Here is a 69549-nt window from a genome sequence, read left to right as displayed (position 1 = left end):
CCCAAGGATCGCAGCCATTTCAAGCGTGGATGGCACCGCCACCGACGGGGTGGGTGCCACCACCTCAGGGGTGGCCAGCACAACAGTACCCGTGGATGCATGCACAGCCTCCTCATCACCATGAATCACAGGTGACATTCCATATTTAGTTTTATGCAAATAGTGACCAAACATAGCAAGTATAGGTATAGGGATAGCAAAACACAGCTTTATTTGAATGATTGATGAATTGCAGGGTTCAGCGTCACATGCTCAGGGATCGGAGGGTGCTATCAGCGTCCACGACTTCCTCGTCCATGGTTCTGGAGGGAGTGGCCACTTTCCTGGTGGCGGAGGAGGGAGTGGCCAAAACTTCCACAACCCGCAGGAGTGAGTAGTGAGTAGTGAGTTTGTTTGAAACTATGGACTTATGGTATTGAAACTATGTATGGACTATGGACTATGGACTATTTATGTATATGTGAATGTGTTTTGGGATATGTATATGTGAATGTGTTTTGTGAATTGTGTATTTTGCTTATGAATCTGTATATGTGATATTGTGAATTGTGTATGTTGCTGTCAATTAAAAGGTGTAGAAAAATATGTTTTGTGGGGGGTACCATGAATTTTCGTCGGCCTGGTTGGAGGCCGACGAAAATACATGGGCCAGCTATTTTCGTCGGCCACGGTGGCCGACGAAAATAAATGCAGATATTTTCGTGGGCCGCCACCGGGGCCGACGAAAATAAATGCAGATATTGTCGTCGGCCACCGAGGCCGACGTAAATAGTCAGTCGACCACCTATTTTCGTCGTCCTTAGGGAAGCCGACGAAAATAGGTCGTTTTCGTCGGTACGAAAATAGTAGCCTGTTTTCGTCGAACTTATTTTCGGCGGCTATTTTCGTCGGCATGCCGACAAAAATAATATATTTTCGTCGGTTTACGCTTATTTTCGTGGGTTTTTGGTCCACGAAAATTTAGGTGTTTCCTGTAGTGTTATGAATTTGAATTCATTTTAAGAAGTTATATTTATTTCTCTAATTATTCCTAAAGTCCAGGGTTTAAAATTATATTTCTAATCCTAGTTTCAACTACGCTGGACTATGGGTTGATTCAGTAAAAATTGAGGGACTCTTTAGCAAAAATTGCATTGCCGACACTATGTTGACCGGGGCTGATTAGTATTGGTCGGCCCTGGCCGTTGGATGACACAACCTAGATTAAAAGTAGAGTTGTGTGGGCACTAGGGCACGATAGTGATGAGTTCCACAACGAGAGTTCACTGAAGTCGGTTACATGAGGAGCTAGGGCGTTCAATTGGGGTTGTGACTTGCCTCTAGGCCATTGTTGACCAAGGCTAACAATTTGAGCTCGAATTGGAGCAAGGGGGTCAACAGGAAGGGCATGGACAATGGGAATAGTGCTCATGGTGGCCCTAGGTAACTAAGACAAGCAATCAAGAACGATTTAGAGTGTGTGATCGAATAAAAGAATGAGAGGGATAGGTATAGTATATAATTATGCACCTCCTGGTACCGAGTGGAGCGTCGGCATGTGGTTGGAAACATGGATCGATGGTGGCAGTGGCACGGCGAAGCTAGGATCGGCATTGCCAGTGCGCAGGTGTCGGTAGAGTTCCCTTAGAGACGTGTCGTAGGTATCGATAGAGTTCCCTTAGAGTCGTGTCTGGTTGAGGATGACAGGCATCCAGTGGAAGCAGAATGGAGCTCGAAGAGCTTGATAACGGTGGCAATGCCCTTGATGGACCTTTGGAGGTAGTAGAGCTCTCAGTGGGGGAGCAGGGGGTGCCAAGGGTCGTCTATTATAGGACCATGCCCTTGATGGACGGGAGGGAGTGACGAGAGGGCAGCGTAGTTGGGCGGTGATGTATACAACTGTGACACACTTTGTGTTAATGGGGGATCATATGGGGATAAAAGGCGAAGGTACTGGGCGAGATCTCCGCTAGCATTTAAAGGCGACAGGAAGTCCAACCAAGCCTCATGGGGGAAAGTTTGGCAGCAACGTGTGTGCCAGTGAATAGCATAGAGAGCGAGAGGTTGGGGATGATCACTTTTATTCAGTACAAACATTTGATGATCACTATAGAAGACAAGTGTGTATTGTATTATTGATAGAATTTATCAAGAGCTCGAGAATTGGTTTTATGAGGTTAGTAGGTGCTTGCTTATTTGTATGTCATTGTTGGATCCCTCCCATTGATTTGCCTCATTTGATGCTCCTTAAGCTTACAACTTTTTATTGCAATGACTTCTTAAGTTCTGCTTTGAGGGCACTTGACCATCAATTTGGCACATATACCGAAGATATGACAATAGATGATAGGTTTGAAGGAGCAAACAACCTCGGTGAGCTCTTGATTAAGCTTGTTGACACAAAGGAATATGAACTTTATGGTTTGATGTACTTAATCCTTAAATTGACATTTGATGCTACTGGTGGTGACAAAAAATGTTGAAAGAGCATTATTTGCATTGTATATAATAAAGAACAAGGTGAGAAACAGTATGAGTGACAAGTTATTGAATGGTTGTTTGGTTATCACTATTGAACATGATATGTTCTCTATTATAAGCGAGGCTGACATAGTTTCACTACTGGAACCAATAGCTTTGCCTAGTGCCACAGGCAGTCGGTAAATCTAGAAATACACTCGTTGAATCCATAGGCACTTATGCTTTTATGGCAATAAAAAAGCCCAAAGCAAAAGCCTTGAACTAGAACTTTTATTGTAGTCTCTTATTTATTTATTTATATATGTAAGGCCTTATCCTATATGTAAGTATCAAACCGTATTATCATAATTTTGTTAATTTATAGTCGTGTATGCCGGAGTTTGTTTTGGACTTTATCGTATTGCATATAAAATTTTCACTAGAGCTACGCTAGTTTTAAGAGAAATCTTGAGACTACCCACTGTCGGAATGGATGACTAATTTTAGCCAATACAGCAATTAACCTTTTCTCTTTTAGCTCATCCAAACTTGCCTTTAATTAATTTCCACGCAGGTTCAATCCAGAAGAGTACCACATGCACGCTCCATTCTTCCAACACAAACATCTTAGGAACAAACTACAAGAAACTGACCAATGTTACAGAGAAGAACAAAAGAGAGATAGGTCATTTGTCACTAAGCTAATCGCTACTCTCATCAGGTCGTCTGAAGAAGAACGTTCGATCCACTGCCTTGAGCAGACTAGCATCTGTGAAGCAACTCTCCGTGTCGTGGTTCTCAACGTCCATGTTCAGATCAAAGCAAAGTGAAGATGACGGCGACGCAGCGGCAGCAGTTATGGCTTCTTTGCGGCGGTGGTCACCTGCGCTCTCTTCCTCTTCCGGCTCCTCCTTGCTCTCCGCCTTCGCCTTCTTGGTCGTTAGTGGCGAGGTGGTTGTCGACCACGCGTCAAGGCTCTGGCAGCTCAGAACGACGATGGCGTCGCCGAGTGCTGCGTCGTCGTCGCCGGCACGGCTCCGGACCAAGCCGCTTTGGATGGCCTCCAAAATGTCCCTCTGGCACCGCCAGCAGCCACCCTGCTCGACGTCCTGTACCAGGATGACGCGGTGCGGGTTGTCGCGTACGGCCTCGTAGAGGCTCTCGTGACGACAGCCGTGGTTGCTCGCCTCCGTCAACCGAGGCCGCTTGCGCTGCTGCTCGGAAGAGCCGTCGGACCAACAAGCCGGAGACGACGCGGTGGTGCGGCTGCCGCCGATGGATACGAAGCTCTTGCGCGAGCCGAAGACGAGGCGGGCCAGCTCCCTGGCCACCCTCGCCTTGCCCTCGGCGTCGCCACCGTGGAAGAGCATCCACGTGTCCTCCTTGGCACACGCCTGTGTTGACGACGGTCTCGAGCTCGAAACAGCGGCTTCGCGCCTCCTCGCCATGCCGGAACGGCACTGCAGGACCGTGCTCGCGATCTCAGGCACGATCTCCGCCTGCCACGGCACCTCTTTCTCGAGCGCGGAGCAGAGGACCTTAAGGTTCTCGGCGCTCAGCTCCTTGAACCGCGAGCGGCACTCCACGGAGCCATTGGACGCGCTCGAGTCGTGGGACTTGACCTTTATCGCGCTTAGAGGCTTCCCGTCCTCGTCGTCCACGACGTGTAGCTGGACGGCGGCAGAGCACCTGGCCTTGTTACACGGGTGCTCGGCCTCGCGGGCGCCGTCAGCCACGAGAAGCCATGGCTGGTACGACTGGTGCCGCAGGTGGTAGTGCTGCTCGTACGACGAGACCGAGGAGGACGGCGACACCACCGTGGAGAAGTTTAGGGCCGTCCGGTGATGATGAGACGGCGAGCCGCCGCATGTCGAGCTTTTCTTACAACGGGAAGGCTCCTGCATGCGGGTATTATGCATGTATAGCAGCTACTAAGTATATCGTCCCATCACGTAAACTTTTTAATGGTAGCCTAACCTAGTAGACTAGGTTCGTTAGACGTGCACGCACCTGATGATCCCGGCAATGCTGAAGCCAAGGGGGGATACTCGACTTCACCGTCGCGTCGCACTTGGTTGCGGAGCAGTCGGCGGCGCAGAAGCTCGAAACGGCCGTCAAGCGGCCGGAACCGCCGGCGTCCAAAAGCGACAGGCAACGTGGCGCCGCCGACCCGTTCCCACTTCTGTCGTCGTCGCACTTTGCCATCTTGCAGCTGATCGACTGGTGATTGATTGTCATTGCAGTTGCACTGCCAGACGGAGAACCCAAAGTGATAAGTTAAATAGTTAAGTATTTTCGTCAGTCACGTACCCCATGAATCCATGATCAATCGAGACTATTGTTTGCCACGCATTGTCTCAAATTTGAATCAAATTGAGATGGGACATGCGAAAATGAAGAAATGGTCGGCAGTGATATTGATACAAATAACAAGTTACTGAGTGTTCGATTAATTATGATTCTTATGAATGGTTACCTGTCGCCGACGAAGTTGAGGCTGAAGGCGAGGCTGCCAGCGGGGACGGCGAGCGTCTGGAGGCCCCAGAGAGTCTCCAGCGAGGGCTGCCCGGCCCTGCACCTCATGTAGCTCTGGTACGACCCGTATCCAACGAGCCAGACGCCGTCGCCGCCGCGGCACGCCAGGGCGCGCACCTCGGCGACGGCGTGCTCGACGGCGCAGTAGTAGCAGCAGGCAGACGGCCACCTGGCCCTCCCGGACTCTCCGCGCCCGGCCCAGAACTCGGCCGCCCACCCGAGGTCCTCCACGACCAGCACCACGCCGCCCGCCCTGCCGCCCGCCTTCACCGCGCACCGGAGCTCCACGAGCACCCTCTCCGCCTCGTCCCTCGGCAGGTCGCGGAACCTGGACACGCTGACGCTGACCACCTGCGCGCCGCGCAGGGCCTCGCCGCGCTTGATCCTCTCGACCGCCGCCAGCACCGGCGCCTCGGCCGAGGCCGCGCACTCGGCGACGACCATGACGCGCTTCTTGCTTCGGGACGCCAGGCAGTCCAGGACGACGGCGACGTCCTCGTCGCGCGCTTGATCGAGGGGTAGCAGCAGCTTGCCTGCAGGCTTGGTCTCTTCGGGTGGAGATGCGCTAGGGTTAGGGTTTTTGGTTGCGGCGGCGGAGGCCGAGTTGTTTGCCTCGATGGAAGAGACTGCCTGCTCGACGTTGGCCTTGACATGGGTGCTGGAGAAGCCGGCCTCGCGCATGACGCGGCTGATGCTGGGGTCATCGAGGATGGAGATGACGAGCTGCTCCAGCTCGATCTTGACGGCGAGCACGGGCGGCTGCTGCTGCTGCTGCGTGTCGACGGAGCCCCGGCGCTGGTGCGCCTGCGCGCGCTTGAATGCGGCGACGAGCGCGTTGGAGAGCGACGGCGGGTAGTAGACGTGGCCGTGGCCGCCGAGGAGCGGCGAGGCCGAGGCCGGCAGGCGGTTGAGCGCGACGTTGAAGCAGAGCTCCAGGGCCTTGCACTGCAGCGGGTGCGAGTGCGACTGCAGGCACGCGGCGCGCAGCAGCCCCGTCGGCGCCTGCTGCTGCAGCATGGCGCTGGCCACGTGCAGCGGCGTCACCTGCGCGTTCCCGCGGCGCCGCGCCAGGCTCACGGCCTGCTTCACCACCACCGCGGCCTCCGGCGACAGCGCCTGCTGCACCGTGCAGCCCCCGGCTCTCATCCCTGATGATGATCCCTAATAAATCCGATTAAGCGAAGGCGAAGACGATGAGACGATGGGTGGTCTCTCTCGCTCTCGCTGAATGGTAGTGGGCCTGTCTGAGCAACTGCTGCTCGCCTGCTCCTGCTTTATATGCGAGTAGCCTGGTTTTGTGCTGCCTGTGTTTATCTTTGTGCAGGTGCAGCTCCTGACTCCTGCTAGCTAGGCAGCTAGCTGCTACGGAATGCTGCTGATGGAGGTCAAGTCTGGATGGTTTTATTTGTTGTTGTTGTTCTTTGGGTTTGTGCTTTTCTTGCTGGGGAGGGCTCAGTTGTTTTTATTTTTCTTTTTAGATGGGTTTTTTTTTCTCTTTAGACCAAAGTGGATTTTGTGGTGTGAAAAAGTGGGCATGGCATGTGCTGACAAAGCAGATACAAAGCGACCTGATCAGCTTTCTTTCGCTCCATCCATGGCTCGCCGGCCCTCTTCTCCTCTCACCTGTCTCTGTCTACAACACTGTATCGCTGCTCATTTTCAGGTAGCAGCGCCTAGTACTAGGACTCTAGTCTCTAGTGGTACTCCTACAAGCTAACTGCACAGTATCCGTAACTAGATCGTTTGTTTGTTTGTTTGTTTCATGTGCTCATGCATTTGTGCCATCAACTCATCAGCTGACAAACCTGCACCACACAGCCTCTAAAGAAGGAAACTAAAAATGCTGAAGAACCTTGTTAGCCCTGATTATTTCGATACTGCATATGCATCAAAGTGAGCAATGCAGACTGATCACTGATCCTCATTAGATTCAGAACATGCAGTGGAAAGATCTTGGGTCTCTGATCTATGCGGCTATATTAATCATTGGCGCGGAAGGCGAATGAGCTTGTGACTTTTTGTGCATTCATCGATCTTGCGTGCCGAGCAAACTTTTTTGTGTGCCTGTTTGCCAAATATGGCCGACCTTGGTGCAGGAAGAGGACGAATATGTGGCATGTGCGATGGGATGCTTGCCGCAGAGCAACCATTTGCTCCTTGCACTGCTTAGCTTGTTGGTAAACTGTTTCACCTTTTTAAATTGCCGAGAGATCTAGGAGCAAACGTATGTGCTGTCATCTTATTTATAATTGCTATATGGCATCACAAACAAGGCAACGCAAGTTAAGATATTTGGACCTTTGTCCTTAACCAATCACTTCTTTGAAGTGTTACCTCATTTATGAAGATGAGCTATCTGCTTGAAGCTTTCTTCTTCGGAAATATGGACATTAACAGCTCCGCCTCATAGCCATCTTCGGCATTAGTTCTGCAACACGTGAAATAAGATAAAAAACCGTTATTGGATAAATATTTTGAGGACCTTTGGAGGAAGGACCTCCAATAGTATGCAATACTTTATTGGTCTCAAAAAACATATATTTATCGAAATATCATATTTCTTTTAAATTTGAGTAATGATACAAAAATATTATCAATATTTTGTGTTTTCAATTAAGTTTTTTTATAAAAGTACGTTTCAACACAATGTAATTACAATTATTAAATCTCACAAGTGTTAGTGTTGTTTTGTATATTTAGTCAATTTTTTTAAAAGAAAAAATAACTTCTCGATAAGTGATATGTGCACTTTTTGGACAGAGGGAGTAGTTGTCACTACTCTCGGTATCAAAATATTCGACATTACAACATTTAAAATTTCAAAATAGATGTGGTTCTCATTTTTCAATATCCATTTCTCTTCTCTTAATATATTTCTTCGTTTCTCAATATCTCTCTCTATTTCTAGTCTTCATCTCTATTTCTAGAGGTATTAATTGAAGGAAATCAGAGGACAGATGGATTGAAACGTCGTGACCTCTTTGAGTCGGTGTCTACGTGTTTATATAGCTAGTGCATCCAACCAATGTTGCCTTGGTTTACCAGTTTAAAGGTAATGAAGGCTTGATTTAATTGTTACATCTGCCTTGCTTTATCTAAACTGAATCAAGTTTATCTCTTACCTTTGGAAAGTACAACCAATCATGCTGAAGATCATGTGTGATTGGAATCTAGACTATATCGTTTCACAACGCCTCTCAGTCACACTTTTCCTAGTTTAGATTGTACTTAATTTTTTTCAACTTTCTTACAGTGAGAGCTTTTTGAATCCATATATGACTTGATATTTTGTAGGCATGGAATCAACATTAAGTATTCTTTTGGCCACTCATTCTCTGACAAAGTGGTAATAAACTTCAATCTGCTTTGTTCTGGTATAACAACTAGATTAAATGCTAAGTATTTTGCACATACGTTATCAACCCATAGGTTGCTTATGGAGGGCTTGAAACTTGTAATTCATGCAGTAAGTTTTGTATCCACATCATCTTGTTGATAGCTTTCGCTAACGCTATGTATTCTGCTTTAGTATCGATGTAGACATTGTTGTCGGGGCCGAAGGGGTCTAGACTTGTTGAACCCTCCAATCAGAATGGGATGGTCAACACCCACCATCATTCGTCTAGAGGATGTACATAAGCCATATTTTATAGCCCACGATGGAAAACCCTAGCTCATTGCTTTTCCCCTCATGTTCTCTGCTCTCCCCCCCCCCCCTCCTCTCAGTTTCTCCTGAGCGCCTCCCCTTCCTCCGTCTTCTCCCCCAACTTCGATGAGTGATAGACGGTGAATGCGACTGAGTCATGACATTGATCATGGGCCTCCTCACCGACGTACGTGTTCCCCTTTAGGGTAAGCGCACCACCACTGATGCCTCTCGATGGTGCCCTAGTGGCATATGTGTGACATCGTGTGCCATGCTAGCGGCCACGATGCCTCTACCCTGGTCGTCGAAAACTAGGTAAGCTCTTACACTTTCACTCGGTGTGTGCTTGACGTAGATGGGGTTATGATTTGGGGAAATCGGTGAGGGTTCTCTCTTATCCGTCTCCCTCTTACTTTCAAATGGATGGATCCGAGGATTTTTGGGGTTTGCTAGAGTTCATCCCTAAAACCAAAGGATTAAACACATCTAGGGTTAAGGTCCAGGCACCAATTTTTGTGGTTTCCAACTATATATGGGTGTGTAGCTAGGGGTTAATCTTTGTGAGAGCCATGGACCACCCGAATATTTTTGAATAAAAATCTTTTAGGTGTTAAGCTACTTTAAACAAATGTTAGATTTTATTGCTCATTTTAGGGTTATCGGTAAGGCTCCTTTAATTTGTTTGCATTACGTACGTTGTGTTTGGTAAATTGCATATTTGTATGTTCATATGTTACATTTATATTGTTAATTAATAAAAAAGTATATTAAGTTACGTCATATCTAAATTTAAATTATATTTATGCCATTATTTTTCAACCACTTCTACAAATTGATTTTACCTATCTGTGCAAATTTTTTTGTTGTAGTGTTTTGTCCGGTCACCTTTCTGCTTCAATTATGAAGCTAGCAACAAGTCCAGCTAATAAAAGCATGTAAAAGGACGGTGCAAACAGTTTTTGGAAGCTTGAAACTAACATACCAATGCAAATTACTATTAGGATTTATGGGCTAGACCCAGTTAAGAAATTCAAATAAATCCCAGAAAAATCTCAAAAGCCCATATAAGTGTATGGCTAGGGGAATAGGTGGAACCAATAGCACCATATTGCTAGTTCTAGTGGAGTAGAGCTAGCTTAAATATGGAAGAAACACTCACTCACCAAGTCATGGATGAGAGGAGAGAGTGTGGAGAGCCACACGCTCGCTGGCCTGGCCTAGCCGGGCCGGGGCGAAGGGCGCGGGCGCACGACATGCGCATGAATGGTCCGCCGAAATCCGGCCCAGCCCCTTGCGGGGCGCGGCTTCCTTTTGCCGTTTGATTTTTTGGTTACTTGGCTGTTACGCTTATCCTAACCGATCGCTATAAAATCTCAACTGAACGTGAGATTTTCGTGGGCGGATAAGCTCGGGGGTCGCGGACTCGGCCCTATAAAAGGAGCCCGGCAGCCAGCCTCCAGATCATCCCAGTTTCGCTTTTGCCTCTCTTCATAGATGAGCCGCCTTTTAGTTCCCTTCATCCCGACCGCAGAGGTGCATCTGCGATCAGGAGAGCAGGTCTCCGGAACCCTTCGTCTTCTAGATCCTACACCGGGAGAGGGCGAATAAGGTTTTTGGGAAGCGTCTTCACGCGACTGCTCGTGATCTTCTGACCTCGTCGACCCTGCTGATTTCGCTACTTCGACATCGTCGACCCTGCTGATTCCGGCGCGCGCCATATATCAGTAAGTCTAATCAGTACGCATCATCTGATTTGACTTTTTATTTCAGTTCTTCTGATTTGGTCATGATTTATATTTGGAATTTAATCTGGAATTTGTCTAATTATTCAACAATCCAAAACCCTTATTGTAGACAATTTCCTAGTTTTTCTATGGCTGCTTTTGCCGATACGCTCAAGCCAGAAAAGTTCAATGGTATGCACTTTAAGAGATGGCAAGTCAAGGCCACGCTCTGGCTTACTGCTATGAATGTCTTCCATGTTAGTAAAGGCAGACCTGAGGGTCCACTGACTCCTGAACAGGAGAAAGAGTACGACCATGCCAATACTATCTTTACGGGAGCCGTTCTTAGCGTCCTTGTTGACCGTCTGGTTGATGCGAATATTCAGTACACAGACGGGAAAGAGTTGTGGGATGCACTTACTACTAAGTATGGTGCATCAGATGCTGGCAGTGACCTGTATATCATGGAGAGCTTTCATGATTATAAGATGGTTGATAATCGCTTTATTGTAGAGCAAGCTCATGAAATACAGTGTACAGCCAAGGAGCTCGACCACCTTAAGATAGTCCTTCCTGACCGATTTGTGGCTGGGTGCATTATTGCAAAGTTGCCTTCTACATGGAGGAACTTCGCCACATCTCTGAAACATAAGAGACAGGAGATATCAGTTGAAAATCTGATAGCGTCTCTGGATGTTGAGGAGAAAGCTCGGGCTAAGGACACGGGATCTAAAGGAGGCGAGGGCCACTCCAGAGCCAACATGGTTCAGAGGAACCACAACAAGGGCAAAGGAAAGCCAAAATCTAACAAGCCCAACAAAACTACCAACTTCAAGAAGAAGAAGAACAAGGCTGAATTGACATGTTTCGCATGTGGCGAGGCGGGTCATTTTGCCAAGGATTGTCCTGATCGAGCGGATCGCCGTGGCAAAAAGGGCAATGTCAACACAGTGGTCGCTAGCAATGAGGAAGACAAAGGGTATGGTAATTTACCTTTTATCTTCTCAGTATTTCAATCACCTAGCTGGTGGCTTGATACTGGTGCTAATGTTCATGTGTGTTCTAACATTAACTTGTTCTCTTCTTATCAGGGCGCCCGGGATTCTTCTGTCCTAATGGGGAATGGGTCACATGCTTCTGTTCATGGCACTGGCACGGTGGATCTGAAGTTTACTTCGGGAAAGATCGTGCAGCTGAAGAACGTGCATCATGTCCCTTCTATACACAAGAATCTCGTTAGCGGAACCCTTCTATGTAGAGATGGGTTCAAGGTAGTTTTGGAGTCCAATAAATTAGTTGTGTCCAAGTCTGGACAATTTATTGGTAAAGGCTATGATTGTGGAGGCTTGTTCCGCTTTTCTCTGTTAGATTTCAATAATAAGTCTGTGAACCATATTTGCGCTAATGTTGATGATCTTGCGAGTATTTGGCATTCTCGTTTGTGTCATATTAATTTTGGCTCTATGTCTCGGCTTGCAACCATGAGTTTAATTCCAAATATCACCATAGTCAAAGGTTCTAAGTGCCATAGTTGTGTGCAGTCGAAGCAACCTCGAAAGCCTCATAAGGCTGCTGAGGAGAGACACCTGGCACCGCTAGAACTCATACATTCTGATCTTTGTGAGATGAATGGTGTGTTGACAAAGGGTGGTAAGAGATACTTCATGACATTGATTGATGATGCGTCTAGATTTTGCTATGTATACTTGCTAAAAACTAAAGATGAGGCTTTAGACTACTTTAAAATTTATAAGGCTGAAGTCGAAAACCAACTAGAGAGAAAGATCAAACGTCTTAGATCAGATCGTGGTGGCGAGTTCTTTCCCAAAGTCTTTGATGATTTCTGTGCAGAACATGGCATTATTCATGAGAGGACTCCTCCCTATTCACCCGAGTCAAACGGGATTGCTGAAAGGAAAAACCGTACGTTGACTGACCTGTTGAATGCCATGTTAGACACTTGTGGTTTATCTAAGGCATGGTGGGGGGAGGCAGTCCTGACTTCATGTCATGTTCTGAATAGAATTCCTATGGGCAAAGAAGAGAAAACCCCTTATGAGAAGTGGGTTGGGAGAAAACCATCACTTTCATACTTGCGCACTTGGGGGTGCATGGCGAAAGTCAATGTACCAATTAATAAAAAGCGCAAGCTTGGTCCAAGGACAGTGGATTGTGTCTTTCTTGGATATGCTTCGTGTAGCATAGCATATAGATTTTTAGTAGTTAAATCTGAAGTTCCTGATGTGTATGTTGATACTATTATGGAATCACGTGATGCTGCTGTCGGGGACCATAATTAGGGGGTACCCTCAAGACTCCTAATTCTCAGCTGGTAACCCCCATCAGCATAAAGCTGCTAAGGCCTGATGGGTGCGACTAAGTCAGGGATCAGTCCATTCGAGCGACTCGATCACGCCTCGCCCGAGCCTGGCCTCGGACAAGGGCAGCCGACCCCGGAGGATTTCCGTCTCGCCCGAGGCCCCCCTCCAACGGCGAACATATTTCCGGCTCGCCCGAGGCCCTGCCTTCGCTAAGAAGCAACCCTGACTAAATCGCCGCACCGACCGACCAAGTCGCAGGAGCATTTAATGCAAAGGTGGCCTGACACCTTTATCCTGACGCGCGCCCCCCGGCAGAGCCGAAGTGACCGCCGTCACTTCGCCGCTCCACTGACCGGCCTGACAGAAGGACAGCGCCGCCTGCGCCACTCCGACTGCGGTGCCATTTGACAGAGTGAGGCTGACAGGCAGTCAGGCCCTGCCGAAGGCACCATAGGAAGCTCCGCTTTGCCCGACCCAGGGCTCGGACTCGGGCTCAGCCCTGGAAGACGGCGAACTCCGCTCCGCCCGACCCAGGGCTCGGACTCGGGCTAAGTCCCGGAAGACGGCGAACTCCGCTCCGCCCGACCCAGGGCTCGAACTCGGGCTAAGTCCCGGAAGACGGCGAACTCTGCTCCGCCCGACCCAGGGCTCGGACTCGGGCTAAGTCCCGGAAGACGGCGAACTCCGCTCCGCCCGACCCAGGGCTCGGACTCAGGCCAAGTCCCAGAAGACGACGAACTCCGCTTCGCCCGACCCTAGGGCTCGGACTCCGCCCTGGCCTCAGCCGACGACCTCCGCCTCGCCCGACCCAAGGGCTCGGACTCAACCTCGGCCACGGAAGACAGACTCGACCTCGGCTTCGGAGGAGCTTCCACATCGCCCAACCTAGGGCGCAGACCAGCCACGTCAACAGGAGGCGCCATCATCGCCCTACCTCGAGCTGACTCGGGCCGCAGGAGACAAGACCAGTGTCCCGTCTGGCTCGCTCCACCAGATAGGCAATGATGGCGCCCCGCATACTCTGTGACGACGGCGGCTCTCAGCCCCCTTACGGAAGCAAGAGGACGTCAGCAAGGACCCAACCGCTCCGACAGCTGTCCCTCCGCCAGGCTCCATCGCTCCTCCGACGGCCACGACATCACACCAGCTGGGTGCCAAAATCTCTCCGGCTGCCACATCGGCATGTACTTAGGGCGCTAGCTCTCCTCCGCTAGACACGTAGCACTCTGCTACACCCCCCATTATACACCTGGCTCCTCTCCTTACGCCTATAAAAGGAAGGACCAGGGCCCTCTTAGAGAGGGTTGGCCGCGCGGGGACGAGGACGAGACAGGCGCTCGCTTGGGGCCGCTCGCTCCCTCTGCCGCGTGGACGCTTGTAACCCCCTACTGCAAGCGCACCCGACCTGGGCGCGGGACAAACACGAAGGCCGCGGGATTCCCACCTCTCTCACGCCGGTCTCCGGCCGCCTCGCTCTCCCCCCTTCGCGCTCGCCCTCGCGCTCGACCCATCTGGGCTGGGGCACGCGGCGACACTCACTCGTCGGCCCAAGGGACCCCCGGTCTCGAAACGCCGACAGTTGGCGCGCCAGGTAGGGGCCTGCTGCGTGTTGACGAACAACATCCCGTCAAGCTCCAGATGGGCAGTCTCCAGCAACCTCTCCAACCCGGGACGGTGCTCCGTTTCGGGAGTCTTGAGTTCATGTCCCTCGACGGCAGCTACGACATGATACTCCTTCCACCACCGCGCGACAACGACAATGGCGGCCGACAGCCCGCCCGCCGGCGGTGGAATCGACGACGTCTTCCCCGCGTGGTGGAAGAACAACCTTCGAGCTCGTCCCGCTTTCTTCCCCGCCGATGGAGGGGAAGGCAGTGCAACCAAGGCCAAGCAGGAGGCAGCGCCTCGTCGGCTGTCGAGCGAGTCGACGGCACCGGCACCCCAACGGGGGGCGCACCGGGTATCGACTTCGCGCTTGAGACGAAGACGAGCGCCGTCTCCCCACGACACGCCAATCCCGAGCAAGCGGACGACGCCAGCGCGCTCGCGGAGAGCTTGCTGGACGTCACCCTCGTACCTGAGATGACGGTGCAGTCAGTTCTCGACGTGACTTTATCGCCGCTCGTCGACCCAGAGGTACCGACCGATTCCCATCCCACGTCATTTGGATTCAGCCTCAACCCGCCTAGCGACCTCGCTTTGGCGGACGCTCTCGTAGAGGCGAGTCCAAACCCTCTGGGGTTTCGCATGCGGTCGCCTTGGGACCGGTTGACGGACGTCTCGACCTACGGGCCCTCTGGGTCCGAGGAAGACGACGACCCCAGCATCTGTTGGGATTTCTCTGGACTTGGCAACCCCAGTGCCATGCGGGACTTCATGACCGCATGTGACTACTGCCTCTCCGACTGTTCCGACGGTAGCCGCAGCCTCGACGACGAGGACTGCGGCCCAAGCCACGAATGTTTCCACGTCGATCTAGGGGGTCCCTCCGAAGGCAATCATCTCGGCATGCCGGAGGACGGTGATCTCCCTAGGCCGGTGCCCCGCGTTGACATCCCACGGGAGCTAGCTGTGGTCCCCGTTCAGGCAGGGGGCCATGACCCACAGCTCGAGCAAATCCACGGGGTGCAGGCCAGGCTCGACGAGGGAGCAGGAGCGCTTGAGCCGATCCGCCGGGACGTCGGGCAGGCATGGGCGGGCCAACCCTCGGCCGGAGAAATACGTCATCTGCCCCAGGGCTTCCAGCACCGCGTCGCCGACGACGTCAGGGTCAGGCCGCCACCCGCATCCAGTGGGGTCGGCCAGAACCTGGCTGCGGCAGCGATGCTTCTCCGCGCGATGCCGGAGCCATCAACCACCGAGGGTCGGCGAATCCAAGGGGAGCTCAAGAATCTCCTGGAAGGCGCTGCGGTCCGACGGACCGAGAGCTCTACCTCCCGAAGGTAGGGGTACCCCTCAGAACCTCATGCCGTGACTTCCCAATTCATGCGGGAAGCCTCGGTCTACACCGGGCGCACGCGCAACACCGCGCCTGCGGCCCCGGGCCGCCTCGGCAACGAGCACCATCACCGCGACCGTCGGGCCCACCTCGACGAGAGGGTGCGCCGAGGCTACCACCCCAGGCGTGGGGGACGCTACGACAGCGGGGAGGATCGGAGTCCCTCGCCCGAACCGCCCGGTCCGCAGGCCTTCAGCCGGACCATCCGACGGGCACCGTTCCCGACCCGGTTCCGACCCCGACTACTATCACAAAGTACTCGGGGGAGACGAGACCGGAACTGTGGCTCGCGGACTACCGTCTGGCCTGCCAACTGGGTGGAACGGACGACGACAACCTCATCATCCGCAACCTCCCCCTGTTCCTCTCCGACACCGCTCGCGCCTGGTTGGAGCACCTGCCTCTGGGGCAGATCTCCAACTGGGACGACCTAGTCCAAGCTTTCGCCGGCAATTTCCAGAGCACGTACGTGCGCCCCGGGACCTCCGAAGCTGCCGGCAGCAGCCGGGAGAGTCTCTCCGGGACTACATCCGGCGATTCTCGAAGCAGCACACCGAGCTGCCCAACATCACCGACTCGGATGTCATCGGCGCGTTTCTCGCCGGCACCACTTGCCGCGACCTGGTGAGCAAGTTGGGTCGCAAGACCCCCACCAGGGCGAGCGAGCTGATGGACATCGCCACCAAGTTCGCCTCCGGCTAGGAGGCGGTCGAGGCTATCTTCCGAAAGGACAAGCAGCCCCAGGGCCGCCCACCGGAAGATGCTCCCGAGGCGTCGACTCAGCGCGACGCTAAGAAGAAAGGCAAGAAGAAGTCGCAAGCGAAACGCAACGCCGCCGACGCGGACCTTGTCGCCGCCGCCGAGTACAAGAACCCTCGGAAGCCCCTCGGAGGTGCCAACCTCTTCGACAAGATGCTCAAGGAGCCGTGCCCCTATCACCAGGGGCCCGTCAAGCACACCCTTGAGGAGTGCGTCATGCTTCGGCGCCACTTCCACAGGGCCGGGCCACCCGCGGAGGGTGGCAGGGCCCGCGACGATGACAAGAAGGAAGATCACCAAGCAGGAGAGTTCCCCGAGGTCCGCGACTGCTTCATGATCTACGGTGGACAAGCGGCGAATGCCTCGGCTCGGCACCGCAAGCAAGAGCGCCGGGAGGTCTGCTCGGTGAAGGTGGCGGCGCCAGTCTACCTAGACTGGTCCGACAAGCCCATCACCTTCGACCAAGCTGACCACCCCGACCACGTGCCGAGCCCGGGGAAATACCCGCTCGTCGTCGACCCCGTCATCGGTGACGTCAGGCTCACCAAGGTCCTTATGTACGGAGGCAGCAGCCTCAACATCATCTACGCCGAGACCCTCGGGCTCCTGCGTGTTGATCTGTCCTCCGTCCAAGCAGGCGCTGCGCCCTTCCTTGGGATCATTCCCGGGAAGCACGTCCAGCCCCTCGGACAACTCGACCTTCTTGTCTGCTTCGGAACGCCCTCCAACTTCCGAAGGGAGACCCTAACGTTCGAGGTGGTCGGGTTCCGAGGAACCTACCACGCGGTACTGGGAAGGCCATGCTACGCGAAGTTCATGGACGTCCCCAACTACACCTACCTGAAGCTCAAGATGCCGGGCCCCAACGGGGTCATCACCGTCGGCCCCACGTACAAGCACGCGTTCGAATGCGACGTGGAGTGCGTGGAGTATGCCGAGGCCCTCGCCGAGTCCGAGGCCCTCATCGCCGATCTGGAAAGCCTCTCTAAGGAGGTGCCAGACGTGAAACGCCATGCCGGCAACTTCGAGCCAGTGGAGACGGTTAAGGCCGTCCCCCTCGACCCCAGCGGCGACGCCTCCAAGCAGATCCGGATCGGCTCCGGGCTCGATCCCAAATAGGAAGCAGTGCTCGTCGACTTTCTCCGCGCAAACGCTGACGTCTTCGCGTGGAGTCCCTCGGACATGCCCGGCATACCGAGGGATGTCGCCGAGCACTCGCTGGATATTCGGGTCGGAGCCCGACCTGTCAAGCAGCCTCTGCGCCGATTCGACGAAGAGAAGCGCAGAGCCATAGGCGAGGAGATCCACAAGCTAATGGCAGCAGGGTTCATCAAAGAGGTATTCCATCCCGAATGGCTTGCCAACCCCGTGCTTGTGAGAAAGAAAGGGGGGAAATGGCGGATGTGTGTAGACTACACTGGTCTCAACAAAGCATGTCCGAAGGTTCCCTACCCTCTACCTTGCATCGATCAAATCGTGGATTCCACTGCTGGGTGTGAAACCCTGTTTTCCTTGATGCCTACTCAGGGTATCATCAAATCAGGATGAAAGAGTCCGACCAGCTCGCAACTTCTTTCATCACGCCCTTCGGCATGTACTGCTATGTCACCATGTCGTTCGGCTTGAGGAATGCGGGCGCGACGTACCAGCGGTGCATGAACCATGTGTTCGGCAAACACATTGGCCGCACGGTCGAAGCCTATGTCGATGACATCGTAGTCAAGATGAGGAAAGCTTCCGACCTCCTCTCCGACCTTGAAGTGACATTCCGATGCCTCAAGGCGAAAGGCGTCAAGCTCAATCCCGAGAAGTGTGTCTTCGGGGTGCCCCGAGGCATGCTCTTGGGGTTCATCGTCTCCGAGCGGGGCATCGAAGCCAACCCGGAGAAGATCGCAGCCATCACCAGCATGGGGCCCATCAAGGACTTGAAAGGCGTACAGAGGGTCATGGGATGACTCGCGGCTCTGAGCCGTTTCATCTCATGCCTCGGTGAAAGAGGTCTACCTCTGTACCGCCTCTTAAGGAAGGCCGAGTGCTTCACTTGGACCCCCGAGGCCGAGGAAGCTCTCGGGAACTTGAAGGCGCTCCTCACAAAGGCGCCTATCTTGGTGCCTCCAGCTGCCGGAGAAGCCCTCTTGGTCTACGTCGCCGCGACCACTCAGGTGGTTAGCGCCGCGATTGTGGTCGAGAGGCAAGAAGAGGGGCATGCATTGCCCATTCAGAGGCCAGTTTACTTCGTCAGCGAGGTACTGTCCGAAACCAAGGTCCGCTACCCACAAGTTCAGAAGCTGCTGTATGCAGTGATCCTGACGCGGCGGAAGTTGCGACACTACTTCGAGTCTCATCCGGTAACTGTGGTGTCATCCTTCCCCCTGGGGGAGATCATCCAGTGCCGAGAGGCCTCAGGTAGGATTGCAAAGTGGGCGGTGGAAATCATGGGCGAGACAATCTCGTTCGCCCCTCGGAAGGCCATCAAGTCCCAGGTCTTGGCGGACTTCGTAGCCGAATGGGTCGACACCCAGCTACCGATGGCTCCGATCCAACCGGAGCTCTGGACCATGTTTTTCGACGGGTCGTTGATGAAGACGGGAGCCGGCGCAGGCCTACTCTTCATCTCGCCCCTCGGGAAACACCTACGCTATGTGCTACGCCTCCATTTCCCGGCGTCCAACAATGTGGCTGAGTATGAGGCTCTGGTCAACGGGTTGCGGATCGCCATCGAGCTAGGGGTCCGGCGCCTCGACGCCCGTGGTGACTCACAGCTCGTCATCGACCAAGTCATGAAGAACTCCCACTACCGCGACCCGAAGATGGAGGCCTACTGCGATGAGGTTCGGCGCTTGGAAGACAAGTTCTCGAGCTTAACCACATCGCTCGGCGCTACAACGAGACTGCGGACGAGCTGGCTAAAATAGCCTTGGGGCGAACAACGGTTCCCCCGGACGTCTTCTCCCGGGATCTGCATCAACCCTCCGTCAAGATCGACGACCCGCCCAAGCCTGAGGCGCCCTCAGCCCAGTCCGAGGTACCCTCGGTCCAGCCCGAGGTAACCTCGGCACAGCCCGAGGCACCCTCAGCTCGGGCCGAGGCGCCCTCGGTTCAGCCCGAGGTACCCTCGGCCCCCGAGGGTGAGACGCTGCACGTCGAGGTGGAGCAAAGCGGGGTCACGCCTGATCGAAACTGGCAGACCCCGTACCTGCAATTTCTCCACCAAGGAGAGCTACCCCTCGACCGAGCCGAGGCTCGGCGGGTGGCGCGGCACGCCAAGTCGTTCGTCTTGCTGGGCGAAGAGAAGGAGCTCTACCACCGCAGCCCCTCAGGCGTCCTCCAGCGATGCATCTCCGTCGCCGAAGGTCAGGAACTCCTGCAGGAGATACACTCGGGGGCTTGCAGCCATCACGCAGCGCCTCGAGCCCTTGTCGGGAATGCCTTCCGACAGGGCTTCTACTGGCCGACGGCGGTGGCCGACGCCACTAGAATTGTCCGCACCTGCGAAGGGTGTCAATTCTATGCGAAGCAGACCCACCTGCCCGCTCAGGCTCTACACGATACCCATCACCTGGCCCTTTGCTGTGTGGGGTCTGGACCTCGTCGGCCCCTTGCAGAAGGCGCCCGGGGGCTACACGCACCTGCTGGTCGCCATCGACAAATTCTCCAAGTGGATCGAGGTTCGACCTCTGAACAGCATCAGGTCCGAGCAGGCGATGGCGTTCTTCACCAACATCATCCATCGCTTCGGGGTCCCGAACTCCATCATCACCGACAATGGCACCCAGTTCACCGGCAGAAAGTTCTTGGACTTCTGCGAGGATCACCACATCCGGGTGGACTGGGCCACCGTGGCTCATCCCATGTCAAATGGGCAAGTAGAGCGTGCCAACGACATGATTCTACAGGGGCTCAAGCCTCGGATTTACAACGACCTCAACAAATTCGGCAAGCGATGGATGAAGGAACTCCCCTCGGTGGTCTAGAGCCTGAGGACAACGCCGAGCCGAGCCACGGGTTTCACGCTGTTCTTCCTAGTCTACGGGGCCGAGGCTGTCTTGCCCACAGACCTGGAATATGGCTCCCCAAGGACGAAGGCCTACAGCGATCAAAGCAACCAAGCTAGCCGAGAAGACTCGCTGGACCAGCTGGAAGAGGCTCGGGACAAGGCCTTACTACACTCGGCACGGTACCAGCAGTCCCTGCGACGCTACCACGCCCGAGGGGTCCGGTCCCGAGACCTCCAGGTGGGCGACCTGGTGCTTCGGCTGCGACAAGACGCCCGAGGGAGGCACAAGCTCACACCCCCCTGGGAGGGACCATTCGTCATCACCAAGGTTCTGAAGCCCAGAATGTACAAGCTGGCCAACAGTCAAGGCGAGGTCTACGGCAACGCTTGGAACATCCAACAGCTACATCGCTTCTACCCTTAAGATGTTTTCAAGTTGTTCATATACCTCGCACCCACGCAAAGTTTAGTCATCAAGGAAGGGTCGGCCTCGCCTCGGCAAAGCCCGACCCTCCCTCGGGGGCTAAAAGGGGGGAACCCCCTCTGCGTTGAAATTTTCCTCGAAAAAAAAGATCTCTTCTGCCAGAATATCTTTCGTGCTTTTTGACTACTTCGAAAAGTGGATCCTGAAGACGACGGAGTACACGTAAGCAGCCAAGGCTGACCGAGCCGAGGGACTCCTACGCCTCCGGGATACGGATACCTCACTCATCACCTTCTACGATAAGTAACTCACGATTCGGATAAGTGATTCCGCGACCGAACAAGTCTTCACGTTCGGAAGTTCTTCTGCCGAAGCGATCCTTCGAGCCTTCCCGACTGAGTCGATGACAGAGCCTCATGGGCGGGTAAAAGTGCGCGTAAGCGGCAAGGCCGACCGAGCCGAGGGACTCCTACGCCTCCGGGATACGGATACCTCACTCATCACCTTCCGCGAGAAGCAACTCTCGCTCGCACAAACATCCCTGTTACCGACAAAAAAGTCCAGATACTCGAAACAAGAGGAAAAGAGACGCAGCTTTACGACACAGCGAGGATGTATGTTTTGGCCTCGGCGGCCGCAGGAGGCACACGCTACAAGACAATCTGATCCTGCAGGCTCGGGTCTTGACGCTGGAAGGGGGCAGCAGCACCCTCAGCATCGACGACACCTTCGGCGAGGTCCGACCTAGCCTCGGACGGCGACGCGGTCCGAGGATCTCCACTCTGAAGGACGACGTCATCGCCACGCCCGGGCAATCGCTGCCAGGGTCTTCTCCGGGAATCCGGCCCGAGCAGGCGGCTCGGCCGGTCGCCCCGGGGCCTCAGCCAACCGTCTTCCAAGGGCGCCAGCCCGACCGGAGGCCTCGGCTGGCCAACTCCGGCGTCGGTCCCGCTAACGGACGACCCGGCTGGGCTCCGGCCAACCAGGTTTCCTTTTTTGAGCCAACTCTGCCCCTGTTCATGCTGATATCGCTACCCCTGGCCTCGGCTCATCCAAGAGCGGCCAAGGGGTCCCTTTAACTAAGCTAGAGGAGCCTCAGGCAACAAGGCCGACCGAGCCGAGGGACTCCTACGCCTCTGGGATACGGATACCTCACTCGTCACCTTGACACGGGGCGACTCACGCTTGGTGAAGCGGTTCAGACAACCAACAGGCGAGTCTTAGTGCTCGAAAATGAGGAAAAAACACGGCTCCATGCCAAAATTACATACATGTTCAGGCCTCGACAACCGCAATGAACAAAAACACTGGCATTCAAAGTGCCATTACAAACGGAACTCCGGTTCCCCCTCCGCAGGTACGAACAACCCCACTCGATGGGGGAGGGCCTGCGGAGCAACAGAAGACCGACGAACGGCGCGTCGTCACCCGCTCCAGCAGCAGCGACGACGACGACGACTTCTGCTCCGGAGGGCCGAACAGCGGCAGCACTGACCTCAGGGCGGATGCTGCTGCTAAGAGGCCCCCGCCCATGCCCAAACTCGTGAGGCAAGGACGGGCAGAAGGCCGTAGAGTTGGAGGTCGGTCCGTGGCCGGCCCTGGCTATCTCGTCGGCGGAAGAACCTCTTCCAGCTGCCGTGGCAGACGCCGGCGCCATGAGCGGCTCCGAAGCCACTCGCGTCCGAGAGCCAGGCACGGTGCAGCTGCCGGCGCCACGGACGACGACCGCCCTTCCCTCCGATCACTGAGTGAAGGAGCGGGCCACCACCCACGCAGGGGTCGACCCCAACTCGGCACACTCCCCTCCCCAGCCCTGGTGATGAAAATCCTTGAGGCTGAGGGAGGGGCAGAGGCCGCAGCCCGGCTCGCTTGCCCCCACCATCAAGCTGGAGGTCACCATCTTGGGTGACCGCCGGCGGAGGGGTGCAGCCAGGCTGCATGATGAAAATCCTTGAAGCCGAACGATGGCTGAAAGGTACCAACTCCCACGGAGTTGCATTCCTCCAACGATGAGGCGAAAAGACGGCGGGTATCCCCCATCCGGGGGCTTGGAAGGTGGAAAGACACGATGCATAAGGGAGCGCGAAGACATGGTCGCCTTCCGAAGGGGGTCGCCCTCCTTTTAAAGGCGACTCTCCCTACTTGCGCCCCCAACCGTCGCGGGCTGAGTCTTCTCCAACACACTCCAAGGTCCCCCCCTGCGGCGCGGGGGCTGGGTCCCACACGTCATGCAAACCGACTCAGAGCAGAAGAAGCCAAACCGCCACGCGCGGTGCGCACGACCGCCCAGCGGTTACAAGTGACCCTCCACTTTTGCCCAGACCAACGGGCGAAAGAGGCGGGCAGCCATGCAGGCGGCATGCAACCGCGCCAAGTGGACGCCCTTCTCCGACTCCCGACACGCCCAGCCTGGAGGCCCAGGCCCACGCGTCATGCAACCGGCGCGCCGACTGCTTCGTGCATGCAACTGCACCGCCACTTGCGCCACCACCGCGCCTCCTCGACTGCGGAACCAATACCGCGACTCGAGGCGACCCAGCGCACGACCCAGCAGCGCCAGCCTGGCGCGGCGGTCAGTGCGGCCAAAAATGGGTCGGCAGTAATGACGGTGGCAGGCGGGCAGGAGCAGCAGTCACGTCGTCAGCCAAGCTCACATCCCATCCAGGGGCAGCAAGAGAACCCTCTCTCACGGCGTGAAGACAACGTGCCCGTGTTCCGTTCCTCGAACGGCTCGCGCACGCGCAACGACCGCCCCGCCAACCACTCGCCCCGTCGCATTAACTCCGCGGCGGGACAGGCGGCGCCTCTGGCAGGAGAAGCGGGCGACGCTTCGCCTTCGCCATAATGACCGCGCCAGTAAAGGTACGCCGCGTCGTTCGATTTCGTATCCTTTTCCTTTTTTCCTCTTTCTCTCTCTCTCTTGCAACAGGGACCGGGAAAGGGGGATACCCCGAAAAGGATCCTTCCCCGTGAAGGAACCAGGCTCCGAGTCTCCCTACTGATCAGAGGTTCGAAGGCTGGCCCCCTGAAGGGTTCGACAGCCGCCTCAGATCGCGTGGGCCCTACACCCACTACTGGTCAGAGGTTCGAAGGCCGGCCCCCCGAAGGATTCCACGACCGCCTCAGGCTACTCGGGCTCCACGCCCATTACTGATCAGGGGTTCGAAGGCTGGCCCCCGAAGGGTTCACAGCCGCCTCAGACGCCGAGCGAGGGATGACCATGGGTACGTTCGATACATAACCAAGGCTCGGGCTACGCTCCCGAGGTACCCTAGGACATTTCCGAGACCAGCCGGAATGATCTTGTAACAGAATGCCATCAGAGGGAGGCATCGAGCCCTCGGACCCCGTCGCCAGGGGACCGGGTCCGGCAGATCACCTGCAGGTACTTTTGGGCGTGCCTCTGGGCCCCTAGCCGACCCCTAACGAACGGGGCACGGACGTCCACTCGGATTACCCGCTTGCAGCTCACCGGAGACACCATGTTCGGCGCCCATCGAGGGCAACATGGCGCTTTCCCCCCTCCTCCTTGCGGAAAGGCGACGCAGGGGCGTATGTAAAAAAGCCGAGTCTGTCCCTGATCGCCCTCTCGCCCTGTGCAGAGGCTCGGGGGCTGCTCTCGCAAACCCGGCTCCGGCCGAACCGTTGACAGCGTCAACATACCAGCCCGAGAACTTGGGACCCGACCGTACACCCGGGCTACGGCCAGCTCGCATGAGGGAACAACCAGACCAGCCGAAGCATTACGCGAGGCATTAAGACCTCGAAGGAGTGAAACCACTCCTCCGAGGCCTCGGGGGCTTCACCCGGCGGGTGCGCTCGCGCGCACCCACCGAAACAAAATGCAACCGAGAAAGGCTGGTCCCCTTGCAAAAAAGTGCGACGAAAGCCTCCAAGCGAGTGCTAACACTCCCTTCGAGGCTCGGGGGCTACTGTCGGGGACCATAATTAGGGGTACCCTCAAGACTCCTAATTCTCAGCTGGTAACCCCCATCAGCATAAAGCTGCTAAGGCCTGATGGGTGTGACTAAGTCAGGGATCAGTCCATTCGAGCGACTCGATCACGCCTCGCCCGAGCCTGGCCTCGGACAAGGGCAGCCGACCCCGGAGGATTTCCGTCTCGCCCGAGGCCCCCCTCCAACGGCGAACATATTTCCGGCTCGCCCGAGGCCTTGCCTTCGCTAAGAAGCAACCCTGACTAAATCGCCGCACCGACCGACCAAGTCGCAGGAGCATTTAATGCAAAGGTGGCCTGACACCTTTATCCTGACGCGCGCCCCTCGGCAGAGCCGAAGTGACCGCCGTCACTTCGCCGCTCCACTGACCGGCCTGACAGAAGGACAGCGCCGCCTGCGCCACTCCGACTGCGGTGCCATTTGATAGAGTGAGGCTGACAGGCAGTCAGGCCCTGTCGAAGGCACCATAGGAAGCTCCGCTTCGCCCGACCCAGGGCTCGGACTCGGGCTCAGCCCCGGAAGACGGCGAACTCCGCTCCGCCCGACCTAGGGCTCGGACTCGGGCTAAGTCCCGGAAGACGGCGAACTCCGCTCCGCCCGACCCAGGGCTTGGACTCGGGCTAAGTCCCGGAAGACGACGAACTCCGCTCCGCCCGACCCAGGGCTCGGACTCGGGCTAAGTCCCGGAAGACGACGAACTCCGCTCCGCCTGACCCAGGGCTCGGACTCGGGCTAAGTCCCGGAAGACGGCAAACTCCGCTCCGCCCGACCCAAGGCTCGGACTCGGGCTAAGTCCCGAAAGACGGCGAACTCCGCTCCGCCCGACCTAGGGCTCGGACTCGGGCTAAGTCCCGGAAGACGGCGAACTCCGCTCTGCCCGACCCAGGGCTCGGACTCGGGCCAAGTCCCAGAAGACGACGAACTCCGCTTCGCCCGACCCCAGGGCTCGGACTCCGCCCTGGCCTCAGCCGACGACCTCCGCCTCGCTCGACCCAGGGGCTCGGACTCGACCTCGGCCACGGAAGACAGACTCAACCTCGGCTTCGGAGGAGCTTCCACATCGCCCAACCTAGGGCACAGACCAGCCACATCAACAGGAGGCGCCATCATCGCCCTACCCCGAGCTGACTCGGGCCGCAAGAGACAAGACTGGTGTCCCGTCTGGCTCGCTCCGCTAGATAGGCAATGATGGCGCCCCACATACTCTGTGACGACGGTGGCTCTCAGCCCCCTTACGGAAGCAAGAGGACGTCAGCAAGGACCCAACCGCTCCGACAGCTGTCCCTCCACCAGGCTCCATCGCTCCTCCGACGGCCACGACATCACACCAGCTGGGTGCCAAAATCTCTCCGGCTGCCACATCGGCATGTACTTAGGGCGCTAGCTCTCCTCCGCTAGACACGTAGCACTCTGCTACACCCCCCATTGTACACCTGGCTCCTCTCCTTACGCCTATAAAAGGAAGGACCAGGGCCCTCTTAGAGAGGGTTGGCCGCGCGGGGACGAGGACGAGACAGGCGCTCGCTTGGGGCCGCTCGCTCCCTCTCCCGCGTGGACGCTTGTAACCCCCTACTGCAAGCGCACCCGACCTGGGCGCGGGACGAACACGAAGGCCGTGGGATTCCCACCTCTCTCACGCCGGTCTCCGGCCGCCTCGCTCTCCCCCCTTCGCGCTCGCCCTCGCGCTCGACCCATCTGGGCTGGGGCACGCGGCGACACTCACTCGTCGGCCCAAGGGACCCCCCGGTCTCGAAACGCTGACAGCTGCTTTCTTTGAACATATATTTCCAATGAAAGACATTCATAGCAATTCTAGATATTCTTCTGAGATAACTCCTGAGTTTTGAACAGCCACATGAAATTGTCCTAGAGGAGGATGACAATGATGCTCCTAAAAGGAGCAAGGGACAAAGGGTTGAAAAATCCTTTGGTGATGATTTCATTGTGTACCTTGTGGACGATACTCCTACTACCATTGCAGAAGCATTTGCATCTCCAGATGCAGATGATTGGAAAGAAGCAGTTCATAATGAGATGGACACCATTGTTTCAAATGGTACGTGGGAAGTCACTGATCGACCTTATGGATGCAAACCTGTGGGTTGTAAGTGGGTGTTTAAAAAGAAGCTCAAGCCTGATGGTACAATTGAAAAGTACAAGGCTAGGCTTGTGGCTAAAGGCTATACTCAGAAAGAAGGAGAAGACTTCTTTGATACTTACTCACCTGTTGCTAGAATGACTAATATTCGAGTACTACTTTCTTTGGCTGCCTCGTATGGTCTCCTTGTTCATCAGATGGATGTAAAGACAACTTTTCTTAATGGAGAGCTGGACGAGGAAATCTATATGGAACAGCCTGATAGATTTGTAGTAAAGGGTCAAGAAAGCAAGGTGTGCAAGTTATTGAAATCTTTGTATGGTCTAAAGCAAGCACCAAAGCAGTGGCATGAGAAGTTTGACACGACTCTAACGTCTGCAGGCTTTGCCATTAATGAGGCAGACAGGTGTGTATATTATCGCTGTGGTGGGGGCGAAGGAGTTATATTGTGCTTATATGTTGATGGTATATTGATATTTGGCACAAACATTGATGTGATCAATGAAGTCAAGTCTTTTCTATCAAAGAGTTTTGATATGAAAGATCTGGGAGAAGCTGATGTGATTCTAACATCAAGCTGATTAAGGCAGATGGTGGGATTACTCTCTCGCAATCTCACTATGTTGAAAAGGTTTTGAAGCGATTTGGCTTCTCTGAGTGCAAACCTTCTCCAACACCTTATGATCCCAGTGTGACACTGCGAAAGAACAAGAGAATTGGTTTAGACCAATTGAGATACTATCAGATTGTCGGTTCACTTATGTATCTTGCCGGTGCAACAAGGCCCGATATCTCGTTTGCTGTGAGCAAATTGAGTAGGTTCATGTCAAACCCCGGGACTGATCATTGGCATGCACTTGAGCGGGTTATGCGCTACCTGCAAGGTACAATGAGTTATGGAATTCACTATTCTGGTCAGCATGCAGTACTTGAAGGATATAGTGATTCGAACTGGATATCTGATGTAGATGAGCTTTATGCCACCAGTGGTTATGTCTTTACTATTGGTGGAGGTGCGGTATCATGGAGGTCATGCAAGCAGACCATTTTGACGAGGTCAACCATGGAAGCTGAGCTAGCTGCACTTGACACAGCAACCGTTGAGGCAGAATGGTTGCGTGAACTCTTGATGGACTTGCCGGTGGTTGAGAAACCAATACCAGCTATCCTTATGAACTGTGACAATCAAACAGTGATTGCTAAAGTGACGAGTTCTAAGGATAATGGAAAGTCATCAAGACATGTCAAAAGACGATTGAAGTCTGTCAGAAAGTTGAGAAACTCCGGAGTTATAAGTGTGACTTATATTTCAACAGATAAAAATCTGGCAGATCCTTTTACCAAGGGACTACCACGTAATGTGATAGAAATCGCATCGAGAGAGATGGGTATGAGACCCGAATAAAGTTGCCATGGTGGAAACCCAGTCTATGTGATCGGAGATCCCGTGAATTAGGTCCTGGGAAGAACAAGCCATTGGTGAACTGAGGAGAGTAACTTTTGACCCTCTCTAAGTAAAGATGCAATACTCTCAAATGCTGTAAGGCAGGTTGGCTTTATGCCTTAATGTGTTCTGTTGGCTTGTATTAGCGAAGATGTTGTCCTGTAGAACATTCTTTGAAAGAACACACCTATATGAGTTAGACTGTCTAACGTCGCAGTCTATGAGATTTGGGTGATCTCTAGTAAACTCATGAAGAGACCTTGGAGTACGACGTATATGCTCCACCCGAGAAGGGGACTACTGGTAGCCAAGTACTGGTCATGACTTCAAGTGAAACCCATTCACGCAAAACTTGCAATTCAAGGCATAGTCCATTGTCCAAGTTGTGGGTTGGTGTAGCTTGGAGTTCTAGGCGGAAGTTCAACTTAACAGTCTCTGCTGAAAAACTAGTATATTAAACAGTAGTGAACAGTGGCGAAAACTGCAGATGGACATTTGAGATCTGGTGGGGGATTGTTAGGATTTATGGGCTAGGCCCAGTTAAGAAATTCAAATAAATCCCAAGAAAATCTCAAAAGCCCATATAAGTGTATGGCTAGGGGAATAGGTGGAACCAATAGCACCATATTGCTAGTTCTAGTGGAGTAGAGCTAGCTTAAATGTGGAAGTCACACTCACTCACCAAGTCATGGATGAGAGGAGAGAGTGTGGAGAGCCACACGCGCGCGCGCTCGCTCGCCTGGCCGGGGCGGGACGAAGGGAGCGGGCGCACGACATGCGCGTGAATGGTCCGCCGAAATCCGGCCCCTCGCCTTGCGGGGGCGCGGCTTCCTTTTGCCGTTTGATTTTTTGGTTACTTGGCTGTTACGCTTATCCTAACCGATCGCTATAAAATCTCAACTGAACGCGAGATTTTCGTGGGCGGATAAGCTCGGGGGTCGCGGACTCGGCCCTATAAAAGGAGCCCGGCAGCCAGCCTCCAGATCATCCCAGTTTCGCTTTCGCCTCTCTTCATAGCTGAGCCGCCTTTTAGTTCCCTTCGTCCCGACCGCAGAGGTGCATCTGCGATCAGGAAAGCAGGTCTCCGGAACCCTTCGTCTTCTAGATCCTGCACCGGGAGAGGGCGAATAAGGTTTTTGGGAAGCGTCTTCACGCGACTGCTCGTGATCTTCTGACCTCGTCGACCCTGATGATTTCGCTACTTCGACATCATCGACCCTGCTGATTCCGGCGCGCGCATATATCAGTAAGTCTAATCAGTACGCATCATCTGATTTGGCTTTTTATTTCAGTTGTTCTGATTTGGTCATATTTTATATTCGGAATTTAATCTAGAATTTGTCTAATTATTCAACAATTACCATATACGAGAGAGAGAGAAAATTGTACAGGGACACTTTTTGCATGCACCTGTTGTACGTAATACGACACGCTTATATTCATGTGTATTGCATGCAAACAAACAAGAAACTGCCATCGGGAATAATCACCGTGCATGCTCTGGACGTAGTAGTAGGCAATGATGATGATGATACAACGTCTGGTGGATGGATAGATGTGGCCTCTCATCTTTTGAAACAGCTGCAGGGCCTCATCAACCGATGGATTGGTAACGATATGAACGATCGATCTGGCTGGAGCCTGGAGCAAGTGTGTCTGCATGGAGACACTCGATCCTGAAGCGTGTACAGCTGGGATCTCCCATTCCCCGGCCCTCTGGACCCTATTATGAGATAGGAATAAAGTGTCACTCGGACAGATGCTCATATCACTTTGTCTTCTTTTTTTTCAGAAATCTATAAAGGTTAATAGTTAGATACATCGCTATGGTTTCTATATACGATATATAATTTTTTTACAACACAAATCAATATAGGTTACAGTAGTGCTCCCTTTAGATAGACCGGTTTAAATACTTGTCAACTACACTTTTTTTTTTATATTTCGCTTGGTGCGTTAGGGACGCTGGCGACACGTACTCGTTGTGGCCTGCTTTATTTTAGTAAGGATTTTGAATATTTTTTATTATTTGCATATATATACTCAAACAAAAAAATAGTAACGTACTGATGGGCAAGCTTGAATAGATTTACGTACTGCATGCGACCCCCAAAAAATCATCTTATCACTGCCAGACTATCTTTTTTGTCGAGTGTCTCAAAATATAATACTGAAGAAATGATCAAAATGCTGAAGAAATGACTAAAATATAAATTGTACATCTTGATGAGTTATACAAATTTGTAGTTGAAAACTTTTTATTTGAATAAATTTACTGCTTCAAAATACGATTTTTAAATTGTATTTGCTTGGTGTTGAAAAAACACTTAGCAAACAAGCTCTTCGCCGAGTGTCAAAAAACACTCGGCAAAGAAACTCGTTGCCGAGTGTTCTTTTTTACCAAGTGTTTTTTGTTTGCCACTTGGCAAAGAACTTTTTTACCGAGTGCTCGAAAAAAAACACTCGGCAAATCATTTGCCACTCGGCAAAGAACCGGATTCCGATAGTGTATCGATAGTGTATGTGACTTGAGGGGAAACATATATTGTCTGTCATTACATGACATGGAAAATAAGCCCATATAAGAGTAACTGTTTTAAAAGTGGTGTGTGGAAGATAGGAGGGATACTCCTAATATCCATTTGGCACAGAAAGGGACCTTCCAGAAAATGGGTACTTTATTATTGGTCGAAATCTTAGTGGGCGCATGTAACCTGGTTGAAACCATCAAAAGCATTGAAGTGGTATCGTGGTCGTATACCAAGGAAGTGAGCAAGTGGTTTGCAACCGTAGACTAGATGGAGATATTTAGACTCACAATAATGAGGTAATAAAAGTCACTTCTCGTGGGCATTGTGTACAACCTCTGCAGAGATAAAACTGTTATGACAGTCGTGCTCACGCTTAAGAGCGATATGAACTCTCACACGATTAGTGAGTTTTGTTTTGGTTGGTTATAGGTTGTGGTTTGATGAATGATCCTTGTTTACGAGAATAATTAAGAGTTGAGAATCACATGATAAATAATTGCTTTTTATAAATAAAATTTAAATAAAATCATTTTAACAAAAGAACCAAATTTACGGTCTGTCTATTTCAGCTTATAGATTATATAATCTAGATTATACATAATATTTAATAATTTAAATTATATAATCTAGATTAAATAATTTGGACCTTGTTGTTTGGCAACCTAGCTTATTAGAATTTTGATTATTGAATTTTAGTCATGTGTTACGTAGCAGGAGTAAGGAAAAATAAATGAAATGTTTTTTTTTAAAGAATGGCAATAGTGGGTAATTTCTCTTGAAGTTGCTATGGCTAGCGGGTCTTTACCAAAAAAATAATCTCAAATAAGCACCTCTTGAGCAGATTATGATAATATGACATCCAGTAATAATCTATATGTATGCTTCCGTCTAGATTATTTAAGCTAGATATTATACATACATACATACATACATACATACATACATACATACATATATATATATATATATATATATATATATATATATATATATATATACATACATATATATATATATATATAATTTGGGCAGATTATAATCTAAAACAAACAAACTCTTTGTCTTTCTTGACTTTAATCTGCATAACATCTTTAATTTCCATACTTGCTGAGTACCAAAACTATTCAAACTTGGTATATGCATTGTTGCTCAGATGAAGGTATATGGGTGTATACTTATGAAGACAGTGGTGAAAACTTGGTTTGTTGTCTTCTCAATCAATGCATATGGAGGCCACTAGTCCTGCTGATCTTTGATGTTTAATATAATAGTTGTATCTTTCTATTTGACCTACGAATCCATACATAATAAGCTGAAAACAACGTTTATGTTGCATATGGGTTATTGTCATCGCTAATGATGTCGTTGTATGTATGAGTAAACTTTTTGAGTGCATTCTGTTTTCTCCTTAAAACCGGGCATGACATATATATATTGTGGCATTTCACGTTACTAGTGGTGATATTCATGTTCATTCTAGGGATGTGAACAGTAATCATCGGCATCAAGAGTTAAAAGCCAAAGCCTGTGCATCAAAGTGTGGTTAAGCGCCATTGACCAGGTCATAATGACATAGTAAGTGTGCATTGAAAGCCGTGCCAGAACGTTGTTCTTTATAGGGATGTGAAACAGTGCGGGGAAAAGAAGCAGCAATTTGATCATAAGTTGTTCATACTCCTATAGTTCTATATCTGCTGTCGTCGTCGTCACTTTCAGGAAACTCGGCGTCATTATATCCATAAATCATCTCTTATGGCTTCCTCTCATCTCTACCTACTACATACCATGCATGCAAAATACGTACGTGAAGAAATGTGCACCATCCATGATCATGACTACTTACACATATATACCATTTTTAATTCACTTATTTCTTACTGAAAAGAACTTCCCTGTAAATTCGTTCTGCCGTCATCATTTGGCCATCTGTAGAAAGCTTTTTCTGAGTGCTAAGAAGTTTAGGGTTTTTTTTTTACTATGTGATGTAAATATATAATATAAGATTGGTCTGTCTCCCGGCCGGTATGTCTCTTTGGAAACTAATCCAGAGAGTCGCAGTCAAGAAATAAAAGCTGTGGTCATCACCACAATTTGCTTGGGCCCAAAGGGCAGCAAGAGGACAAGCCCTAATGATAGCAAAGTGCAGCGGGCTGCTCTGCAAAGGCGGGAAAAAAACCGCCAGAAAAGGAGAGCTGCATGGGAAAGTAACACTGCTAGTAGAAACGCAAACAAAGGCAACAGAAGGGGGGGGGGGGGGGGGGGTAATTGTTGCTAAAAATAAAATAAAATGACACAACAAAAACACAAGCATTTGAAAAAGAATTAAGAGCTACTTTGGTAGCTAAAAAACCGGAGGGAATTGGAGGAGCTATAATCTCCTTCTTATTCAATTTTAAATAAAAAGGAGATTATAGCCTCTCTAACCCTCTTTGGTTTTGTGGCTCCCAAACTAGCTCTAAAGGGAGAGCGGGGAAAGACCGAAAGAGTATGTATAGAATCATATGAGCAAAGCAATGCAAGGCAAAGAGATGCTGATCTGGGGCTTTCTCTCTCTTAGCCCTTTGTGTGTGTCGTAGCAGTCCTCTTTGGTTGGTTAAGGGTCGATCACAAATTAAAAGCAGAGAGAACGGAACAAGCAGCTGAGACTGAGAGCCTGTCGATAGGTTTGGGGTTCATAATTAATGCCTTTCAATGAAATGGATCAAGATCAGTTTGGCCCATCCTTCGCTGTTCCAACAAGGGGCCCGGCGCCCCGCCCCGGCCGGCCTTAATCTGTTCAAAGGGAGTTGAGAGCAGCAAAGGCGGCAAAGAGGAAAAGAAGAGAGGGCGCTAATAAAAAAAAGCACTTAGGTGGCATTATCCGGCCAAAAGCGGCAGGGTTTTAGTAGGGTCGTCGTACACTACTCCATGGAGTTTTGGAGAGTGCATGGTACTCGGCCCTGAACTAATTACCTGAACTGACCTGACCTGACGACCTGACCTGGACCTGACTCCGATAAGAAGAGAAGCACTACTACTACAAGGGAACAGTGGCAGCAGCTAGCAGCAGCTGCCTGGATGGCTGCCTGATTGTCTGAACGTGCTGGCGAGCAAAAGCCCCATGTCAGGTCATTCCATCCATCCTCCTGATGAATGTGCTGCGTGCATGCAGGGGGTCGCAGGCATGCAGGCGCACAGTACCCTGACTGCAGTCAGTCACTAGTCACTCACTACCACACACACACAGAAAGAATATCAGAGACGTTGGTACTGTGCATGTATAGTAAACACGCGCATGCGGGTGCGCGTGGCAGATTTTTGCATGCTACTACGTATACGTGCTATATATCGCCTCGGATTATAGTGGTGGTCATGAGGAGCAGGGGAACTGGAGAAGCAGGTCGAGAAGGGCATGGGAACTTGGAAAGAATTGAATGGCCGCCGGCCCCGCTGGTGTATAACGTGACCTCCGGCTCTCACTCGTCTCTACGTACGGTCATTCCGGCAGTCGCTTTGTGTGTGTGTGTGTGTGTGTCTGACCCCTTTTGCAACCGCTGTGGCTACTGCAACATGCATGCTAACCGTTGTGGCTACTGCAGCAGGACGCTCGATCAAGATCGATCGAGACACGACAGTGCATGCTATCTGTTTTCTTACCATGCTACGTACAGACTAGAGAGTGGCGGGAATTGGCCGATACTTATGTGTGTGTGTGTGTAACTGTGTATAGCTAAATAACTATGCACACTCGATGTCGTGCGTAAGCATGTAGGTGAGTATGTATTGCTGCCGGTGAAAGCGCGTCCGTGCATCTAGTTGCACAATGCAACCAAGAGGAAGAAGGGGGCGTTGCACAAGCAGCAGCTAGCGCGTCCCTTCCCCTAGCTAGCTCAGTGCATCATGCCTGTAGCATGTGCCCTGTATAGGAGTGTCCAGCCAGCAGGGAGAAGAGAATCATAAAAAGGGATGTACTTGCAGGACTGCTCGGTGTTTTTTTTTTTTTGCCAAGGAGTATCACATATGGGACTTATTTGGTTCAATTTTTTAAGAGATTTCTTAAGAATCTGGCTACGAGAAAATCCGTATGTGAAGAGAATCTATTTTTTCGATAAGAAAGATTTTCATTGCATTTAAAAGTTTGATACAAATCATCTCCCGACCTCTGCAAAGAGAATCTAAATATCATAAAGATTACGTGTGAAGAAAAATAAAAGTGTTCATGGGGTTTAGAATGTAGAAAGTAATTATTTCCTACTATCACAACGATTCATCCGCGTTGATTTTGGACGGTTTTAACTAAAGTGATTCTTGTAGAAACGGACTGAAAAGATGGATATTTTGTAGAAGCGGACTGAAAAGATGGATATTTTGTGGATATTTTGTAGTCTGTAGCGGCTTCTAGTGGTCAGAAACTGAACACAGCTGAAATAGGACCATATATCCCTAAAAAAGATACAACTTTAATTTATCGATGGTTTAACTTGTTGCACCCAAAGAGGTCGTGTGTGTTTTCTAAACACCAAAATGTTTTGAAAATCTACTATCTTTTACTCTCCTAAACTCCAAAAATAATCTGCACCGGACCGCCATTATTTAACAACACTACAACAGAGAATGGAATCAAGATTGCTGCGGGTCCTTGATGAATGCAGCCCCAAGTGTACAGTGCAGTAGGCCTTACGGGCCAGCAAAAACAGCGCGAAGGAGTTTAAGTTATGGGCCCCTGGTGGGCGGGCCTTGCGTTTTTTTGCATAGCAGCTTGGGCCAGGAAGTGCCCCCCAAAGAAACATAAACTAGAAAAGGCCTTGTAAGGAATGAGTTTAAAATGTGAAGATATATAGGGAATTTTTCCGACAAACTACGACACAAGACTAGAGGTGAGATCTCTCAATCACGTGTAAAATGAACCTTATGTCGTCAGGTGACGAAATTAAACAAGGTGGCAAAGAACAGCACTCAATCGGGATGCACAACAGCAAAGGGGGGCTACTACGCTCGGTTCAGAGCACAGAGATTTGTAAAAACGCGAGCTCCGCAAAACTCCAACCTACTGCCGGGGGGCTTAGCGGGCACCATGACAAAAACGTAGCAAAGCTTCTCAAAGACGGCGAGTCTACACGGCCGCGAAGTACTCTTTGCTTCCCTTGGGGTCGGGCTTCATGGACCTCTCCCCTGGCTTCCAACCGGCCGGGCAGACCTCGTCTGGGTTCTCCTGGACGTACTGCAATGCCTGATGAAACATTGAAATGAGACGTCAACCTCAACATTCTTTTCATTCTGATCGGTGGACTGTATAAAATGGCAAAATCAACTATGTAACTGGGTTGGGCGTAAACCAGCTCAGCAAATTGGGATTATGCTTATTGTTTTTCATTGGGAAGCTACAAAATGCCTTCCCAGATCAAGAGCCTCACTTGGTCATGCTTGCTAGGATGCATCTTGCCATATGAAAACTGGTATCTGTAGTACTTTGGCAGTTATATTTAGTACAGTGGAATCCTGTAATATGATGCACGTGTACTCTAATGCCAAGAAAAAAAAAATAGGTCACATAATTAATGTACATATGTTTCAATAATTATTCTGTAATTTGAAGCATTTGGATTAGAGTGTGCTTTAAAGGTTGGACATAGTTTTTGTTCCTGCAAATGGAGAACTATGTTGCACTGTCAAGTGTTACAAAACAGTTAAACATGTAATAAAACTCACACCAGTGTTAAATCTTGTTCAAGTTGTGCATCACAAACACCATGAATACAAAAGTGCATCTCCTTTTTACTTTTTTTTTTGTTTTAGTAAGGGCTAGTTTGGGAACTACATTTTTTCCAAGGGATTTCTATTTTCTCAATGGAAAATGAACTAATTTCTCTTAGGAAAATGAAAATCCCGTGGGAAAATAGGGTTCCCGAACTAGCCCTAGCAGCACAGAACTTCTAATATCTAAAGTCCAGATCAACTTCCTATCAGAAATGTAGCACAGCCAACATAGAAAATACCTGAAGGGTCCTCATGGTCTCGTCCACACTGCGACCAATGGCAAGGTTGTTAATGGTAGAGTGCTGAATCACTCCCTCCTTGTCAATGATGAACAGTCCTCTCAGAGCGATACCCTGCCCAAAGAACATTCAGATTTAGGGAGCAACTAACAGAAACATCACATGGAAAACAAAAGGACTCCACAGTGCAAGGATCTAGAGAAGAATATGCAGTGGCTGGAAATAATACCTGGTCAGGGATCAGAACACCGAAGGCCTTTGAAATTGATTTGGTGACATCAGAAATAAGTGGGTATTTAAGATCGCCAAGCCCACCAGACTTCCTGTCTGTCTGCACCCATGCAAGGTGGGAGAACTGCATCCAAAGAGTCATTCAAATGTCAAGATATGGTCAAACAAAAACAATTATCAAGAGTTATAATACCGATGAAATCACAGTGACCAAAACTGATTATCCATGTAGTTTAAGATTTCTACTTTTGACCACATACATATAATGATATATAAAGAGTTATTCTCTCCATCCCAAACTATATGTCGTTTTGGCTTTTCTAGGTACATAGCTTTTGTTATGCACCTAGATATACACCATGTCTAGCTATTAGAAAAACCAAAGCGACCTACAATTTGGAATGAAGAGAGTAAAAACAAATCATAATTGTAAAAAGACTTCAAATATACAGGCCATTCTTCATAGTACTCCTTCCATGTAACCATGGACTCTTTTTATTCATTTGATTATTTGTCTAGCCTACCCAACTCTAGCATACCCCAACTTGCTTGGGACTAAAAGACTTTTTTGTTGTTGTTGTTGTTGATGATTTGTCTTTTCTATAAATATCTGCACAAATAGACAAACATCCAAGGGTAGTAGTATTGATGATAGATCTAGCTTTTCACTTTACTTAGCTAAGTAATTAAATAATATTGTTCGTCAAAGTTTGAGTAAAAAGTCAATGGTGTCATATGTTTACGATTGGAGGGAAGTACGCAATTTCCCAAAGCTTTGTTAAGAACTTTAGCGAGCAACGGTCAATTTAATAAGACCATGAAGCTAGAACACATTTCCTTTGTGCCAACAAAGGTTAAATTTAAGGCCTCAAGTGTAATGTGAGTAGTTAGTCCCGATATAAAATCCGAAAATGAATCTAACATAGTAATGTGTCACTTAGGGCTAGTTTGGCAACCCCATTTTTCCAAGGGGTTTCCATTTTCCCAAGGAAAATTAGTTCATTTTCACTTGGGAAAATGGAATTGCCAAATAGCCCGTAGGGGTGAAAGCATTACATAAAAATCCCATACCAACCAATATCGTTTTCCGTATTATGATACTGTTTCCGTTTCTATCAAAACATGAAAGTTGTCATTTTGTGATTTTAGCACAACCGGTTTTTCAGTTATTTGTACAATGAACAGGAAAATCCTATACCAACTACTTTCAGACTCTATATTGTAATTTAACATTTTCTCATTGTTTTCATCCCTAGTGACACTGCTCTTATGTTCATGTAGATGGATTTTTCTATTAATAGTTACATTCGTAAAGTGTGGCACATATCTTTCACCATGAGGAAAAATCAGCATGTGTGGCCCTACTACTTTACTAAAAAACTTGAAATGGGCAAGTGTAAAGGAAAAAAGGCATGTGCGGTTCTACTGTTATAGAACATTGTGTATTTGTATAATTATTGTTTCCTAACTCCACATGAACATACTTTCCAGAATTAGCTTTAGAAATAATGTGACTATGGTCAAGAACCATGCACACAAATACAGTTGTGCTTGTGCTCCAAAGACAACCTAGCAGTAGCACGTGAATTTCTCATCACAGGAGCAGTTCAACCATAATAATTATATTCCCGTTATGGGCTCCTAGCACATATCAAATCTGAAATGTACTTCAAGAGCTAACTACGACATAGAACAAAGAACAATCCACACAAGCAGTAGAGATATCAGATGTCAACTATAGAACAATTGATGACTAATTCGTACTGATAGATGCTACCATATCATGGAATATGAGGGCATTATATCATACCACACTGTCAATAGAGACACCAAGAACCTCAGTGTTCAACTTCTCGAATTCCTCATATCTGTCACTGAAGGCAGTAATCTCTGCAAGCATCAGGCGTTCGTTCATCAGAATCTCAGAGATCCACTCCAAACGAATCTTCTTGATACTTATGCTACTGTTTTATCCTCACCGGTCGGGCAGACAAAGGTGAAATCCAAGGGGTAGAAGAACAGAACGACGTATTTCTTCCCGATGTAATCAGAGAGCTTCACCTGCAAAAGCACACAGAGCAATGTCACCGCCAGCCACATCAAATGGAAGAGCAATTTGAAAGGATGACTGATGACAGATTTCAGAGTTCTGCTGCCACAGCATAAAACCACGCGAGATTGCGTGGAGAGAGGTGCACATACGTTGATGAACTCTTGGTCGAACACGGCCTCGGCTTCGAAGTCTGGCGCCTTGTTCCCGACCAGCGGCAAGTCATCCTACGTAGCACAGGCACAAGGGCATGAGCCGTGAGTGCGCAAACTAGGAGAGGGTGTGAAGTAAGCCCGCAGCAGGCAAGACGCGAGGAGAACTTACGACGCCGCCGGCGCGGGCGACGAGTCTGGTGGCCCGCGCGGATCTGGAGGCGACGAGGCGGAGCGGCCTGGCGGCGGTGGCGACCGCGGAGCGGGAGACAGAGACGGACTGCGGGGCAACGGCGAGGGGCCTGGCGGCCGGGGTGGGGGCGGAAGAGACGACGGTCGCGGCGGCGAAGGAGCAGGCCATGGCCGCCCGGAGTGGATGAGGAGGGGATGGGTGGATTGGAGGTTTGGGGTTGGGGATTAGTTGCGATGGGTTTCCGCCTTTCCGGGGGTTGGCGCTGGCTATGGCTGAGTGAGTGAGGAGGTTTTAAATAGGGACGTGTCAGCGCCACACGAGCTCTTCGGTCCTCGCCTTCTCGATTCTGGCCCGTGCCTGCGCTGCTTGGCAGCTTGGGTCGCACATGTCCGCCGGCGAAGGGTACCGCAATCTCTCGTGAGGCCACCTCCAACGGTGCTCCGTATATCTCCCCCACCCCACGTGGGGTGACATTTGGGGTGAAAAGTGAAAACCCACTCCATACTAGGGAGAGAGCCACCTCCCCAATATATGGGGTAAATTCCAATTTTCCTCCACATTTTAATTATTCCGTCACTTTATGATATTAATTCCTTTTAAGTATTGTTATTTGAAAACAATGTGAATTATAATAGTATAAATAGTCTATGTTTTTTTAAAACTTACAAATATCAAATAACTAGATTATAGTAGGTAGGGGGAGCTAAATAGGGTAAATGGTTAAAAACAGTATAGAAAGTATTTTAATCGTAGTAAAATATAATAGAAAGTATAGATACAGAGATAAATATGAGAGAACGGTGGGAGATGGTCTGAAGCCGCGGCAACATCAATACCGTGTGTGGCATGCATTACGCACCAGACAAAAAATGGTTGATTGGCTACGTTTGATATTTGCAGGAGCGTGGAATGGAATAATTGCGATACTCCATGCATCATCAGTACATCAACTGCTTTCTATCATTGCGATGCATTAAAAAATCAAGAACGTGAAAATTGCGCAGAAAAATCGTGCACAGAAAATGTTTTCTCTGGGGATTTTAATGGTTAGTTTTTGAAGCGAAGTTTAGAGAAAATAATAAACAATTTATTGTATTCTCTCCTTTTGTTGCTGGACTTGGATGAGTTCAAATGAAAGTTAACCCAAAGTGCCACTGCCAGGTATAATAAAATGATAAAATAAAAATAAAAAGAACCGCGGGAGCGGCCCAAGAACGAAAGCGCGTGTCTGGCTCCATTAGAAATCTGGCCCAGGCTACGGCGGCGACGGTTCCTTCGATGGTCCATGTCCATCCGCAGGCCCTTCCCCAAATGCTGCTCTACTTAATTTCCCTCCTCGCCCCCGTTCCCTCGTTTTCTGCTTCTTTCTCTCTCCCTTCCTCCTCTATTCTGTTCCCCCCTTTCCACCTCCCTCCCTCCTCGCTAACCCCACCCACCGGCCACCGCCCGCCTCCAGCCTCGCCGGTCCTCGCCGCCCACCCCGCCGGAACCCTAGCTCCGGAGAGTGCCCCGGCCTCCCCAGCCGCCGATTGGTTCCGGGGGCCCGGCGCCCCTCCGCACGATCGCGCGAGATCCGGGGTCGCCGCCGGCCGGGGAGCAGAAGCCATATGTCGGGGGTCGGCAGCGGCAGGCCGCCGGCCGCCCAGAAGATCCTGCAGTCGCTGCGACCGCCGCTGTCCTTCGCCACGCCGTCGCGGTCGCCCTTCGCCGCGCCCGACGACTACCACCGCTTTCCGACACCGGCTGCGGCCACGGCACCCGCCGCCACCTCAGGCGGCGTCGGTGCGGGGGCTCCTCCTCGTGATACTATCGAGGAGGGGCTGTTCATACGGACTCCGGTGAGATGATGCTTCTGCTCCCCCAAGAGCTCCGGATTTGTTTTCCCTTCTCGGGCCAGCTTACAGTGTTTGGAGACCCATGCTTCAAGTCGTATTGTTGGTCGACTTTTCTGTCTCCTGTTGTTTATGTATATGGATTTGGGTTTCACTACACCTGTCATAAGTAGAAACGCGTGAAATTCTGTCCAATTTCATTGCTCCCTGGAAGTCTTCCCGAAGCTCAAATGCTCCGTACTCGCGGTTATGGTGTCAGATAGGCAGGAACTGTAATTGTTACGCAACCGGGTTCATTATCAGAAAATAATTTATCTCACACAGTTGTCCCTGCAGCGAGATTCAGAAATGGAGGGAAAGTTTTATGTCAGAAACAGAAATGATTTATGTAATGTAGATGTACTGGCAATTGGCATAGAGGAAGCTCTGGTCAACATATATTCCCCTTAATCATTGCCGTAGTAGCTTACATGCTGTCTGTGTGGCTGTAGGTACGATTTGGCTCGCTGTAGGACTTCTATCTAGGTGTGCTCGTGCGCTATAAACTTCTATCTATGGCATTGCCAAATGAAAGAGAACTTGGTTTGTTTCTTTTATTGTAGATGTTGAATACCTTGTACTACATCCGTTCTTGAATATTTGTCGCCCGCTAGTTTATTTTTGAACTAAAACGCGACAAATAAAAAGAACAGATGGAGTACCTTTTTTCCTGCCAGTGTGTGTTTATGCAAGCATAGGTCATATATATATTTAACACAACCTGGTGATTACTGTTTCAAGGTGTTGAAATGTGCAAGACTGTAATGTATCAGTGCAAGTCATGCTTGTTTCTTTTGTCGGATACTTCACACAGAACTTCTATGTCACCTATTTTACGTTAAAACTGCAGATAAGCTTAGTTTCAGCCTGCTCTGTAAATACTTTGAAAATCAAATAAAATAGTCCAGCTTAGGGTCATGACAGAATTTATACACTTCAGGTTTTAAGTTGACTACATCCACTAATGATGGATGTGTGGCGTTAGTACTATGTATATTTCCTATATCACAATCCGCAAATTCTTCCATCAGAATTTAGCATATTCTTAATATTTTATTTGTTATTAATGCTAATTGATAACCTCTATCGAGGTTGTTTGCAATTCTTAATGATAGCTGTATTAACAAGTCCGTTACGCTTCCAGCTGAAAAGGAAAGCTACATCTGAAGAAAATGATGCTGCTGCTGAGCCAAGCGATTGTATCATTACCAGTCCAATGCCCACTTCGGTCTCTGGTAAAACTGTTAAAGCTTCTAAGGCAAAAGCTAAGAACAGTAAAACTGGGCCTCAGACACCTACATCAAATGTTGGTGAGTGCAAACATTGGTGAATGATATGCCATGGTCATTTGTTTTGAACTCTTTTTACATATGTTTTCATACAAGAAAAGGGTAAACATGAAAAATTTTGTTTGCACAGGTTCACCACTCAATCCACCAACTCCTGTTGGCACGTGCCGCTATGACAGTTCACTAGGTGATCATAACATTCTATGTCTTAGATGTTTCCTGAATTTGGTTATATTGCTCTTTCCTTAGTAATGCTTGCTGTTACTTATATCCATCCTTCCGATCCTTGTTTAGGACTTCTGACAAAAAAGTTCATTAACTTGCTCAAGCAAGCGCCAGATGGCATTCTAGATTTGAACAATGCTGCAGAAACACTAGAGGTTACAGATTGTTTCCATTTTCAACTGTCATCTCTTTTCATCCACTTGGTAGTCGATACATATTCAGACTTTTCCTACAATTCAGGTTCAAAAGCGACGCATATATGACATTACTAATGTCCTTGAAGGCATTGGACTAATAGAGAAGACACTTAAGAATAGAATCCGTTGGAAGTAAGCATAGCTTTCTTCCTTTTACCCTTTTCTTGTATTATGGTGCAACCTTATCTCGCTAACTCTTGTAATTCCTATTGGTGATGCTATTCTCCCATGACACTATAGGGCCCTGGATGATTCAAGTGTTCAATTAGATAATGGTATTTCCGCTTTGCAGGTACCTTTTGTGATTTTTTTCATATTGAAATTGACATACCAGTCCTAAGTGCAAGACTTCTTTTTTCCCCTGAGAGGTATGATAATAACTAGACCTAAGCTCAGTTTTGTGTAACACGTTGCAGGCAGAAGTTGAAAATCTTAGTCTGCAGGAGCAAGCACTAGATGAGCGTATAAGGTTGATAGCTATTGCACATTTCTATGCATATCTTACTCTCTGCTATGTCACAGGTCTTAACAAAAATATTATCTAATCAAGTGCTTTGTATCCCATTCAGTGACATGCGTGAAAAACTAAGGGGGTTAACTGAAGATGAAAATAATAAAAGGTAGCTATATTTCTTTTACACCAGTTATGTCTGTATGTCACCATCTAATAGTGCATCTATATTTCGTTTGTCTATTAGGTGGCTCTATGTGACTGAAGACGACATCAAGGGATTACCCAGCTTTCAGGTCTGCTTTAGCTTAAGGGTTTTCCAATGCCATATTAATGGATCATCTGTTTCTTTAGACTAAATTAATTCTCTTGAAGTCAACATGTGCAGTAGATTGGCAAATAACATTTGTGGTTATCTGTGCAGAATGAAACACTAATTGCTATTAAAGCACCTCATGGTACTACACTTGAAGTACCTGATCCAGATGAGGTAGGAAGCATTAAAATAAATGAGTTTTGCATACACAAATTATTGACTGTTTTTTATTTATGGTTCTTGTGTGCCTTTTGCTGCACGGACAGGCGGGTGATTATCTCCAAAGGAGATATAGAATTGTATTAAGAAGTACGATGGGACCAATAGATGTTTACTTAGTTAGGTAATGTTTATTTCTCCTGTGAAGTTGACTGTTTGGACATAATCTTAGCTAATCAGAATTTGTTTTAATGATAGTCAATTTGATGAGAAATTTGAGGAACTGGGTGGTGTTGCGACACCCGTCAAGCATTCCAGTGTGCCCAGACATCAACCCGCGGAAGATTTCAATACTTATGCTGGACAAAGTAGCACACCAATGGACGTGGCACATGATGTACAGCATGGCCAGAAGATTCCCCAGGATCCTAGTGCTTTGCATGACTTTGGAGGGATGACAAGGATTAGTCCTTCCGACGTCCATGTAAGTCAGATCATTGTGAAGTTGAACTTCAGCTTTTCCCCCTTTGCCATGATCATTAAGCTTATTATTAACAATGCACCCCATCTGAAATTATGTGCTATAAAAAATGTTACATCAATGTGCATGTACATATGAATCTTTCATACGCTTTTCTGAGTTTTACTTCCTAGAACCTGAATGCAAATCTGTATAGAACCTGCTAAGTTATAAAGTTGGTGGTTGTGCTATCTTGAGTAACTTACCATTCTACACAAATTTTGCAGACGGATTCTGATTACTGGCTCCTAACAGAGGGGGATGTTAGCATGACTGATATGTGGAAAACAGGACGTATCCTTGATGATCATGCATTAAGATGGTTTAAAATCATCTGTTCTGTTACATAATTGTTGTTACAGCTTGAATTTCTTAACATGGAAAATAGAAGAAGTGCAGTGGGACCAGATGGATTTCCTGTCAGAAGATGTTGTCACCCCTCGAGCCCATAATCAGCAGCCGGTCACAGTTGACGGGCCACATATGGAGGTTCCAAGCATGGACCCATAAGACATTAATGGCTCAACAAAACTGACATCTGGAGCGGTGAGTTCTCGTGTGACAGCAAATGTTTATTGCAACAGAAGGGCCAGACGGTTTCATGAGCGTATGTCATCTGGAGTGTAGTCAGGGCAGAGCAGTCCACAACTTCAGATTGGTGCACGCCCGGCACCTCTGTTGTGAAGACTGACGAGCTCAACTGACTAAGTTAACAGTCTACTGCCTGATTAGTAAGCGCAGCACTTTAGCTTAGCAGACACTGAAGCGCCAGTTTCTTCGTGACTGGTGCTGTGCACTTGCTCTCATATTCACCACCGCTCCATTCGCTTACCAAGCTAACATTATCATACCAGATCAGTGGACCTCCACTGAAAAATGCTGCAAAATGTATAAAACATCAGGACAAAACAGTGCACAGTGCAAGGGGTGTTGGCGTTACAGGATGAGCTATCGATTGAAGGCAGGAAATTCTTTGTACAATTGTTTGATGCCCCAAAACAGAACAAAGCAGAGCTGTTCGCTTGTAAACAAATGTTTCTATGCATGTATTTAAGAGGAGACTCCATTTTTTTACATCAATTTGATCCATACAGTCAAACGTATACATCTGCTCTTGAATATTTGTCGCTCGTTAATTTATTTTTGAACTAAAATGTGATAAATAAAAAAGAATGTAGGGAGTAATAATTAAGAAAGTTGCCCTGGCCATGTACTGGTGTGCTTTCATTGCACTTGTTGCAGGGACATGCGGTATGAATTCTGAACGCACCAGCCAATCATGGTCGCTACCCAGTAGGCCCCAATAAGCTGTAAAGCCTAACTACAGAATTCCATACCTTGCTAATGACACGTCCTCCGAGAGTCGCCAAAGAAGCTGAAACAAAGAATCTTGGCTCGCGGAGCCACTATACTATCCGTATTCACGGGTACAAACTCGTACCTTATAGGGTTTTTATCGGTATGCGGGTAAAATGTGTCCATTGCCACTAAGATTTTAGGCATGATACGTACTTGTTTGTTTTAGTTTTTTTTTCAGTTTTTCTGATAATTTAGGTGTGGAGAGAATTTAGTTGTAAGAAGAATATTGTGAGAATTACGTACGGAGAAAGATAAAAAGGATTCATATGATTTATGATCTAGAAATTGATAAATTCATATTATCGTGATAACTCGGTCGATTATTTGCTCATATTGATTTTGGATGGTTTCACTGAAGCGATCCTCATAGACCCTCGCTCATAGACGAAAAAACTTATGTTTAGACAATCCATAACAACTTCTGATAGCTAGAGGCCGAAAATAAGCTGGCCCATAGCTCTCGCTGTCGTGTGAGCTCGACTCCTCTCCCCGTCCCACACAAATATTTCATGTTGCGCGTTGCAAAACGAAATCAAGGAAACAATGTCTAAAAACCTGGACTGTTATTCAAAGAATTCGCGCCTTGTTGACCCTTCACATATCGTACCAATTATTATTTGCTACACAAGCCTAGTACAAGACTGAAGAACGCAGACCATCACTCGATGAGGTCGGTGATGGCAATGCACAAGACCGTGATCTGCTGAGCGTACTCCGCGCGCCGCGCGAGCAGCGACGGCATCCCGGCCTCGGCGAAGACGGCGTCGCAGCGCCGCGCCAACGCGATGCCCTCCACGGCCATCTCCTTCCCCGCCGCGTACTCGCGCGCGTCGATCTCGTCGTACGCGCCCGCGAGCGCGAGCTCCATGTCGAAGTAGAGCCTGCGGCACTGCCCCAGCGCCGCCCTCGCCTTGGCGCCGTCCGCGCCCGCACCCGGCTGCCCGGCCAGCAGCGCCTCCGCGTCGCGGACCGCGCCGCCGGCGTTGTTGACGCCGAGGTTGGCAGCCACCTTGGCCAGGCCCCAGGCGTCCGCGCCAGGGCTGTCGCGGTGCTTGCTCAGCTCCGACACGCAGAAGCCGTAGTCGACGCGGTCGTCCGTGGCGGCTGCCGCCTTGCACGTCGTATCCACGGTAGCGTCGGCCGCGAGGAGCGCGGCGAGGGCCGCGGTGGCCAGCAAGAGGGGCTTCCACCACGGACTCATCTTGCAGGTGGCGGTGGGGCGACGGAGAGCTGCGGTACGGTACGGTGTTGGTTTCTTGATGATGGGCTGCAATCTGCAGCTATTTGAAGCCGTGGGCCGGCGTCAGTTGTTATTGAGGATTTTAAGAGAGCGCGTGATACTCAGGAGTCAGGAATGCGAACGCATTGCGATGGGTTTTTTAGTCACTCATCAATTTGGCGTTATTGCATTAACTTGTTTATCATTCTGTTTCTTTTTTTTTTGGCGCCTCTTTGTCTCGTGGAGTCAAGAGAGAACTCAAAAGTTGAAGCCCTGGAGCGCCTGCAACTGGCATATATGGAAAAAAGCCCTGGAGCGCCTGCAATTGGCATATATGGAAAAAGTTAAATGGCATAGTTGTACTCTACCTAGTGAAATTCTCCCTCCACTTCAACTAATAAGATATCTACTTTCGCTATCATATACATTGTGTCTGAATATGTAGTAGTAAAAGCAATATATTTAGAAAAAATTAAAAAAATGAATAACGGAGAAAGTATTTTATATCTACATCTATGCAAAATATAAAACATACATATCTTCATCTCTATTCCAATATTAAAAGCAATACGCATCTGTCCCTTAATAAATACGCTTCTAGTACGTATTTAAAATTCGTCGCAAAATGTTAGCGACATAAAACCAAGAACAAAGGAATATTTTTAAAAAAAAAAATAATATGAAACTTCGGTTTTGAAACCGTTAGATTCTAGACGTGGCGTCTCGTGCTCCTCTACCTCCTCTAGTGGCGAGTTTTGATGGCACGGCATTGGGAGCACCCAGACATACCACATCCGGTTTTTTCTTCGTTTTCTTTTTAGACTAGGTGTATGCCCGTGCGTTGCTACGGAGTCAAGATATAATGGTAAAATACATTGAGATGTGAAGTATTATGATGCCCTCTACTCTCTATATAAATCCATGGTGAAGAGGGACCTCCGCACCTGTCTTCACAGTGAAACCATGTGAAGCTCTGGCAGCTCCCGCATGAAAAGAAAGGCAGGATTCAGTTTCTCAATGTCGACGGTTGACGCCTTTCTGTATCGTGTCCTCCAATGTTTCATTGTTCACTGCACTCTGCACAGAGTGGACCTATTGGAAGAGATTACTGCACCATAGTCAATGGACAGTAGAGCACTGTGGATTTCTAAGCAGGACATCATGATTTCCACCTGGGCAAACAATGACACAGTGGAGCCACCAAAGCCCAGAATCCTGAAATACACAATATGGAAGGAATTTAAGATCTTTACAGAACCAGAGGAAACGAAGAGTAATAAGCTGACTTTACCATCCTGGAGTCGGGAGGCCTCCTCTTTCAAACAATATCGGGTCTGTCATAGCAGTAAGCCAATATGTGCATCTTTCACAATAGCTGAATCAGCAAAATGCTTTACCACATAGGATTAGAGATTATCGTTCAATATCCTCCACTGCAAATCCATTAGCATATTGTGTTCCAGATTGATATTGCTTCAAACATTCATAGAGAAGATAGAAGATATTAATTACCCTTCCATAATAGCCAAGTACATACTTCAAATATTGCTGGAAAAGATATTACTTGAATGAATGAACAAGTTAAAATCATATGTAAAACATTTAAAAGTAATAATATACCTTATTGAACTGGTAGCATATATAGTCAAAGGTGATGTGTCATGGGAAATGGCGCGATCTGGTATTTTCCAAAGGACATTGGACAGTAACATAATAGCATAGGGGTTATCACTAATGCTTCGAACCTTTGCATCCCATTCTGCCGAGGAACCAATGGCGCCATCTTGAACATATGTACATGGGATGGATGAAAGATGAAACATCACCTATACAAGGAAGCAGTCTGTCAACAGATAGGGAGATGCTATTACTAAATTAAGAAGAGTAAAAAAATTTGGATGCTGAAAAAAGGGGCTAACAGTATTATCAGGACCGGGTCATTCATTTGCCAGCACTTCTGGTGATTCATACTGAACAAAGTAGGAAAAGGCATCCAGTTTTAAAAGGTATAGAAGATGTTGTATAAAAAATTGAGTTTCCAGAACACGCGAGAGAGTCGTGTATCATCATTTAAAGAAGGGAAAGGATACAAAGGGAACCACCCAAACACTATGCACATGTACGCACACCACAAATTTACGTACGCTAGGTAATTAGAATAAACACGGAAAAGGCATTAAACCAGGGAGGGAGACATAGATGAACCCGGTGACTGAGTTCCTGAGATCCCTGGCCTTGATGTAATCACATATGGAGACTGATATTACTGGATACAAAGTCGTAACAATGCTTACGCTGCTCTCAAGCATCAAGGGTAGTGTTGAGGCCTTCTCCAAGTTGCTTGCTGGCTCCCAACCAACAAGGAAAAAAATATAGTTCCTTGCAGTAATGATTGTCTCATTTACATTAATGTACTTTGGATGGTTGAGTTAGATTCTGAATTTGTATACAAAAACTCTTGTCATGCGTTGTGTGCCTTCTGTTTTGCATTTTGCCCACTTGCATTTCCTGGGTTCATGAGTCCTTGTTTCCTACTGGTTCGAGTAACTGTTGGTATTCCCGAATCCCGAATATCCTTGATCCCAACATAGAACCAAATGTTCCGATGAAAAAACATAAAACTCAATGTTTATCTTATGAACGGTTTGTCAGAGAGCTCTCAAAGAAAGCACAGAAAGCAAACAACATCTGGTGGAGGCTGAGCGGACTGCTGGGTGACCGGAACCGGCAGGTCATGTACATACTGCTCCAGGCGCTGTTCACAGTGGCAACAATGGCCCTAACGGTCCCTATATTCCTGTCCTACCGGATGCACGTGGTGTTCCTGATACTCAAGGTGTGCGCCTCGACATGGAACGGTGGCAGCTTCATCTTGGAGGTGATGCCTCGACAAGTAGAACGGAAGCAGCAGAAGAAACTGGGCATGAAGCCCATCGAACAGGGGAGCTGGACACAAGGGGCGCCGGCATTCATTTGCCAGCACTTCTGGTGATTCATACTGAACAAAGTAGGAAAAGGCATCCAGTTTTAAAAGGTATAGAAGATGTTGTATAAAAAATTGAGTTTCCAGAACAAAGCTCACTTTGCATCCACAAGAAGTTGAAAACCTTGAGATACATCTTCATAACTGAAGCTGTGAACACAGTGTCCAGGGGGACCCTAGCATCATACTGGTCAGCAGGAAGATAATTGCCCCTGCACATAGACATGTTATTGCAAAATTTTTACTTGGTCAAAAACTGTGAGGTGGTCAGGACTCAGTTCTCAGAGCAGATGCAATGAAATATTAGTACATTACTCCTTGGATTTAATAAGAAGTTTCTGAGATTCAATGTATTTTTTTAACTTCTGGTAAGCAATATTCTAGAACAAAATGTAGTAGTTTGTGTGATACTGTGTACCTCTGAGACGCAACACTTTTTTCTACAGTTAGAGCAACCTGCCAGTCTTCAAATAGATTTGGATATTCAGAAGGATCTGCTAGAGACTCTGCAGCTTTTGGATTAATCTGCATACAGACAAAAAGAATAAGATAATAGCATGCAGTTTTTCTAATGACACGACACTTTTCAGAAAGAAGACTTAAGATGAGAACATTAAGAAATTACTTTACTCAGGTCGTCTCTCCAAATTGCCACTATCTCTAGTACTTTGCTAGGAAGATATTAACGTGCCAGTAATGCAGCTTCAGGTATACGGTTACTGCAGAATACACAAGATAATGTTTAGTTCTCAAAGGAAGAGCACCAAAACAAGGATTTAATCACAGCAAACAAGATTTACCTGTCTACAAGCAATTGTATGCAATCTTCAACTTTACCAAGCATAAAAAGGCAGAGGAAAGCAACATTGTTTTTTCCGTGTTCTTTTGCCAAAGAAGCAAGCTTTTCAATTCCTTCAGCATCTCCAAGAGATGAGTACAGTAGCAACAAGCCACTTAAGTCCTTTGCTTGAAGAAGGCATTCCTCTGCCATCTCTAGCTGCAATGTAGAGTTGTGGCATACCCACGCCAAAAGGCTATCATTCACGAGCTAATACAGATAGGATATGTTCGATTTAGGTCATGTCTCAATTTGACATCATTCACATTCGCATTGAGAGTTTTAGCAAGAAAAACAAGTACCATTGACCATCTCCTATATTTTGACCATACAGCTGGACAGAGGGAATGAACTCCATTCTGTAATGAAATATCAAGTTTAGTGATGTAAAAGGATAAACTATCAGGAAAACAATATTATGGTTTGTAATTTGTTTCGTAGCTTGAATAAAAAATCATGGCAGATCTAGGCATAGATAGTATTAGGGGTGTTTGGTTTAAGGATCAACTCATCCTAGATGAGGAGGTATATCGTGAGTTCATTTCATGAGCCTGGTGGAATCATCCCATTTGTCTCTACAAATATTGGGTCAGTGGAAAAGGACCATATTCATGGGGATCTGACTTTGCCATCAGCCAGTGTTTTACTTTCTATAAGCTGCAATGGTGCTAATCAAGGAAGTAAATATGAAACCAACCTTCAACCAGGGACTGCTACAGAGGATATGATGGCTTTCGAAGAGCAGAATGCAGACAAGTCTCACTTAGAAGCCTACCAGTTCAAGCGCATCACATACACGGTGACCCATGTACAACAAGGGACCAGGAAGCACAAGGGAGATGGATGGGAAAGAAATTCGGAGCCAAGAACGAACCAGTGGGCACAGGTGGAGTGGGTACAGGTGGACATGGCGGCCGCAGCTGCGGCGGGATCGGAAGTCGGCGGCTGCCGCTGCCATGGCGGTTCCAAACCGCCTCGTCTCGCCGCTTGGCCTGTGGCTCCTGATGAACTATTATATATATATATGTACATGAAGTTCCCAAGAGAAAAAAAGAATAAAAATGAACAGAGCTAGAACGGATCTGATTTTTTGTTGCTTCCTACACCAGCACAGCTTTCCTTACTTTTCCCCCCGGTCGATGTTCCTAGTTATGCGAATGTCGGTGTCCAAGTGTTGGATCCCTGAATTGATGAATGGATGAAATAGTTCATATATATCAGAGACAGGGTACTAAAATTGGACACACTTTTACAGCGACGAAACAAAAAAAGCATACAAATGGAGAACATAAATAAAACAAAATAATTTCTCATGATATCTTCGATTCTGTATACGCATGCCATTTAACCATATGATCTCTGATGAATAACAGAAAGCAGGAAACAGCACAGTTACCAAACAGACCTGCGGATACTCGAGGGGCACTCCCCTCTCCCGCAGTCGAGACGGTCGTCGCCTAATGCTTGTTCCTTCCTTGTAAAATGGAGAAGAAACAATGTAGTTAGTTTCCTGTCCACTGATATCATCCTCTGCAGGCAAGGTAAGTATGTACTTGTGCATTTCAAATCTGAGAGCAGCTGCATTGGCAAGAACCACATGCATGGAAATGGAACCTGTCCTCCATGTTATGATCAGTTGATCACACGACTCACAATTAGCCTGTATAGGTGGCTGTGTAGATGAGTGTCTTGTTAGCTCGAGTTGGCAATCCACTGCCAGTATCTTGAGCTCTTCATAACGCCGCACAATGCAGCCATGACGTCTTTTTCACCATGAAGCTTGATCTTCAACTTTTCAGCAACGTCACTCACATGGATAGAAAAAACATCATTCTCACACTTGGCCTCCCTACCATGTTGCGTCACGGGGGCATGATGATTTTGTCCTTCAAGACAAGATCATCATCCACCAGGCCTTGCACCACATCTTTCACAGCTGACTGACCATTATCTTCACAATTCCTTGATTTTTTTTCTCTATCTAGTTGGGAGTTGCAGGAAACACCTAGACAACAGAGGTTGATCGACCAACAGCATTCCTTCAGTAAAATGAAATGCAATCGAGTGCCCGTTTGTGCTTTTATGGGCTTGTAGCATGACTCCACCTACTGAACTGGAACTTACGCCTCGAAATCCAAGTTAACCTCGCTCTCAAAAGAACATTGTCGCAATTATCTAAATATGCAAAAACACCGGCACAACAGGGGAGAGCATGCGGATCCAGCGGCAAATGACGCACCTTTTGGGTTTTGACATATAATGATACAAATAATTGCTTCTAGTACCGAGAAACAAGCAGACAGAGAAACAAATGTGGGTGCAAGAAGTTTCAGAGGCTTGTCGGTCTGCTTACCAGGGCAAACACGGGGTAGTCCACGATGGCCATGGCCAGGAGGCCTGACCTGGTGATCGTTGGCACCCACGACGCGGCCGGCTGTAGGCAGATGAGAGCGAGGCTCCGCCTAGCGCTGGCGTATGCCCCAACAATGGACGCGGCGGCGCTGCCGCCCTGGAGGAGCGCCGCGTGCAGCTCAGCGGCCTTGGCGACGGTGGCATGGATGTCTATGCTTGAGGTCGGGAGGTAGGTGGGCGAGGGGTAGATGGCGGTGTCTCCGAGGGCTTGATGGGGCATGCGGCTGGCCTGCGCGGATGGAGCGAGCACAGATCGAGCGAGAAGAGGATGCAGCCGCCATCCATGGCGGCGTTTGGGGGGGTGGGCTGCGGGTGCGGTTGCGACGACGGATTGATCGGGGTGTGCGCGGCCGCCATTGCTGACGGCGGATTGATCGGCCGAAAACCTCTCCGAGCATCACAGCGAGGCAGGCAGGCATCACAACGAGGTGCGTCGGGGTTCGCGGCTGGGTTTCCGGCTGACGGGCGGGTGGATTGCAGAGAGATCGCGGTGGGGTTTCCGGCTGGCGGGCGGGCGGGCGGAGGCGGGGGCGGGGGCGGGCGACGGGATGCTCGGCTGGGAATCATGGCTGACTGGGGGCGAGCGTCGGGATCCTCGGCGGGGTAGTTAGGCGTGTGCGCGGGGGAGCCGCGGGAGTGAGGGGAGAGCGGGGGCAGTCTACAGATGAGTCTTAATAGTTGTAGAGAAGTAAAAAGGAGACGGACCATTTAGGCGAGGAGCCCGTCCGGTAGAGAAGAAACGGCCCAAAATCAGTTGAGCGGGGAGGAGAAGTGACGCGCTAGCTATGCAAGTCACGCGGCCCAAATGAGTTGCGGTGCAGCAGCGATCGCGTCGCGTCGAATACATGTGCACAGCACGTGTGATGCGTGGAACAGACGACGACGTAGTATTGACGGGGGGAAAACATGACGCTCTTAACTTCAAAGCTCTCTACAACGATTCATGCATTATGCTGCACTCCCTTGTTGTCCAAACGCTAGCTAGCTACATCGGTCCTTATGGTCTGAGGCAGTGAACGCGTCTTCCGAAGGTAATCGTAAGTTCTCCCTTCTTCTTTTTTTTTAGATTTTCTTTCTTTGTTCAAAAACCAAAAATCCTTTCCTGAGAAAACCAAGGCACTCGATAACTCCAATACACAGCTACAGCTCATTGATTATTCTGACATGAGTACGTGACGTGACGTGCCTGTTTCTTCTGAACGTAGATATACTACTGTCGATGACCTTCAGTCAAAGGGGCTTAATGGTGTGAGGTGGCAGTTTAGTGGCTTTCCTTGAGTGACCATGCTTCTGAATTGTAATATGTCGCTATGCTTGTTTATCTGTGGTCTAAGTTTTTTTTTATCCTGAGTTTCGCCTAGTCAAGCTCAATAAGAACTCCAGGGATTTCGTTATTTAGTAAGTCTGGTTAGTTTGAGGACTATAACTTGTTAAGTAAGACCCCTGGATGTAAGCCATATTTTATATGTTTCCTATTTTCTAATAAAATAGGGGGGTGGGGGGTAATTCCCTTTCCTGTAAAAAAAAACTACTGTCGATGAGAATATAATGGCCTTTGAAATGCGCGTACTGTGTACTGTCCAATTATTTTTATTTTAACTTTGTTTAAGGGCTAATTTAGTGGACATGAATAGTAGAGAGATATGTCCCTTATAAACCCTCTCCATTTCTCTGTCCAACAAATCATCACTAAATAAAAAAAAAGAAAGAAAGAAAAGTGTCGCGCCGTGCGCCCGTACGTCGGCGTCTTGCTTTTGACGATCCAAGGGTGACGCCTCCGTGGCTCGATCACAATTGGACACTTATGTAAGCAGTTATGTTACGTACAGCCACTTAGTAGTGTGTGTCATAGGTTGGCGCGCGACAGGCACGTATGTATGGCGCATACTTTACACTCTAGTACTAGTACTGCCTTCTTTTTTTTAATCTGTTGTGCAAAAAAAAATGACGTAGTGTACTGACGAGCAAGAAGGTGCATGCGAGGAAGAGGAAGCTCGTGCGTGTCGCACAAGTGTGCTATGCTACCGCGGACTATTCTGGATTATTCCTGACGGGCATATGCATGCATGGGCATGCCGATTTGATCCACCTAAAAGCCGCTTGGAATCCATCCGTCTTCACGTCCTTGAAGTAGCTGTAAAGCTCTCCAGTTTTATATGTGCTTCCGTTCATAGACAGGCAGTAAGCTAGAGTCAAATTGGCTAGGGCCGGTTACGTTAGCTGGCTATTATTACTACGTGTACCTACATGCGCACATATTACATCAACCAGCTAGTGTGCTGCTTTCTGTAAGCTGCGCAATGCCGGAATTACTAGCCACGCGCCACGCACGTGCATGCCTTTTGCTTGAAGCAACAGCGCAGCGCTACGTATTATCCTGCGTTCCGCACACAAATAAAGGGGGGGTAGGCCGTAGGCGCGCGGGCAGCGCAAACGAACAGCACGCAATTCCTAGCTTTTCGGCCGATCGCTAACAGCATCCTGTCCGCTTCACCTTTCGCCGATGAGATGAGAGGAAGCGGGACGCGGACGCCACGGGCCGGCCGCGAACGGACGGTGGTGCACGCGCCACCAGCTCCTGCCGCCGCGTCGCGCGCGGGCAACGACGCCCGGAGCTTTTTGTGCTTGACCAGGAGCGCGCTGCTGGAGCTCGGGCGCCCCCACAGCTTTATGCAAAAGCGACGCCACCGGCCGGTATTAGATTTTCTCCGAGATTATTTCTATATTTTACTATCTAAAGAGTCATTTTTGTAAAATCACTTTTAATATCTTTTCAATCTCTAATAGATTTCACATATCATATTTGTATTCTAGAGAATCATTCGCTTTCATATTTTTGGCTGGCGAAAAAAACATATAATAGAAGATGATTATATTTTGATACTCATTTAGATAAACCGTTGAAAGGTATTTTTTTAAAAAAATTATTCTTATTAATTATAAAGATTATAGAGAGTTTTTTTTTGGAGTTCTCTCAACGAGCTCGTGCCCAGTCCGCAATGATTTCGTTTGTTTAAGGCGTCTTTGGTTCCTGCAAAAAAAAATCTACAAAATTCTAGTGAAATGGATTTTGCGAGGATTGTTATGAAGCCTCTTCAAAATATGAATAAAAAGACTAGAATAGAGCAAGCGGATAAAGATGTAAACCAAGCAAGAATAGTTGTACTAGTAAAAAAAAAGACAAAGAAAAATGTGAAACACTCATAAAAATCCATGGTATCAACTTGGCCCATATATTTGAGCAAGCGACGTAGATTTACTATCATCGCCACTAGATTTATAAAAATCCAGTACCCACCAACATTTGAGAGCCTTCAAGGAATCAAACCGCAAAGGGTATGTGTTATAATAAGTGCTCCTACTAGGCTTATTTTGCACGTCCAAGAAACTTTCTATGGATCTAGACAATTCATTTCTAAACCGATTCAAGGTTTAGGGTTTAATCGATAACTGGAGCCACATGTGAATTACTAAACATATAAAAATTGACTTTGTGGCTTTGGCGAGTTGGGAAGGACCGTTTTATACACTGTCGAAGCTCGACTCACAGTTGGTCTATGATTGGTTCATGTGTTATGACCTAGTTTTGGACAATGGTGACTATCGGCAAAGATGTGCTATTTCCACCTAAATTGGCTTTATTGGTTTTAAATGATATAGGGGCCAATTTGGCTTTAATATCCATGCATATAAACCCTAATTGTCATAAAAATTGTATGGCGTGCAAAATTTAGATTGCTTAGAGGTTGGTTCATCAACATAATTGGTAGTCTTACCATATAATCTATCAAAATGTTACATTATTGTATTAAACAGTACTCATAATATTATTATCATTAATTGTTAATTTTATGCCCTTAGCATAGCTAGCATGGACATGGTAGGGATCATCACCATATTTTCCTTATCATTTACCTTCAGTGTAGAAAATGTGGAAGCAATAGAGTCACCGAAATTAGGCTCATGGAATTGAGTGACCTTGTCCCACTGATCATTAGTGCAACTTTCACGGAAAGCTCCTAGACCAACATCATGTTTGGCCTAAATCTTCTAATGAAGCTCATTAGGAAGCTCTTCGATTGCCATAAGATGAATGATGTTTGGGATTCAAGTGCTCATTGTGATCTTGCTTTCTGTTGGTCTTTCCATCATCCAACAAGTTGTTGGTGGATTAGATATTCTTCTTCTCCACTAAGTCGCCAAAAAGTGTGTTGAAGTCGAGATGAATCCCAAATCATACGCTAGCAAAGGCTAGCACATCCAAGGTTGCAAACAATCTTGATCGCAATAAGAACATAGTGGATCGATGTAACCGATCAGGGGGCGGTTAGGCCATTGTTGAGCCTATTTTTTGTCTATTAGACTCCCATATACCTCTAGGGAAGATGTATCACGAGGAGTATGTAGAGGTTGTCCTAAGATCGACAAGGATATCTAGAACACCATCAAATCTCATCAAGAGATGTGACAAACAACATGTTAGAGTTAAAGTATGATAAAATATGTAGGTGTTGTGTATTTTGATGATTATAAGTTGGGATCCTAATCAGCCATGTTCCTCATATACATGTCCCTGTAAAAAATAAGTCTAAAACATGTTATCTAAGTTTCCCGCATCAACGATAGATCTAAAACCAATTCAAAAAACAAATTGGTTCGAACCAAATTGGTTCAAACTCAATAGAAAACCCGACTAATCCGGTTTGAAATTTGACTAAGCCGGGTTTCACGAGCTCGAGTGATCGGGACCAAACAAACGAGCCAACTTAGCAGGTTCCGAGTGGTGGAACGGGCTTAGTGGGTTTGCATGCCAGCCTAGCGTTTTTCTCCATTCTTTGATTGTCTATGTTGTTGCGCCAAATGTTCTCCAACAATTCTTTGATACTAGGAATTTGTTGGTGTTGTTTAATTCCTACATTGGAAAATTTTTTTATGTGGCAACAACTATCTTCTTATATTTGTATAAAACCTATGTAATCAGACTCTTTGTTTGAGGGAGAGTTGGAAAAAAATAAAAAGAAAAATCTAAGGAAAAATAATTCTGCTGAAGTTTTTTTTTGCGCCAGTAGTGCAGCCAAAATAATTGGGGAGAGCGGAGTTAACTTTACTCGACACACTAGAATAACAGAACTCCTTTATTATTATTTGTATACAAAGTTTTCTAAAGGTACAAACTTTGAAGTCGTGTCGTGTCACACCTGTCAACTCGATCGACCACGTACTGGACGCACACCATGGTATTGGTACTCATGTGTTTCCGTAAATGTACAGTACCATATATAGTATTCACTTGATGAGGTTAGTGATGGCGATGCAGATATCAGCGATCCGCACGTTGTAGGAGCTGTGCTGCGCCAGCGGCGACGGGACGGCGGCGGCCACGGCGAGGGCGTCGTCGCACTGGCGCGCGAGGGACACCGCCTCCGCGACCTTGGCCTTCCCGGCGGCGTAGCGGCGGTTGTTGATCTCGTCGTCCGCCTCGGCGAACGCGAACCCGACGGAGCCGTACAGCCTCCCGCACTTCTCCAGCGCCGCGCGCGTCGGGCCGTCGGGCCTCTTGTTGGCGAGCAGGGCCTTGATGTCGTACACGGCGTTGTCGGCGTTGTTGACGCCCGTCAGCGCGGCCACCTTGGCGAGGCCCCAGGTGTCGGCGTCGGGGCTCTCGCGGTGCATGCCCAGCTCGGCGACGCAGAACGCGTAGTCCACGCGCGCGTCGCTGTCCGCCGCCGCCCTGCACGTCGTCACCACCGTCGCGGTGGCGCCGCCCGCCAGGCAGCCAAGCGCGAGGGCGAAGGCGAGGAGGAGGTGGACGGCCTGCGGCAGCGGCGCCATCGCCTTCGTCGTCGATGGAGGGGATTCTTGGTGCCCTCTTTGTGTCGGGAAAAGAGTGATGATCAGGATCAGCTCGATGGGTGGTGGTTTTGCTTTAGCTGTGATGGGACAACCGGACAAGACTGAAGTGTGGGCAGTCACGTTTGATGACGCCTCTGCCCCTTATATAGCCGTGGATCCCAACTCGTGGGCCCTATCGTACCGTTTTAGCCTGTCGATAGAATGGGCTGTTTGGATCTTTTCTTTCCATACATACAGCCCATAAATCCATCAATGACTCGCTTTATAGCAAACCAAGTAGCCGAAGGCTTCCAAATCCAATTGAGCATGCCCACACTTCTCTGCCAGTTTGGATTTTCTTTCTGTTTTTTCGGGGCCGCAGATGTGAACATGTGTTCGAGAAGTCAAATAAATCTTAAATTTAACTTCATAGAAAATAGTATAAATATTCGTAGTACTTTTCATAGAGGGACACTTATCTCTGTAGCAAATAAGATCGTAATGCATAATGACCATTGGCTCCTCACAGAGAACAAAGAAAGAAGGAAAATTACCATTGTTCTGTTTTTTTGAAAAAACGTGGAACATCAATATATAACTAATGTTTATTGACATATAATTAGTGTTTATTAATATTTATTTAGTGTCTATTAAATGTTTTAACATATAATTAGTATCCATTAATTGATTTAACATATAATTAGTGTCTCTCAACATGTAACACGTATGTTGCTTGTGTATTGCCACGGGTTACTTGTGTATTGCAATGGGTTCTATATATCGTATGAGTAGTCGTTTGAATAAGACACAATATATATATATATATATTCTATTGATTAGGTGAGTGTGAATGTGGAGCTAACAACCAAGATTCAAATACTCGTTTTACATAATTTTAATTTATGTAGCTGGTGATTTATATAGTAGATATTAGTGTCTATTAGTTTAGTTTAACATGTATTTAGTTTCTATTAATGTATTAATTAGTTCCAATTAACATATAAATATAATTAATGTCTCTTAATATGTAATTAGTGTCTTTTAACATATATTTAGTATATACTAACATGTAATTATTGTCTATTAATTGATTTTAAAATGTAACTAATGTCTACCAATTGATTTTAACATATAACTAGTGTCTATTAACAGATAATGTGTGTTAAATAATTTTTACATGTAATTAATGTGTGTTAAATAATTTTTACATGTAATTGATGTCTATTAAATAATTTTATTACATAATTAGTGTTTATTAAATATTTTACTTAATAGATTTTAATCATTGAGTATTCATGCAAGCAAAGAGAGACACCAATCAGGCCCTAGTGTGCGCAGGCGCGCCCGCAGCGGCATCCCCTCCAATTCTGGTGGCCTGACGCGTGAGTAACTGCTGGCAGTAGCGGCCTTTACACAGGGCTGTCAACAAAAACAGTCTCCACATTGTTTGTTTATGGAACTTTGCGGAAAAATAAGCAGGGCTTGATGAATAATACAGGTCGCACTTGGCAGTAGTAATAGCAGAACGACGAGGCTTTCCAAAGAGATGAACAGTAACAGCGCGCAGAAATAAAACGCTTTTATTCCACCATAACAATTCACAAGTTCGTCCGCGTTTTGTCTGGCTCTGGCTGGCGTGGCGTGTAACCAACGGATCACAAGACAACACGCCCGCGGATCACGACGACGCAGCCAGCGCATCAGCTGGCCCTGACCGGTAGTACCCATCGCTCAGCCGATGAGGTCGGTGATGGCCGTGCAGACGACCGCAATCTTCGAGGACTCCTCGCCCCACCGCGCGACCTGCGGCGGCGGGCGCACGGCGGCCCGCGCGAAGGCGTCGTCGCACCGGCGGGCCAGGGCAGCCGCCTCCGCGGCCTTGCCCTTGCCCGCCGCGTAGTCGCGCCGGTTGATCCCGTCGTACGCCTCCGCGAACGCCATCTCCGCCGCGTCGTACAGCCTCTGGCACTGCTCCAGCGCCGCCCGCGCCTGGGCGTCGGGCGGCGGCTTGGCCAGCAGGGCCTTGATGTCGTAGACGGCGTCCCCGGCGGTGGCGACGCCCACGTCGGCGGCCACCTTGGCCAGGCCCCAGGTGTCCGCGTCGGGGCTGTCGTGGTGGTGGCTCAGCCTCGACACGCAGAAGCCGTAGTCCACGCGCCGGTCGCGGGCCGCCGCCGCCGCGCACGTCGTCTCCGGGGTGGCGCCGACGCTCAGCAAGAGCGTCGCGACGAGGGCCGCGGCGGCCAGAGCGCCAGCCGTGGAAGGTCTCATTGGTCTCGTACCTCTGCTAGTGCTAGATAATCGGCGCTGTTCCGGCGATACAGCTCGGTGGCTGGTGGCTGGTGGCTGGCGGTGCTGTCTTGAGCCGAGTGCCTGGTGGTGTGGACTGTGGAGTGACCGAGTGAGGATGAATCCCTACGATGCCAGCAGAGTTATCTAGATCTCCCGTGGGGCCGTCCTGTTCGTTTGGGCCTACTAAAAAAAAGCGCGGCCGATGCTTATCCGTGCCTCTGGCCCATTAAGGTTCGGTTGGGCCATAATTTTCTTTAAGCTGAAGGACGATCCAGCCCAGGTGCAGGGGCGAACCCCTCTTCTTTCCGGTTGCCTTGCCCGACGCTTGGATGAGGAGACCAAGCAACTGCGGGTCTGCAATCGAAGCGAAAGCACCGAAACAATCGACCAATCCTGCTCTCGCATCTGAATCCAACGCAGGCGAAGCGTCGCGAGTCCAGGTAAGTAGCCGCAACTAGGATCAACGCATCTGCATTCTCGTCCGAATACCGCAGTAGATTCATGCACGCACACCGTCTTGATCCGAGAACCATGGGATTGAGGCGCAAGAGGGGGGAGATTCATCAGATCAATCTGTGGAGAAGTACTTCAGTGCTGCTCGCCCGTGGCCCTGGGAAACCATTTACCTATCGCGGGCGTAAGGAAGGTCCAATATCTAGTGAGAATTATGCTAAGCCACTTGAGCAGAACAGAGAATTTGGTATCGTGGATCAGTGTGTCAGAAGCAGCAGTGTGGCTGGTACGGTGGGAACGAACTTGATATCGTGCATTTGGATGGAAGTGAACTTGATATCGTGCATCCTTTTTCAAAGCTCAATGAAACAACCGGTTACAAGGTACGCAAAGAAGTTTGCATCTTCTTCTTCTTCTTCTTCTTCTTCTTTTTTGGTTTGGTTTGAAAGAAAAAGTTGTCGTTTTTGTTTACTCCATCACTTCAACCTCTGACCCTTGACGGTTTCTGTTTTCAGCCACATAATCCTTCTGGGCTATCTTCTGCTGCCGCGCGCAGCAAAAGTCGCCTGACGCTGGCACACCCTGCATTAGTTTGCATTGGTGAATTCTGGTCGATTGTGACTACTGGTGACTGGTGACGGGCAACAGCTCGTTCTGACTCTCTGCCCTGCCATATGCTCATCAGCTCATGGCGCAGCAAAGCACGTGTTTTAGTTTAATTTTGTCATACATTACATACATTCGACTGGGATCATCTCATACGGACGCATCATCATCAATGGCCGGTGACATCAGAGGTTTGGTAGACGTTGCATCCATTTCTTCCTGCCCCGGCCGGCCGTCGAGGGTTTTGGTTTCTCGTGCCGGCTTCCGCTTCAGCCCATTAGTACGTCCCATTATTCATGCCGACGCTGAAGGGCGTGCCATCCCGTTGGCCCTCCTTCCGTACGTGGGCTTCGCTATTTTTACAACCAGAAGCAAGCACCGGAGCGTTGTCTGGCACTGGGAGAGAAAGTGAAGCTGCCTGCTAGCTAGATGTGGGAACGTTCGGTTCTTGAAAGGTCACTCTTCAAGCGCAGTTAGGGCGTGTTTGCGACCCTGTATCTATCTGGTCGGCTCGGCTCGTTCAACTGGTCTAGCTACTGTAACTTAATTTGTTTGCACACTGATACCGTATGAGACTACTCTGATTCAGATGAACCGAATGACACCATTGAGCCAGGGTTTTCTTTAGTTATTAGAATATCAAGGCTCGTAATATACAATCTATATCTATATACATATATGAATTGGCCATGATTTAATGTATCGTCCGGCGGTGGTGGTGGCAAAGTTGACCAAGGGGCCGGGGGGTGCAGCGGCAATTAAGGTGGGCGATGCTCGCAATATTCAGATGGAAGCGTGCTGGTTCATGGAGGGTGGCGTCCCGGAATTTAATTCGCCTCTTCATTGCGTCGCGTCATACAATGCGTACCAGTTCCTTCCTGCGTTTGCTACTCTCCTCTCACGTTGAGAGTAGAGACAGAGTCACGGTCTCACCTGCTCCGCTATCGATCGTTCGTTGCAATTGCAGCCAGGCTCTGAGAAAAAAATGCTATGCTCGTCTCTTTTCTACTTCTCCTAGCTTGACAAGGATACGCCACCATCTCCAACAAAGAAAGAAAAAAATGTCGCAGATCAGCTGCAGGCTGCAGCTCAAATATATGATTGTCGTTCGACGTATCGATCACGACGACTTCCCCATCCAACGTGAACATCGGAAAACCGGCGAACGCTTCCAGTTTTTATGTAGAGCTCCGGCCGGGAAGAAGAAGCAGGGAGGGATCTAGAGCTCATGTTTCATTCCTGTTGGGAAACGGACGGACTGCTGAGCGAAACCGAAGCTACTGCTGGTACTGATTGATAGAACTAGTGGTAATGATAATGGGGAAAAAAAGGGGGAAACTTGTGGATTTTCGATAGTGCCGTGCGGTGTGGAACTGCGGATGGTCACGCCCTCCTGTTCCTCCGGCCACCGGCGCCGCTGGTGCTACTGCGGCTGTGATCGCCGTCCTCCCGCCGGCTGACGTTGATGCTGCTGCTGCTGCGGGTGGCGGCTGCGGCGGCGTGGTGCAGGAAGTCGAGGAGGACGGGGCTGCGGCAGCGGGGGCAGCGCGGGTCGGCCTCGGAGAGCATCACGTACATGAGGCAGCGCGGGCAGGCCGCCAGCACCATGGGCGTCGCCTCCGGGCTGTCGGACCACTGCAGCCCGTGCCCGTGGATCTGCGGCCGCGGCTCCCGCTCGCCCTCCGACGACGACAGGCACGAGCTCGGCGGCGGCGACGACGACGAAGACGACCACTCCTCGTCGGAGGACGCCGCCGCCGCCGCCGCCGGGGGAGACAGGTGCAGCTTCAGGTCCAGCCCCCCGCCCTTCCCACCCTTGCTGCTGCCTCGGCTCATCACGCACCGTGAAGCTTCAGCAAGGCTAATCACTATTAATACATACACCATAGATTTTGATTGATTGATGCTATGCTACCGCCTAGTAAAGTAATGGAAGTGTTGTACTAGGAGCGAGAGCGCTTACTGTCTCGTCTCGGTGACGACGGTCTGCAGCTGCGGCTCTGACTTCCCTTCCCTTCCTCAGCTCGGAGCCGGAGGAGTGGTGACTGGTGGTGCTGGTGCCTGTGGACTGTGGTGTGGAAGAAGAGATGGCATGGCAGCGAGTATTTATAGTGGGGGGAAATGGCGAGCGGGAGCTATGGAGGTCAATTTGTTTTCTTAAATGCTGCACTGTCGAGGAGTACTTGCACCCTTTAATTGACCATATTGTACTCCTCATCTATTGCTCTGCTCCCATTCATGTTTCTGTTTTATGGAATGGAGAGGAGAGGTGGTGGCGGCGGGCAGCCTGGCAGTGGCAACTGGCACCGGCACCGGCACCGGCAAGGCCGCTGCAGAGGCGAGTTGAAGGAAGTGATTCGACAAGCAATCGTCGATCGAGCTCGAGAAGGGGTTCGGCTGCCTGGTGGCGGTGGAAAATGACCTGAAGAAGGGGACGGGAGACAAGAGGTAGGTTGGTCGGGTCGCTGTTGCAGTCGTGGCCAAGAACGGAGATCTCTCCAGGTGCCTCAAATGGAGCGAACGTACAGCTCTTTCACCAGGGCATGATTAGGACACCGTTATAGTGCTAATCAGGCATGTTTGGGTCACCTGATTAGAACATTATATTACTTTCAGCTTCGGCTCCAGATACTATAGAACACTGTAGCGAAAAACACTATAGCACGGAGCTGATGAAGCTACTGATGTGTGGCTCCACCGGTTTCTCTGTTTCTTCTAGTTCTTTTTTTTTCATCTGAAAGCTAAACGACTTTCTGTACAATAGCGCTATAGTAATTAGGAGCAGCCAAAGCCATAGAGAAACATACCAAATCTCGGACAACTTTCGTGTGTCGTTTGCGCTTGGGGTAGATCTGTTTTTTTTCCTCCAATAGTCATGTCATTACACCTCAAATAGACCGTAAAAAAACATTCAGGCCATTACCCCTCAGATAGACCGTAAGAAAACATTCAGGCCATTACCCCTCAGATAGACCGTAAGAAAACATTCAGGCCATTACCCCTCAAATGAGCCGTAAGAAAATATCTAAGCCTAATATGACACGAACTCACACACAACGCATAGTACCACCTCTCTAGCTGAAAGAGAACAAGCGATCGAACGAGCTATAAAAAGCAGTGCAAGTTTTCTTTTCAACGTATACATTTGTCGGTCTTTTGACTAATAAAGATAAAGTGCAGTATCTACAGTTTTATATATGATATGTAGGTCATATGTCCATTTTAATTTTAAATTTATTTTTATGGAAAAGGTCCAATCTAATTTTAATTTTTCTTTGTGAGGGAGGGTTCATCATATTGGTTTGCTACTGGACCCTAGAGGTGTCGTACAATTGTTGCACTATACCATCAAATATGATTGACGTACGATCGCAGCGTAATGAGGCATTGTATTAGTAGGCCATAAATATTTAGTTTTAGGCCCTATTCTAAACCTCCTCTAGAGCTAATTGTTAGTTAATTAATTAGTTGTTAGCTGGGTTTTGTCGCTAATAATCAATAGCTATTTGAGAATTATAGCTTACAATTAGCTAATGCATTATATCTCTGAGTCAATTTTAGCTGCTAACTATTAGTTTTAGAGCTTTAGAACATTGCCTTACTTTTAATAACCTATCCAAAATGGTAGACGGTAGAAAAAATTTTAGTTTACGAGTCTAACTGATTATTAGCACCTGTCAGGCTATCTCCAGCAGCTATATCCCATCTATTTTAAACTTTACTCTGTTTTACAATACAAAACAGTGTTTTACACAGGCATTTGCACGATCTGCCGGAGACAGCTTCAGTAATTTACAGATCTTCTAAATTTTGAATATACTTTAGCTACTCCCTCTGATATCCTATTGTTTGTCGTTTTGGACAAGATTTGAGTCAGACTTATAAAATTTTGACTATAAATAATTGTTCTGTTATTTAGTTTTCAAGTCTAATATTTATATTATATGTGTCGATTTATCTTAAAAAATATTTCATAAAAATATAAATGTATTAAAAGTTTACTTGTAATTTAACAAAAAAACATTGGTTAAAGCTATAATTTAAAGACCGTGTCATTATTTTAAATGACAAATAGTAGTACACGGGAGAGAGTAATGACTAAAAACTAGTCCAACTGATCAAGCAAATCCTGGAATCGCCTCTTGCCCTTGCCAAAGAAGACCCAGTGCGGGAGTTAGTTTGAGAAGTACGATCGTCATCGTCGTCGTCAAATCCTGATCGGAGTAGAGTACTCGATCCAATGGATCGTTTCATCATTCTTTTTTTGTAAATGCCATTGCAGCGATTCCTGCTACGACTCCACCTCCTTTTGATCGCTTCAAAGCATTGCGCGCAGTCTGGCTAGGATCGCTTCCGCAACTTGAATGAGGCCATCAATAGGATTTATGGGCTACAGTGTTCTCCAAAGCAACAAAGCAAATGCACTTAAATGATAGATGGAGCAACTCTTAACTCTTAAGTATAGTCCCAATCAAAAAAACTATAGGGCAATTTCTACAATTGTCAAGTAATCATCTAAAAAGATAGTGCTACAATAGGAATCATATTTATAATGGATAGTTTCTCCACAATAATCTTTTTATCTGATCATATATCTGCTCTTATCACATCTTTTCATCTTAGTTCCCGTATAGACATAATTATTTTTACCTAACAAATCATTTACTACAATTTTCTACTTGCAGTGCACATCACAATTTTAATCAGTTGGGGTACCCTAAACAATAAATATCGCAATCGTCCTAAATCTTAGATTAAGAGTGCCCTAATTAAGCGACGGATGGGAAGAGATGGCCTAGCACAGCAGCCTATAGCTAGCTCTTCAATTCAATACGCTCACTCGTCTCGGCTGCCGCTCCACTAATTCTCATTCATGCGCTGCGGTTTTATAAATGGCGCCACATAAAACATGCGTGCCCGTGCACCGCAGGCTCACAAGCTCCTACACTCCTACTAACTTATTTTATTTATATGCATATGTATATGTGCTATTTATACAGTTTGTTTCCCAATCCATCTAAAATTGTAAATACTTTCTCATTATTCTGTATCCCAAATGTAATTGTTTAGCAGACGTAGGAAGTTTTTATTTAAGTATTTTGGTTCTATACTCCTTATTTTTAGTCATCAGGGCATGTACAATCCTGAGCCTATTTTTCAAGTATAAGAGACAACGAAAAGAGACGACAAAGTGTCTTTAAATCATAAATTTATTAACTCTAAGAAAGCTCAAAAGACATATATTAGGGAATGGAAACCCGATCTCCAATTTCACGCGGGAAATTTCTCAATAGTGAATGGGATGTGAAGTTTTTCTACCACCGGGATGTAAACGGGTAAAAATTATCTCTCGAAAATGGGGATGGGACGGGGAAGCATTCTCTATCCCCATTCCCCACGGGGACCCGTTTAACTTGCATCTGACGATGTTTTCGTGTAATCTAAAAATAAATAATTACCTTATCAAGTGACCATTCATTGTACACATATATTTATTTGATGTACACATAATGATCTCTTATATCTGACAAAATATTTAAGTGACATTGTTTTACATTAATAACAAACAATGTACGTCCTAATTATAATTTAAGCGGGGACGAGATCCCCGTCGAGATTTATCCCCACGTGGAACTGAAAGGGAAATGTGTCATATGGTCATTTCTACTTGTTTAGGTGATTAAGTGCTCAAGACACCACATTAGACTAACAACATTGATATGAGCATGAGCACAGGTTCTAGCAAGAGCAAATTGAAGGAAACACGTCTAAATAAATAGAGATGAAAGGCCAAAAGTGCAACTTTGGGTAAAACTATGAAAACATGAAAAAAAAAGTATTTAAATAAGTTGCACATACCTTATACTATGTTTCTCACCTTGGTTTGGCTACTAACACTTTTATGTAAGAAAAATGACTTTTGGACTTAGTTTCGACATATTGCAAATCCTGGATAAACTATGTGAAAAAGGTATGTTTCCTACACTTAGTCAATTGTTTTATTGTCTAATTATGTTTGTCTAAGTCGTAGGGAACACCTCAAGAATAGAGATGGCAACGGGGAATTCTCCATCGGGATTTGATCCCCTAGACCCGTCCCCATGGGGGGATTTTCCCCGTACTCGGCCCCGCGAAGAGCTACGGGGGATTTTTTTTCCCGTACTCGTCCCCGAGCGAGGATTTTATCCCCGCGGGGATCCCCGCACCCAGTTCATTCAATAAGGAAATAGTAGCACAGTTCTATAACTTCATCAAGACATCAACAACAATTTGCATACTTTCAAGTTTCAATAATACATAGTTTCAGCTTTCAATAATTTTAGCAAGACAACAACATCGATAGTTCACAATTCATAAATCACAAAATACATAGTTCAGAGCCACCATTTAAGCACCACTGCATGTCTACACCAGTGACCGGTACATAATACATAGTTTCACATCAGATTTTAGCGCCAGTGACCATTACAAAATGCATAGTTCATAGTTCATCCATGTAGGATTCCATAATATCCTTCCTACAATAACAAAGACCATCTATACAGTCAAGCTGCCGAAAAAAGTACAAGAATAATACAAGAACAGTGCAAAAAAGTACAATAATACCTGATAGTGATTCGAGTCACCATTTCGAACAACAGTTGAAGTGCACTCACAAACCTTCTAAAACCATCATGATTAACAATAGATAAGGGATACTCATATAGGATAATCATCGAAGCTAGTTTAGTCCTAGCTACCTCTGGATCAAATGTGTAATTCTCCACATACACTTTTCCCTCCATCTTGGGAACTAAACCTCAAAGAAGATTGTGCAAGCGATTTGTTCTATCCCATTATCTTGATCCTTCTCAATGTGCAGATTTTTAAATGATCATGGAGATGCTTTGTCCCATTGTTGATGATAACTCCTAACTGCTTGTGGCAATAGTTACATTTAGCCTTCACATCTCCACCAACTTTTACCCTCTTGAACTCCTTCCAAACCACAGAAGTAAGCTTCCTCTTCATGCCAAGAACGTCCTCCTCACCCTCTGGTTGCTCGAGGGCCAAC

At 48.3% G+C, this 69549-nt stretch overlaps 7 protein-coding genes, 1 long non-coding RNA gene and 1 pseudogene across 10 annotated transcripts; 2 read left to right on the top strand and 7 right to left on the bottom strand.

Annotated features, from left to right (window-relative positions):
- Window positions 1–2982: 2982 nt before the first annotated feature.
- LOC100273545 (Protein SMAX1-LIKE 3) lies at window positions 2983–6220 on the bottom strand. Its single transcript, NM_001360277.1, has 3 exons — window positions 4916–6220; window positions 4450–4687; window positions 2983–4337 (listed from the first exon to the last, which is right to left on the bottom strand). The coding sequence occupies exons 1-3, from the start codon at window positions 6118–6120 to the stop codon at window positions 3141–3143; spliced, it is 2640 nt and encodes an 879-aa protein (NP_001347206.1). The 5' UTR covers window positions 6121–6220; the 3' UTR covers window positions 2983–3140.
- Window positions 6221–35660: 29440 nt separating this feature from the next.
- Window positions 35661–39719, bottom strand: LOC100217217 (2-cys peroxiredoxin BAS1). Its single transcript, NM_001143574.1, has 7 exons — window positions 39453–39719; window positions 39281–39355; window positions 39058–39139; window positions 38889–38968; window positions 37077–37202; window positions 36848–36961; window positions 35661–36081 (listed from the first exon to the last, which is right to left on the bottom strand). Exons 1-7 carry the CDS (start codon window positions 39639–39641, stop codon window positions 35965–35967), a joined length of 783 nt encoding a protein of 260 aa, NP_001137046.1. The 5' UTR covers window positions 39642–39719; the 3' UTR covers window positions 35661–35964.
- Window positions 39720–40826: 1107 nt separating this feature from the next.
- Window positions 40827–45603, top strand: LOC100285220 (transcription factor E2F3). The gene is made up of 14 exons (NM_001158114.2): window positions 40827–41311; window positions 42489–42654; window positions 42764–42820; window positions 42928–43013; window positions 43099–43187; window positions 43296–43347; window positions 43472–43524; window positions 43625–43675; window positions 43754–43802; window positions 43931–43996; window positions 44089–44165; window positions 44240–44465; window positions 44729–44795; window positions 44890–45603. Exons 1-14 carry the CDS (start codon window positions 41081–41083, stop codon window positions 45009–45011), a joined length of 1392 nt encoding a protein of 463 aa, NP_001151586.2. The 5' UTR covers window positions 40827–41080; the 3' UTR covers window positions 45012–45603.
- Window positions 45604–46407: 804 nt separating this feature from the next.
- LOC100286021 (pectinesterase inhibitor domain containing protein) lies at window positions 46408–47110 on the bottom strand. The gene has a single exon (NM_001158909.3). The coding sequence runs from the start codon at window positions 47059–47061 to the stop codon at window positions 46519–46521; it is 543 nt and encodes a 180-aa protein (NP_001152381.2). The 5' UTR covers window positions 47062–47110; the 3' UTR covers window positions 46408–46518.
- A 2766-nt stretch (window positions 47111–49876) lies between these two features.
- Window positions 49877–51082, bottom strand: LOC103627245 (coatomer subunit beta'-1-like; annotated as a pseudogene).
- Window positions 51083–58429: 7347 nt separating this feature from the next.
- Window positions 58430–59304, bottom strand: LOC103627244 (uncharacterized). The gene has a single exon (XM_008647534.4). The coding sequence runs from the start codon at window positions 59142–59144 to the stop codon at window positions 58599–58601; it is 546 nt and encodes a 181-aa protein (XP_008645756.1). The 5' UTR covers window positions 59145–59304; the 3' UTR covers window positions 58430–58598.
- Window positions 59305–60705: 1401 nt separating this feature from the next.
- Window positions 60706–61593, bottom strand: LOC100286335 (pectinesterase inhibitor domain containing protein). The gene has a single exon (NM_001159222.1). It carries the CDS (start codon window positions 61413–61415, stop codon window positions 60876–60878), a length of 540 nt encoding a protein of 179 aa, NP_001152694.1. The 5' UTR covers window positions 61416–61593; the 3' UTR covers window positions 60706–60875.
- Window positions 61594–61798: 205 nt separating this feature from the next.
- LOC111188136 (uncharacterized) lies at window positions 61799–63182 on the top strand. The gene is made up of 2 exons (NR_149752.1): window positions 61799–62272; window positions 62405–63182. It is a non-coding gene; the product is annotated as an uncharacterized lncRNA (long non-coding RNA).
- A 288-nt stretch (window positions 63183–63470) lies between these two features.
- On the bottom strand, window positions 63471–64715 carry LOC103627243 (uncharacterized). Of its 3 annotated transcripts, none has more exons than XM_008647532.4 (2): window positions 64459–64715; window positions 63471–64345 (listed from the first exon to the last, which is right to left on the bottom strand). In XM_008647532.4, the coding sequence occupies exon 2, from the start codon at window positions 64329–64331 to the stop codon at window positions 63879–63881; it is 453 nt and encodes a 150-aa protein (XP_008645754.1). In that variant the 5' UTR covers window positions 64332–64345; window positions 64459–64715; the 3' UTR covers window positions 63471–63878. The 3 variants fall into 3 exon arrangements, with proteins under 3 accessions (XP_008645754.1, XP_008645753.1, XP_008645755.1); XM_008647531.4 differs by having other exon boundaries at window positions 63471–64363; window positions 64459–64679; XM_008647533.4 differs by having other exon boundaries at window positions 63471–64356; window positions 64459–64679.
- Between the last annotated feature and the right edge of the window lie 4834 nt (window positions 64716–69549).

The sequence above is a fragment of the Zea mays genome, chromosome 5, assembly GCF_902167145.1.
Source record: "Zea mays cultivar B73 chromosome 5, Zm-B73-REFERENCE-NAM-5.0, whole genome shotgun sequence".
Lineage (NCBI taxonomy): Eukaryota > Viridiplantae > Streptophyta > Magnoliopsida > Poales > Poaceae > Zea > Zea mays.
Note: the sequence above shows the minus strand (reverse complement) of the source record. Positions and strands in the feature narration are given on the sequence as shown.

Bases quoted from the DNA above. Each gene is read 5' to 3' on its own strand.
- LOC100286021 (NM_001158909.3), bottom strand. From the start codon at position 47,061: ATGAGTCCGTGGTGGAAGCCCCTCTTGCTGGCCACCGCGGCCCTCGCC.
- LOC100273545 (NM_001360277.1), bottom strand. From the start codon at position 6,120: ATGAGAGCCGGGGGCTGCACGGTGCAGCAGGCGCTGTCGCCGGAGGCC. The intron at 4,688-4,915 runs GTAACCATTCAT...TCCGTCTGGCAG, and splicing joins CTCAACTTCGTCGGCGACAG to TGCAACTGCAATGACAATCA. The intron at 4,338-4,449 runs GTGCGTGCACGT...ACCCGCATGCAG, and splicing joins AGCATTGCCGGGATCATCAG to GAGCCTTCCCGTTGTAAGAA.
- LOC100217217 (NM_001143574.1), bottom strand. From the start codon at position 39,641: ATGGCCTGCTCCTTCGCCGCCGCGACCGTCGTCTCTTCCGCCCCCACC. The intron at 39,140-39,280 runs GTATGTGCACCT...GTGCTTTTGCAG, and splicing joins TCGACCAAGAGTTCATCAAC to GTGAAGCTCTCTGATTACAT. The intron at 37,203-38,888 runs GTATGATATAAT...CTTTGGATGCAG, and splicing joins GTGTCTCTATTGACAGTGTG to TTCTCCCACCTTGCATGGGT.
- LOC103627244 (XM_008647534.4), bottom strand. From the start codon at position 59,144: ATGGCGCCGCTGCCGCAGGCCGTCCACCTCCTCCTCGCCTTCGCCCTC.
- LOC100286335 (NM_001159222.1), bottom strand. From the start codon at position 61,415: ATGAGACCTTCCACGGCTGGCGCTCTGGCCGCCGCGGCCCTCGTCGCG.
- LOC100285220 (NM_001158114.2), top strand. From the start codon at position 41,081: ATGTCGGGGGTCGGCAGCGGCAGGCCGCCGGCCGCCCAGAAGATCCTG. The intron at 42,821-42,927 runs GTGATCATAACA...ATCCTTGTTTAG, and splicing joins CCGCTATGACAGTTCACTAG to GACTTCTGACAAAAAAGTTC. The intron at 43,676-43,753 runs GTAGCTATATTT...TTTGTCTATTAG, and splicing joins GAAGATGAAAATAATAAAAG to GTGGCTCTATGTGACTGAAG.